The sequence below is a fragment of the Bos indicus x Bos taurus genome, chromosome 10 (genome assembly GCF_003369695.1).
Source record: "Bos indicus x Bos taurus breed Angus x Brahman F1 hybrid chromosome 10, Bos_hybrid_MaternalHap_v2.0, whole genome shotgun sequence".
NCBI lineage: Eukaryota > Metazoa > Chordata > Mammalia > Artiodactyla > Bovidae > Bos > Bos indicus x Bos taurus.
This window is the reverse complement of record NC_040085.1, coordinates 66,420,208-66,492,296: the sequence shown is the minus strand read 5'-3', so window position 1 is coordinate 66,492,296 and position 72,089 is coordinate 66,420,208. Positions and strand designations below refer to the sequence as shown.

Genomic DNA, 72,089 nt, shown 5'->3' with positions numbered 1-72,089 from the left:
TAATTTTGTTTCTTTTAAACATTTATAATAAATGATACTTATGGTGACTGAATACTTATAAATTTAGAAATACTTCTGGAGAAAGTGGGGTTTGGTTTCTACCATGTTGGAATCTGTGTTCTTTTAGTAATTGGTGGGACAGACAGCAATGATTAAAGCTTTTGCTCAGTCCCTCTGCATTTTACAAGTGAATAAAATATGAAGACCAAAGAGTTTAAATGATTACTTTCATTATACAGCTAGACAGTGGCAGAGGTGTGTTTAAAACACAGATTTAATCCTCTATTTATCACATACTTTGCTCTCCCTACCCAAGGAAGGTGGGCTAAATCCTGTTGAGTTTGAGGATGAGGACCTGAATCATGTGAGTATTTATTGGTGGCTGCCATGTGTACAGTTCTATGCTATTTCCTGGTGCTGTGACTCTCAAAGTTTGATGCATTCTAGTTCATGGATCTCAGAGAGATTGAAACAGTTCTGGGTCTTGTCAAATAGTGTACCCTTGCAAACCCTAAAAAGGCCTTGAATCTCAAATGTGATTCTGGGATTTCAATTATCTTCCTTGTGGGACAGGAATGTTGGAGTCTGGGTTTATTGAAGACTTTTCTCTGAGTCATCACACTGTATACTAGCAGGAAAATGGAACTGAATCCTGCCTCTTGGGGAGTAGAGATTGGACTTGAGGTGCTATAAGGCTTGGTTTAAGTAACAACAACAAAAAAAAGCCCTCCAAACTCTTTTGTCAGGTCTTTCAAAAGAATAACAGTGATGCGCACTAGCATTTCTATAATTAACAAGCTGTCAACATTTCTATTACGACCACAGAAGTCTATTACAGACCACAGAATTGTGATAAATGTTTCTTTAGGTCTGAAATGTTAGCCTTCATCTTCTTTTCAGCCTAAGGCAATTTTTGAAACCAATTTTGTTTCAATCATTTTGGATCAGTTGTGTGGTAATTTTGGAAGTGCAGATGCTCTAGGCCCACCTATTGAAATAAAGATTTTTAAATGGAAACACAGAGAGGAGTCTGCTTAAGCCCCAGTGGGGACCAGCTGCAAAGCTCTGGCAGGGAATTATATAGGCAGATAGTGAGAGTAGATTTGGAAAAAATTAAGAGACAGAAAAATGTGTGCATATGTCCTTTAACAGTAGATTTAGTTCCTTCAAACTATGGAATTTTAGTCTTCTCTTTTTTTTGTTTTGTATTTTATCTGTTTTTACTTTCCCTATTATTCCTAGGTTTTCGTGAAATTAATGTAAGAGAATCTGTCTTTACAGCAATTAAAATTTGAGGCTGAACTGATTTTTTTGAATTTTAATATTTAATTTTAATCTTTGTTTAGTTAAATTTTCTTTCTACCCCCTCATCTCCTTTCTGCTTGACCATCTTTTTATCCTTGTCTGTCCTTTTATGGACTCAGAAGTTTCATATTTCCCAATATTATCATTCTCTGCATTTAATAATTCATGTTTACTTTCTCTTTTTCTGTTTGTTCTGACTCCATAACTCCTTCATTCTGCTCCCCAAGTCTCCATTGCCAAATACCTTTTCACTAAACTAAGCCTTGTTAAATTGTGAGGTTGACAAAGACAGTGTTCATTTCTAAAAGTTGATAGGGGATAGGAGTGGTTTTATAAGACAAAAAGGGCATCAGTTCAGTTCAGTTGCTCAGTCGTGTCTGACTCTTTGTGACCCCATGAATTGCAGCACGCCAGGCCTCCCTGTCCATCACCAACTCCCGGAGTTCACTCAAACTCACATCCATCGAGTTGGTGATGCCATTCAGCCATCTCATCCTCTGTCATCCCCTCTTCCTCCTGCCCCCAATCCCTCCCAGCATCAGTCTTTTCCAATGAGTCAACTCTTCGCATGAGGTGGCCAAAGTACTGGAGTTTCAGCTTTAGCACCATTCCTTCCAAAGAGTACCCAGGACTGATCTCCTTTAGAATGGACTGGTTGGGTCTCCTTGTAGTCCAAGGGACTCTCAAGAGTCTTCTCCAACACCACAGTTCAAAAGCATCAATTCTTCTGTGCTCAGCTTTCTTCACAGTCCAACTCTCACATCCATACGTGACTACTGGAAAAACCATAGCCTTGATTAGACGGACCTTTGTTGGCAAAGTAATGTCTCTGCTTTTCAATATGCTATCTAGTTTGGTCATAAATTTCCCTCCAAGGAGTAAGCGTCTTTTAATTTCATGGCTGCAATCACCATCTGCAGTGATTTTGGAGCCCCCCAAAATAAAGTCTGACACTGTTTCCACTGTTTCCCCATCTATTTCCCATGAAGTGATGGGACCAGATGCCATGATCTTCGTTTTCTGAATGTTGAAAAAAAGGGGCATAGTGTTACTATAATGATGTTTTAGGGAAGTGATGCTTCTTAAGCTAAACTTTATGAAAGATAAAATAGTAGAAACAACAAGGACTCTTGAAATTTTAAATCATTGTACTAACCACATGGTTTTAGGTCCCAGTTTCCTTATTGGATGAACTGCATAATACTTATCATATAGAATAGTTGTAGGGATTAAATGAGATTATGAATAGCCATTCCTTGCATAGTGCTTGGCTCATAGTAAATTTCTACGTGTTTCCCACTTGTGGAAAAACATCCATTTAATCTATTAGTTTGACCCTCTATATTGGTGATGTCTCACTTTCCATCTTGTCTTTGGTCTCTGCTTTGGTCATCCTTTGGTGTTCTGTTTAGGTCTCTTGAAACTTTCCAAACAATAGATTCCTTTGAAATATACCTTCCTGTAGATTACTCACTGTTTCTTGCAGTAAATTAGTCTAAAGACGTCAATAGATAGCTTACATGAAATTACCCTGATATTAACCTTAATAGTTTCCTGTGGATGCCATAAAAGTTACCACAAACTGAGTGGCTTAAAACAACAGAACTTTATTCTCTTGCAGTTCTGGAGGCCACAAGTCTAAATCAAGTACGGTGCTTATTTCAGAGATTCTAGGGGAGAATCCATGTCTTGCCTCTTTCAGTTTCTGGTGGCTTCTGGCATTCCTTGGCTTGTGGCTGCATCTCTTTGATCTCTGCCTCCTTCTGCACTTCCTCTTCTCTTCTCATCCCTTCCCTTACCTCTCCTCTTGCCCTTGCTCTCTCTGTAAAAATCCCCTCTGCTTATATTTTATATGTGCATGTGGCTGCATTTAGGGCCTACCTTATAATCCAGGATTATAAGCTCCTCTGAAGATTCTCAACTTAATCACATATTTTGCCATAAAAGGTGATATTCACATATTCTAGGCATTAGGAGATAAATATATCTTTGAGGGTTTTTTTTTTCAGCCCACCACATCCCCTTATATGACAAATATGCTAATCTCAAATGTTTCTTGAAACTAAATTAAGAGACGAGAACAAGTTTTAAGTAGTGAATCTGCAAGTAGAAAAATAACCCTTTTTGCTTTAAAAAAAATTTTTTTTAGACTTTCACCTCAACATTATACAGTGTCAAGACTGACAAAATCCTAAGCAGCGAATTTTTATTAATTTCATTTTCATATTGAACTTTGCTTTTAAACCTTCCCTTAAGCCATTAATTGAAATGAACAACAAAAATAGTAGATTTATCTCATGGGATAAGATAAAAGAGAAGATTCCAACCCTCTCTGCATGTGTTTAGTATAGTGTGAAAACATGTTATGGTACTACACTGAAGTATTATTCATATTTATAAGAATAAATTTGCAGTTTATTTTTCTTCATTTCAGTGAGTTGAAATAATAATTTAGAAGTTCTACAGTATTTTCTGGTTCATCAATTGTTATCTTTCCTTTTTCTTGCTCTCTTAATTGTTACGTATGACTCTATTATTGCCTATAAACAGGACACTTAATATCTTCCGCATCAAGATGCTCTGTTCTTCCTACCATGGCATTACTTTCCCGATTGTTCTCACCATCCAGATAGGATTAGATTTTGAGAGTATTTTAACTTCCTCACTTTCTTCTTTCTCTGTTACCCCAACCTGGAAGTTTTTTTGAAATGGTGTAGTACTTAAGAGTTTTCCTTGTAGTGTGTCTGTTATATTTTAAGAATACTTATTTAGCAATTATTACACACACATACAGACACATGTATTCCTCTCCATTCTATCCCTCTGTTATGGTTCATTTGTTGATATTTAGTTGTTTTTCTCATGTATTTTCCTCATCTGATGTGCTAATTTTTTCCCCTACTAGAAGTACCCTTTGTGTTTTTTTTCTCTTCATAAATCAATATATGCTCATTGCAATAAATATCCATATACTTATACAGTAAAAAGTGAAAGATTTTTGTAATATCTTTATTCCATAGATAAATCACTATTAGTGCTCAGTGCATATCCTTATAGACTTTTTTTCCTATATACAGAGATACAGATTTTTTTTCTTTTGATAGAAATGCTGTCATATTATTCATACTGTTTTATAGCCTTCTTTTCATGATAACATTTTATGAACATTTTTCCTGATAGTAAATATATGTTATCATTTTGAATGGCTGTATTGTATTCCACAGCATACATACCGTAACTTATTTAACCAGTCCCTATTGATATTTGTTTAAATTGATTCCAGTCTTTCACCATTATAAACAGTGAAGCAATGACCATCTTTATGTATTGTCCATTTTTTTCCTTCAAATTCTTAGAAGTAAGATGAATGAATTGAAGATTTTATATATTTAAAAATTGTTGTTTCCAAATTGTCATCCAAAAGGATTTTTATCTTTTTTTTTTCTATCCATATGATGTGAGTGCCATTTTCCCCTACACTCTGGCCATTAATCTTTTAAATCTTTGGCAGATTGATAGGTGAAAAATGGTTTCTCACTTTTTCAAAATAGCTGTTTCTTTTATTATTAATACGATTATGCAGTTTTATATATTTATTGGTCATTTATATTTCTTCTTTTGAGAATTTCCCAATTATATCCTTGATTTGGGATGTTTGTTCTTTTTACTCATTTGTATATTTCTTCCAACATTAAGGATACATTTTTTCCTGTCATAAATTACATATAAATATTTCTTCCTGCTTTTTCACTTATTTTTTAACTTTATGGTGTTGTTTGCCCTATAGTTTTTATAATTTTCACATAGTCAGATCTATCAAATCTGGTTCTGTCTCGGGTGTTATACTTAGTACAGTCTCCCTTCCGAGTTATAGAAATAACCTGTATTTTCCTCTCCTATTCTTTCTAGATTAAAAAATTAAAAAAATTTAATCCATCTGGATTTGTTTTGTGGTCTCATGTCAATTTGGACTCTTACAGGGTTTTCCCTCCCCCTTTCAAATCATTTTCTAATTCTTCCTTCTTCCTCCTTCCCTCCCTTCCTTCTTCCCTCCTTTCCTCCCTTTTTTCCATCCATCCATTCTCCCTTCCTTCCCTAGACCAAAAAAAATATAAATGCAACCCCTTTTATACCTGCCCCCATTATCTTTTTAGCCTTTTCTTTCTTCAATAAGAGTATAAATTTTTCTCTGTGACTTTTCTTCCTCCTTCTCTTGCTTCTCAGCTAATTCACCTCAGGCCTCAGAATGTCCTGGTAACCTCCTTCCATTCCAGACCTGAGTTTGTCTTTTGATAGCTGGGGTTCTCTTCTTTCTCTGGCAGTCTAGCTTGGCCTGGGTGTATCTAGACTATGCTTGTTTTCAGAATATTACAGGTGGGGTTGCCTAAGGTACCAAGATTTGCAAGACTGGAAGAAGTTAGGAATGAATATATCACCATACAGGAAAGGAAGGCTCTTGACTTGGGCCTTTAAGAATGAGTAGAGATTTGAGTTGGAGATAATGAAGTGATCTGAAGACTGTCTAGAGATTAAAACCAGGGCTCTAAGAGAGTTCTTGGATTGAAAAGTGCCTCTGTTGTATATTTCCCAGAGTTTAGTTTTACCACCTCTGAATCCTGCTGTTATTCATCAATTGATAATTCTTTTCCCACAGACTTGAAATGCCACTTTTATCATGTATTAAATTTCTATATATACAGAAGTATTCTTTTAGGCTTTCTGTTCTCTTTCATTGATATGTCTATTTATTCCTGTGGTTCCACTACTATAGTTCAGATACATTTTAATATTTGATAAGGTAAGTTATTCTTCAGTATTTTTAAAGAAAAATTCTTAGGCCATTTCTGAATGTAAGATCAGTTTTGTCAAGTCTTTATCACAACCTCAGCTTCCAGTGGCGTTTTCATGGAATTGTGTTGTTTTGCTAACTGGCCCCATATTTGGAGGCAGGGAGAGACTGAAGAAAGAGGTAGACCACTGCAAACTGGTAGGTGGCAGGTTTAATAAGCAAGGGAACTTACTTATGTAAGACTTGGCTTGGTTAACCACAGGACGGGTAGATCTCTGCATCTGCCTGCCAAATCTTAAAGTTTATATAGAGGTCTTAACTGGGTTCAGTCATGTATTCGGTCCAGATGGTCTCAACACCACCTTACTCTCTTAAGGCTACATCCATGGAAACAGCTCCCACTGTGGAAATGGTGGGCAGAGCATTCATGCCAAAGACAGAAAAGAGTTGAGGAGCCTCTGATTGGGTTTAGCTCCTGGGTCAGCTGGTAGTCATGTCCTCTCAGTGACCTCCTCCAACACTCCACCCCTTGTGACTGGCTCTTATGATCTTACACAGCCACTCTTTTCCAAAGAAAGAGTTCCCTGAGTGGTCAGCAAGGGGTTTCACTAGCATAGAGGTGGCTTGTTTGGTAACTATCTGGCCATCCAGGTGAGACATACCATTGCAAATTATAGTAGATGATGCTTTTCCCAGGCAAGATAGGGGCTTCAGTGTTTTCAGCAGCACAGTAGATTGATCCATGGTGAAAGTCAGGCAATGTCTGTTTCCTGCAACTTCCATATCTTTATAATATTGAGTATCTCTGCAGGAGTGCCTGGGACAACAGACCCTATTGGTTGATCATTCAAAAGTGTTAAAGTCAAGGTGGTTTTACCTGATACTGTTTTAATTTGCTTCTTTGATATCCATCTTTCCTTTCTATGAACCCAGCTGTTTGCTGATCATAGGGGAGATTAATCTTCCATTCGATGTCATGTTCTTTTACCCAGTCTTGTATATCATAACCTTTGAAATGTGACCTCCAATTACTGTGTATTTAATGAAGGTATCTGTACATGGCACTCAGCTTCTCTAATCCCCTAATGGTAGCAGCCTGATTTGAGCCATAGCAGGGGAAACTTTCAGTTAGGCCAGATGCAGTGTTCACACAAACCAAGTCATATTTAGAACCCTCACTTGGAGGGAGGGGGCAAATATAATCAATTGCCAATTCCTCACTGGTTGAGAACTTCAGTACATGGCCCTAGAGTCCTTTGGTAATTTCCTTGGGTGGTGTTTAGAACACAAAAGACATGTTACTGCATTAACCAAGTCACTGTATTTCAAGGGCTATCCAGCACACCTTGACAGTATGCCATGCCACCCATATGCTATGGAGGGTGGTCGCTTTTTCTGTGCAACCAATCTGCCATATATATTGAAGGGTCAGTTGCTAGGGCTTGTACTTGAGCTAGGGCATCATCTTCCTGGTTGCCTGGATGTGTCAGTGTCTTGTGAACCAGCATGTGGAAGACAGAAATGATTGCCTGGAGCTTTTCCAGGTTAACCCAAAAGTCTTTCCACGTATCCTGACCCTACAAGGACTTTTACACAATCATCTACTCCTTAGCTTTCCATTGTCCAAGTCATAGGGATTAATGCTTTTATAACAGCCCAACTGTCAGTGCAAAGGATTAGTGATCAGAGTTTATGAGTGATCACCAGCCAAACTGCTCTGAGTTTGTCTCACTGGCTGCTATGGTTTGTTTTTGTTTTCAGCCATCTGTATTTCAGATATCATCAGGAATTTCCTCTACTCCCTCTCTACAGACTGCAGGGGCTGCCACAGGAATAGGAATGGAGGCATTCAGAGCATCTTCATATTCTACAGGACTTAGTAGCACCTGTATTTCTAGAGATAGTGGGCTGGCAGACAGGGTGCTCTTCTGCTACATATAGACATGCCGCTTAGTCAAAGTGGGAGTCTGAGCCATAACAGAAGGTGGTTGATGGAACATACTCTCCTTCTACCCTTTGATAGGGAGGGAAGTTCTTATCATGATATGCTGTTCTTTCATGGAAGACTCTACCCTGAGGATAACTGTATACACTATCAGGAGCTGTTGCTGTATGTGTGTGTTGGGGGTGGGGTGGGTATATTGGGTTTCTGCCCACTTTCAGAGCTGGGGCCAAAATCCTAGGGATACTTTCTCATTCTGTTGTGTCTGCTGCAGCACCCAGCCCAAAGCTTCCAGGGCCGCAGATACATCTAACTCAAATGGCAACTCTGCATCGGAGATGCCCAGAGCTTTAATCTGCTTCACTAGTATTTTTGTCTTTTCAAAGGTAGATTGTTGCTCTCATTCCCAATCCCATATGTGCCCTTTCTTACCAGACAGTACAAAGGATGGAGGCACTTTGCCAGGTAAGGAATAAAACCCAGACCTCCAAATTTCTATAAAAGCTTGCACCTTTCATGTTCTTAGGGATTGGATAGGCTTTCACTTTATCAATCACAGCTACTAGGATAATGCACATCTTACCCAACCAAATTACTCCCCCAAATGTTATGGCAGTGCCTGGGCCTTGAATTTTCTATGGGTTCACCACCCATCCTGTACCTCACAGATGTTCTAGTTCTAGCAAAGTCTACAAAGTCTCCTGCAGCAGTGGCAACTCTTCACACATTAACATAATATCACCAATGTAATGGGCCCATTTTACTGTAGTGGAGAAGGAGACATATCTTGGGCTGGCATCCTGCAACATATTGTGGGGCTGAGTAGGTAGCCTTAAGGAAGCATTTAGAAGGTCTATTTTTATCCCTTCCTCTGAACACAAATTGATCTTAATTATCAGAAACCTGTACTTGTCAGTCTTTTCCTTAAAACTTTGAAGATGAAGCACTTTTGCAGGGATGAATAACATATTAAAAATATATAAAAAATACAAAAAGTTTAGCATCACTTCTTATTTGGCAGTGTTTCCCATGTAATTTGATATATCCAATAAGCCCAATTAATTTAATTCTCTTTAAGATGAGATAACATATCTTTGAGATGTTCCAGGGCCCTCTAGAAAATTCCAGTTAGTTCAAGGTCAGCAGGACTTTGTTTAGAATTTGATTTGGGTAAGTTTGTCCAGAGTATTAAAAGCTTTAAAACACTTGATTGAGTAGGACCATAAGTCACCATGAAACAGTACTTACTTATCTAGTTAACCAAATGATAATTAAAGACCTCAAAGGCAAATACATAAAGTTACATAGCTGTAAAAAAAATACAAAATAGCTCTTTTAATAGAGAAGACTAAGTTTTCCTAAGTAATTAAAGCCTGATAAAAACAATATGAAGCACAGGAAATTGTTCTGATAAAACACAGAATCTCTTTTTCCAGGCAGATTATTTAAAAGGTAAAGAAATCTTTTCATAGTCCCACTAAGAACAGACCAATAGTCCAAAACAACTTTGTCCTTTTAGCAAATGAAAAAAATTGTTTCATTTTTACATAAGTACACTATTGATAGTAAAGCTTATTTTTCTTGAGACCAATTAAATACAGCTCTTTTACAGATTTATTTTGGCAAAACACTCTAGAGGTAGAAAAATGTCACACATACATGACATATATACATAGACATACATCAACATACAGACAGACACAGAGACCCCATAACTTTCATTCCAAAACTTTAGCCAAGAATCAGGAACTACAATATAAAACTCACTAATTTATAAGCAGTCGAATCCAAATGTATTTCTGGTAGATAGAACAAGTTAAGTGTTAAAGCTTTTTATTAATATTTGTGGAGAAGACTATTATAATTTGTATTCTTATGGAAGCTGTGGGCTAGATTTTGAGCAAGGGAGCATCCATGGTCATCTGTATTTTAAATAGTCACTTGCCCTCATTTTTTTCTGTTCAGTTCAGTTCAGTTCAGTCGCTCAGTCATGTCCGACTCTTTGCAACCCCATGAATTGCAGCACGCCAGGCCTCCCTGTCCATCACCAACTCCCAGAGTTCACTCAGACTCATGTCCATCGAGTCAGTGATGCCATCCAGCCATCTCATCCTCTATCGTCCCCTTCTCCTCCTGGCCCCAAACCCTCCCAGCATCAGGGTCTTTTCCAATAAGTCAACTCTTCGCATGAGGTGGCCAAAGTATTAGAGTTTCAGCCTCAGTCCTTTCAATGAACACCCAGGACTGATCTCCTTTAGGATGGACTGGTTGGATCTCCTTGCAGTCCAAGGGACTCTCAAGAGTCTTCTCCAACACCACAGTTCAAAAGCATCAATTCTTCGGCGCTCAGCTTTCTTCACAGTCCATACATGACTACTGGAAAAACCATAGCCTTGACTAGACGGACCTTTGTTGGCAAAGTAATGTCTCTGCTTTTTAATGTACTATCTAGGTTGGACATAACTTTCCTTTCAAGGAGTAAGCATCTTTTAATTTCATGGCTGCAAACACCATCTGCAGTGATTTTGGTCTCAGGCAATTATGGGCACTATTTTATTAATATTATAGTTTTCTCCTAAGGTGTTTACATTTTAGATAAAATTTACAACTTCAAGGGATAGAAAACGAATGCACATTTTCCCCTAAGAGTTTTGGGGTATATTTTTTCTGTTTTCAAAGTCTAGGGTAATTACTGTTAAAAATATTCCATTGTATTAAAGTTTGGATGCCATGGGTCTATTCTGCCCATTTCATTGTCAATTACTACAACATCCTCCTCTTTACTCTCCTCACTTTCCCAGAGATTCTACCTCATAGTGTCCTAATCAGGCTTTATCACAAGTGCATGGACCTTCATCCATGGCAGTTTGTAATCTCCTAGCTTTCCAAAATAGCGTTCTAAGGTCTCCAACTTACTATTCTGCTCTTCCAAAATTGTCTGCCACCCCTGAAACTAGCAGAGTAGTAGACAGTTATTCTAACTTCAGCTCTTCATCGAGCTTTCTAACTCAAGTTAAATCTCTAGTTGGGTATTGGTGGTCAGCTGAACTGCCCACCATAGAGGCCAGCCCTCTATGGCAACCATTTGTTTCTCTTAAGTTCTTATGTGTACTTTCTCAAACAAGCTCATTAAAGCAGCCATGTTCTGGGGGTGTTCTCATACTCATGGGGTGGTCCACATGCATCTGACATATGGGCCACCTCTTCTCACATGGAGGTCTTGGCCAACTCAGGATTTCTCTCCCAGATGATTCTTTCTCAAGGCCTGTTTATTCCATCTCCTGGCTGGCTCACCAGTTGTTGGTTTGCAAACTGCTTCTCTGAACACAGAGAGCAAAGACAGAACAAAGAAAGAGGTAGACTTCTCCAGATTGGGAGCTGGTAGGTTTAATAAGCAAGGGAACTTGGTTATAAGTCTTGTCTGGGGTGACTGCAAGTTGAGTAGGTCTCTGAACCAACTGACCAAATCTTAAGAGTTTATAATAGAGGCCTTAACTGGGTTTAGTTACATATATAGTCCAGATGATCTCAACAACACCTAACTCTCTTAAGGCTACATTCTTGAAAATGACTCCCACTCTGGGAATGGGAAGCAGAGCTTCCATTCCAAGGACATAGGAGGAGTGAGGAGCTTCATTTGCCTGGGTCTAGCTCATGGGTCAACTGGCAGTCATGTCCTCTTGATGACCTTCTCCAACAAGTTGCCTTACATGAATAGATTAATTTGGGATAAATTGCATCTTTACAGTGTTCAGTGTTCCCATTCAAGTACATAGACTGGCTCTCATTTATTCAATTGTTCTCTTGTGTCCTTCAATAAAATTTTATACTTTCCTCATGTTGGAAAAACAGACATGAGAATTGAAAGAGCATTGTGGCTTGAAGTTATTATTATAAAGGTCTTAAGTCCTATACAACTGTATATAGATTTTAAAGGCATCATTGTGCTACAGCATAGTACAATAATTAACATTTACTATTGTTTAAAATGAATGAAAAAGTTTTTCCGTTGAGTCCCTCTGCATTGGTAGATATAGATAATTGGAAGGGGAAGAGGAGCAGAAAATGAGGTTAGAGCTTGAGGAATTGTCTAGGACAGGGTCATGATAATTGGCCTTTCCTATCTTCCCCCTACTCCTGTGAATGCACCCAGACTTAAGTCTAAGAAAAAGTCTTTAATGAAATTGAGTAATTAGCCTGGGAAGGTATAGATCTTTCAAAGTGGAGAATTTATGCTTACTCAGGTCTTAGAAATTATGCTAGTACATTAAAAAAATTAGTAAGGAGCCTGAGGGATTTAGTGATATGGTAAAGAAGACATATGATTCTTCTGTGTACAGGGGATAAAAAGTACACTTAGAAACTGGGGAAAACAAAATCTATATAAGAAATCGTGAATCAAATGTGAAACAAACTAAATATGGTATGATTATAATCAATTGTTGAAGACTAAACAAAAAATTTAATTGATTTCAATGCTTGCAAATTTGATGCAAGTAAATTTTCAAATAACATGTGTAGTGACACAAAATTTCATCATCTCCACTTCTCTGCTTTCTTTAAAAAAACTGAATAGGTGCAGGTGATATAAACCCAACTTAGGCTGTCTTGAATTAAAAGAGAATTTCTTGACTTACGAACTGATTAGCTCACTCTTCTCTATCTTGTTTCTGTATTCACCTGTGTTGCCTTCATTTAGGGCAGGTTTTTCCATATGGTAAGAAAGAAAGTTATCAGCTGCTCCACCCTTAGAAGGCTTCTGGAGTTCACCAGCTGAGAGAGACAATTTCCTTCTGTTATTCTACACGTACCAGTTAAGGAATGACTGGCCTCAGAGATGGAGTGCTGCGATGGGCCAGGCAATTCCTGGCCTTGTCACATGTCCATTCCTGAGATCAGAGCCCTGTGGAAGCAAGATACATAATGTTACTGATTCCTGTTATAAATGAGGAGTTCTGTTGTCTGAGGATGGAGTCTTGGATATCCTGAGAAGCAAATCTTTCTTGCGAGCTTCTGCCCTGCTGGATACCAGGGGCAGTCAGGGGGACAACTTTAAACTTCTGACAAATATCTTAGTTACTGCCAGTTTAAAAGTTTCTCTTAGATAATTCAGTCTGTTTCAGACATATGCTAAATCTTTTAGAGTTCCTCTGTCTTCCTCTCTAAAATGACATTTTAATATATGGGTAATGGAGTATATATGACTTCATTTTGGGATAGATAGGGCTTCAGATACATGTGGTTTCCTTTGGATCCTTTCTAGTCTCTGCTTTGGAATGGATGGTTTTACAGTATGGATTGGCCCCCATATGGCTGTTGTGCAGCCACCTGTTGCTAGAATTTGGGCTTCTAGACATTTGCCTTCGTAAGTGAAAGATCATACACTTTGCCCTGTGCCCATACATCTTTAAGTAGTCTCTTCACTAAAGTCTTATCACATGAATCATCTGGGGTGATTTTGTTCTAACTGTATTCTGACTGGTACAGAGTTGCTGACTGAGTTTGAATTAGTTCATTGAAACCACTAATTTAATATCCTTAAATTATTATCCAATCACATATGTGTATCTCTATGATAGTAGTCATAGCCATCATTATCTGTTTCCATTGTCAAGTGGTGAGGTTTCTGAGAGCCAAGATCTTCTTCATCTTTATAAAGCCAGTGTTTAGCATGCTGTGCAACTAAGTAGTACCCAAAGTGCCATATAGTTCAGAGAAAATGCCATAGACTTCAGAGAAGAGGAATATCTATAATAGTCAGGGAAGGCTTTCTTGGGACTTGAACTCTGAAGAATGGGTAGATCTTGATTGGATCATAGAGAAGAAACTTTCCAGTTGGGAGGAACATTGACTACAAACACATGGAGACTTAAATAGACATAGTGTCTTTATGTGGGCTTCCCTCATAGCTCAGCTGGTAAAGAATCTGCCTGCAATGCAGGAGACCTGGGTTCAATCCCTGGGTTGGGAAGATCCCCTGGAGAAGCCAAAGGCTGCCCACTCCAGTATTCTTGCCTGGAGAACTCCAAGGCCTGTATAGTCCATGGAGTCGCAAATAGTCGGACACAACTGAGCGACTTTCACTTCACTTCACTTCTTCATGAATCAGTGAGGGAACTACTTAAAATAGCAATTTTGTTGAGAAATAAAGTTGAGGTCAAATTATAGAAGATTTTCAAATAGTGCAAAGGCATTCCAATTTGAAGCAGAGTAATATATAGTCACTCTTTTCTTTTAAATTACATGAGAATCATGATGAAATAGATGTAAGAAAATCAATATTATTATAGGATGGAATAGGAAGAGTATGCAGTAAATCAAAGTGGAAAGGTGGTCCCCAGCCTGTTACAGTAATCCAGATGTGAAATGATGTAACCATTTTTTGAGCATTTAACATTCATTCATTTATTCATTAAGTATCTGTTGAGTTTCCATCAGGTATCATGCACTACGCCAAGTGCTGGGGATAAAATAGTGAGCAAAAAAGAAATACAATTAAAGAATTATGTGACATAAACGATAGAATATTAAAGAGTAAATTAAAATCCCACTTAATAAGATTTTAGAAGTAAGTAGACATATTTGAGGGAAATAGGCTTGCACCAAAAATAAAATCAAAGGTACATGAACAGTAAAACAAGGAATGAGTCAGATTAATATGTATTTATTTTTGGCTGCACTGGGTCTTTGTTGTGGCACAAGGGCTTTCTTTAGTTGCAGCAAGTGGGGGCTACTCTCTAGTTGGGTGCACAGGCTTCTCCTTGTAGTGACTTTTGTTGTGAAACACAGGCTGTAGGGAACGCAGGTTTCAGTAGTTGTGGCACCTGGTACGTAGTTGCGGCACATGGACTTAGTTGCCCTACAGAACGTGGGATTTAGTTTCCAGATCAGGAATTGTACCTGTGTCCCCCCGCATTGGACGGCAGATTCTTAACCCCTGGACCACCAGGGAAGTCCCTAGTCAGATTAACATTAAATGGCATCTACAAGAACAAAAAAGGCTGATTTTTTTTTTTTTTTTTTTTGCCTAATATGGTTTGCACATATTTGGAAACCCACTAACATTAGAATAACTATCAATAAAGGTCAGCAGAGTTGTCAAACAAATACCTGCATCTTATTGACTTGATAAATCAAGGAGTTGATGAAAGTATAGATCTAACTTGGTCAGGAAAGTCAACTAATTTCAACACAGGGAATCAACCGAGAAAACAAAGAAGATATTTTTATGTATCAGAGACATTTTTATGTTACAAAGGAGATGTTTTAATATTAAAATATAAATTTAATCATACATATTTGAAAATCCTGGCACACTTTAATCCTGTTGTTTTCTCCACTGACCTGACTGCCATTCATGTAAATGAATTTGTGTTAGCAGATTCACATTGTTTCACTCCCTTTTTTATGACTATTTTCCCTATAAGAACTGTTCTTAGAATGAAGTGGCTTTATTCCCTTGGAATTGCTTGTGAATTGAATTGGGATTATAGCCATTATAACAAAACACTGCTGTAACCTATTCATTGTGGCTGCCAAGGTGTTTGTGTTGAGGGGAGGGGAAAGAGGGGGCCTATTTTCATGGAGTCTACAGTATGGTGGGTGAGATAGATAATAATTTAGAATTATAAGCATGTTAAAGGCTATTAAGGATAAATATATGAACTTTGACAGTCGATAATTGGTGTTGCTGAGGCTGTGATGCTTTAGCTAAAATTTGAAAAATGAGTAGGAGGCTAGGAGCCAGCTAGTGCATTGTCTTTGTAATGGAAAGGAGCATGTTAAGAACTGAAAAAAGGGTGTGAAGGCTGGATTTCAGGAGGAAGATAAAGTTGGTATTATATGAAGAAGCAGAGATAGGGACAGGATCATAAAGGGCCTTGTAAGCCATGAGAAGAATCATGCCCTTTATTATTGGATAGAAAGCCATTGATGTGTTTTAAGGTGTGTGTATGAGAGACAGAGACAGAGTCAGAAAGAATATAAAATTTGCAATCAAGAATTACTCTGTTGAAGGATGTATGATTAATGGACAAGAAAGCTAGAGTAGATATGCAGCAAAACCAGTTTGGAAGCTATTACAATAATCTAAATGAGAGAATGATGGTGACTTAGCCTAACATGGTAACAGTTGAGATGGAGACAAATGGATGGATTTGAAAGATATTTAAAAGGATTTGTGGTGGATTACCACTGCAGACGGTGATTGCAGCCATGAAATTAAAAGATGCTTACTCCTTGGAAGGAAAGTTATGACCAACCTAGACAGCATATTCAAAAGCAGAGACATTACTTTGCCAACAAAGGTTCGTCTAGTCAAGGCTATGGTATTTCCAGTGGTCGTGTATGGATGTGAGAGTTGGACTGTGAAGAAAGCTGAGTGCCGAAGAATTGATGCTTTTGAACTGTGGTGTTGGAGAAGACTCTTGAGAGTCTCTTGGACTGCAAGGAGATCCAACCAGACCATTTTAAAGGAGACCAGTCCTGGATGTTCATTGGAAGGACTGATGTTGAAGCTGAAACTCCAATACTTTGGCCACCTCATGCGAAAGTTGACTCATTGGAAAAGACCCTGATGCTAGGAGGGATTGGGGGCAGGAGGAGAAGAGGATGACAAAGGACGAGATGGCTGGATGGCATCACCGACTTGATGCACATGAGTTTGCGTGAACTCCGGGAGTTGGTGATGGACAGGGAGGCCTGGCGTGCCGCAATTCATGGGGTCGCAAAGAGTCGGACATGACTGAGCGACTGAACTGAACTGAACTGAGATATGGGAAATGATAGGAGAGGAAGATTATCTAGGATAATGTCTAGGTTTCTGGTATGTACTGCTGGATACTGGCCCCATTCATGAAAAGAGAGATAATTTTAAAGGTTCAGGATTAGTTGGGGGAAACATGAGTTGTGTTTTGACTTATGTAGGCAGTTAGATTGATGGATCTGGAACTCAGAGGTTAAGTATTATGGAAAGTTTCTATTATTTTTGATTCCCCAGCATTTAAATCCATTTCTTATGCTTGGAGAAGTTCTTACCTTAACAGTCTGAAAGGACAAAAAGTGAACATGAACCTAGGTTTTTTTATCAAATGTACTCATCCAAAATTCTGGATTGGGAAAAAGTGACACAAAGAATTATGCCCTAGGAAGAATCCCCTCCTGGAAATGGTGGCAGTTGAAATAAGATCAAATTTATAGGATGGCTGTGGTACTAAACCACCTTGTGCTGGTAGTAATGATGTCAGTTGCAGATCTTGATATTTGTGGTTGTGGTTTCTGGACCACTCATTCTGAAGTATGAATTTGGGCACTGTTCCTTGCTATGCTGTTTCCTTGCTAGAGCTTGGTTCTTTAGCTATTATGGGGTTCTTTAGCTATTTTGTGTTACACAATATCCTTTTTAACAAATTTGATTTTTACTTAAATCAGCCAGAATCAACTTCTGTGTTTTTGTTTTTTTTTGGCCACTAAATACTTGAATTAATACTAGAAGTCTATGCCAGAGATACTTGTTTGTGAGTCATATATATAGTGGTAAGCTATAGATGGCTTCTCTGGTGGCTCTGATGGTAAAGAATCTGCCTGTATTCAGGAGGTGTGGGTTCAATTCCTGGGTCAGGAAGATCCTCTGGAGAAGGAAATGGCAACCCACTCCAATATTCTTGCCTGGGAAGTCCCATGGACAGAGGGGCCTAGCGGGCTATATAGTACATGGGGTCACAGAAAAGTTGGACACAACTTAGTGACTAAACAACAAACTATAGACAGAGATGAGAGTACTTAAACATAAGAGAACAGGATGAGAGAAAAGGGCTAGGATTGAGCCTCAAGAATTTAGTGACTGAGTAGAAGAAGATGAATCTGAAAGAGGAGATAGAGAAATTATTAGACGTAGGAGAAAAAAGAAAGTAAATACTGTATTCTAGAAGCCAAGATGTAGAATTATTAATTCTTACTTTACATTTGAGGAAGCTGAAGCTTTGGTTAGAAACTTGCCCAAAGGTTTGACTTCACAAATGACAGAACCAGAAGTTGAATCTCTGTCTAACTACAAAGACTATTTACAGAGTTGACTGGATGTGTACAAGAAGTGGGCTAGTGATAAAGAACCTTTCTGCCAATGCAGGAGATGTAAGAGATGCAGGTTGGATCCCTGGGTTGGGAAGATCCCCGTGGAGAAGGGCATGACAACCCACTCTCAGATTCTTGCCTGGAGAATTCCATGGACAGAGGAGCCTGGTGGGCTATAGTCCATGGGATCGCAAAGAGTCAGACATGCCTGAATTGACTTCGCAGGCATGCACACATGCATAGATAATAGGATACAGCTGGAAATACAGATTTGGGTGTTTTAAGCACATTTTGAATGAATAATCCAACAAACATATAGAAGAGGGGTAGAGTTAAAGAAAAAGCAAAGATAAGAGTCTGTAGTTGGGAAGTGATGGTGAGAGGGAAAGAAGTAGAAGCCAAAATCAGAGGGGCAGCTAAGAGAAATGTGGAAGTAGTTCTTTTAAGAAAGTATAGTGTCTTAGAAGTCAGGGTTAGGGTTACAGAAAATGTTAATGGGACCAAGTACAGGAAAGAGGAAAAAAGAAGGGAAGGGTAAGACTGAGAACATACCATTATATTTGGACTAAATTTTTTTTATTATCTGAAAAAGCAGTTAAATGTGTTAGGGTATAGTGGTTGGGTTGAAAATCAATGAGGAAAGGAGTGGAAAGGAATTGTAAGCAAGAGACATGTTTTTAATTGATAAATTTAGCAAAGTAAGAGTAGTACAGTGTAATTTTAAGAGGCAGCAGTTTTAAATTAAGAATTTCTTTAGATTCTGATTTGCATATGTGGCGCAAGAGGGGAAGGTGCTAATAATAGGGAGAATTTTAATGATTTGTCAGGGAAAATGTTTACGTGCATCAACATTCTATAAATTTTCAAACAGAACATTATATTTCATTGAGATTTAGAGGGGAGAATAAAATTTATTATTTAAAACTCTTCAGTAGATGGAATATCTTCATCTTTAATGCTTTTCCAGAAGGAATTTCTGGAATGGAATAAGGGGTAGTGGAGTTGGTAGAACTCAGGTGTATTTTTATGAGAGTATATTTTATAAGGATATACATAGATGTGAGTGTAAGTAAATTGATTTCCAGATCTCAATAAGGTGGTTTTTCTAGGTCTCCACAATTTTACATAAGAAAATCTACTATTAAATTGAAGTGGATCAGCTTTTTTTATCTGTCAAGTTTTCTTAGCAGTCATAGCAATGCAGTGCCAGCAAGACTAATGATAATTTAGCCTTTATGTCCATTGTCTCATACCTTCCTAAAAAGGGATAACTAATAAATATAAACAAGTAAGAACAAAGCTTCTAAATCTCTTATGTCATCAAATTTACATTAAATTAGCCTTGATGACTCACTATCATTGATACTAATAAGCACAGCATTATATCACATTATAATAAAACTGGTTATTGCATATATGATCTGAAGTACTTAAGAAAAATCTCTGAAAGTATCTTTTTCATTTTAATAATCTGTGAAACAATTTAGGTGTAGGGAATTGAGAAAATTATTTACATCATTTTCACCGGGAATAATCCCATTGGCTAAGGAGCCTGGCAGGCTACAGTCTATGGGATCGCAAAGGAGTACTTCGTGGCTAAACAACAATACAAATAATGAAGGCAGTTTGGGGGGACTATTTGTCTAAATCATTGTGAACAAGTTATAAACCATAAATAAGTTATAAGTTATAAAGTGAATTCTTTATTTCACCTTAGATATGCAAGGTCTAAGAGTATAAATTACAAAGACAGCATTTTGGAAAGAAAATATTAATGTACATTTTATTTGAAACTAAACAAATACCACTCTCAAAATGTTTGTTAAATTAAAATGTATTTGAATTCTTAGACTTGCTTTTCAGCGAGTTTTGAATCCTGAATGCGAAATTGAATTTTGACGATTGATTCGAGTGGTTTTTGTTGTCATGTTAAGGTTAATGTCAATTTTATTGCTCTTCTCCGAAATGCATTTTAAACTGTTATTTCACAAAAGGAATGGCTAGTCTTAGGGAAAGAAAACAACACCTCCCGACGGGTTTCCTAGCCTGGGTCTAGGGCTTCTGATCCCAGCAGGTCTCGGGCGGCGGGATGCTTGATTCTCGCTTCGCGGGGGAGGGAGGCGTGAGCGCAGCCGCGCCGGTCTCGCGGGGAGTCGGACCTTGCTTTTCAGCGCGATCTGGAGCTCCGGCGGTGGGCTTCGCGCGGCTGGGTGGGGCCGAGCGAGGTAGAGGCGGGGCTCGGACCGGTCTGTGTGGCGATCTGCTGTCGCGTCCTCGGCTCTCGCCACCCAGAGTAGAGTGTGGGATCCGGGAAGGAAGGGTGGGCGTTCGGGTCCCAGAGGGGGTCACTGTGAGGTGCATGGGGAAGAACTGTGGATGGCGGTTATTCCGAGGGCAGGCGGCCATGAAGGGTTTGTGAGGCCGGAGGGCCCTGTCCCCGGAGTGTGACTGGAGGTTGCGTTCTGGGGGCTTTCCCGGCCCGTGGCCTCGCTTTCTGCCGCACTGCAGCTCGAGGCTTCGGGGGTCGCCGGGAGGCTGGAGTGTCGGGGACAGTCTCGGGTGAAAAGAAGCGAGTAGTCTCTGAAGGGAGTCGGCGAGCAAACTCCCCGCTTAAGAACGCGCGGGAAGAGTAGTAGCTCTTCGACTCTGTGGTGAAGAGTGGTCCAAACCCCGCCTCAGGCGTTTGTTTGTTTGTTTGTTTTAACGCGACTTGGTAGTCCAGTAAATACCTCCACTTTTAGATTCTTGGTGGTAAATTCGCAAGTGTCAAATTGCACGGTTCCTGTAGGTTTTACCTAGCTGTTGGTGAAGGAATTTCAGAATTTTGCTACGCGTAGTACTCACGCCGAGAAAGGACATTCAGAGATGACCGTTTATTGTAAAGAGCATGTCCTTTGGAGAAATCTGGGTGTCTGTGGACTCCAGATTATTCAGTGACTTATGGCACTACCATGTATAAACAATTGTGAACTTTTAGTAATGCAACGACATTCAATTTACTATGTATAATTGTATATATTTATTTTAATATATATAACGACATCATTTGTTTAAATGCCTGCCCAGTACCGAGATGAAGGTGTCTCTTCCATCCATATTTTTCTGTAATAATACTCTGTCAAAAGGTTTTTAGAAAATCCTTCCTTATTATTATTATTTTTCTTTTTAGCAAAGTGTCCAAGATGAATGACAGCCTATTTGTCAGTCTGGACAGACTTTTGCTAGAATTTGGTAGGTATAAAATGAAAATAAAGAAGTAGGTAACAATTTGTATTATTATTTGACATTTGAACAATGAAATGAAGTTACAAAAAAATTATTTATTTTAGTTTTCCAGTATGAACAAGATATAAGTACTAAAGAAGATATAGTTCAGCGAATTAACAGTAAGTAGTTTTGCATGACAAAGATGTTTTAATTTTTTATAGAATATAAGATGTTATGCAGTTGCTTGGTTTAGGGTAATTTATAGTTGGCATTAGAGCTCCCCCTTCTATCTAGTGAATAATAATAAGCTATTTACCCTAGCTAGTTTTTCAATAGTACATGTCGGTATTCTGTATTCAGCATTTAATTATTTTGTGTTTAGGAATTTTAAGTAGAAATCACTCATAATTACATAAAATTGAAAATATTTTTTCTTCAATACAGGTTATTTCAAACATTTGAGTAAAAAATTTTAAATATTTTTAGAAATCATCAAAAGTCAGTGGCCAGGATTAATGGATGCCACATTTTCAGGATTGCTAATTATTAAAATTAATATTATGAGTAGAATGATAAAGCAAATTATATAAATGTAGTGTTTTAAGATCCTACATAAAAACTATCAAAAGAAGCTACAATCATTATTTCTAATAGTTCTGAAAGGTTTAATAAATTTGTTTATCTTTTCTGTAACAAAAGAGAATAGGGAATTAAGAATTTGTTTTAATTTTTTAAAGAAATTACATTTTATTTTTATCTTGTGTTTACTCACTAGTGACAAAGAAATAAGTGAATTGAAGATATATTAAATAATGACTTGGAATTGATTAATAGAAATTTCACATTTGTCAAAAACAACTCTTAAGTTAGTATCATGTGAATAAATGTTTACATGAACTCATAACATCATAAGATACCATTGATCTTAGACATTTCTTAATCTAGCCCTCTTACATTAGAGATGGAACGGGGGACATTTCTCTTCAATCTCAAACACGACTTCTTAGCTTCTGGGTCTAGGACCAAGCCTGACTGGTCCTGTGCTCTTTAGGGCCCTTCCCATCTCAAGCTTCACTTCCTGTCCATTCTTTGGTTCTCCTTTTTTAGGTCAGTTGCCATATCTTTTTTCCTACTGTATTTGTTTATTTTTAATTTATAATTTCTCCTTAAGAAAATAAATATTTCTGTTTTCTAGAATGCTTTGAAGATATTAAAGAATACAAAGCTACTGTTTGTAAGATACATGAAACTATAAATACGACAGATGAGGAAATTGGTCATTACTGTAAACATAGTAAAGAGATCAAAGACAACTGTAGTAAGTGAGTATTTTAAAGAAACTTTCAATAATTGTCATTAGATTCTCTTATTCAGGAGTATTGAGTTCATAGTTGAAGACACTGTTGCTTGAAAGAGGTATTTTATATTGGACTTCCCTGGTAGCTCAGACGGTAAAGCGTCTGTCTACAATGTGGGAAACCTGGGTTTGATTTCTGGGTCCGGAAGATTCCCTGGAGAAGGAAATGGCAACTCACTCCAGTACTCTTGCCTAGAAAATCCCATGGACGGAGGAGCCTGGTGTCCATGGGGTCGCAAAGAGTCGGACACGACTGAGCGACTTCACTTCACCAATATTAGGAAAATGATGAATCAGGTCTTCAAATTTCCTTGTTACAAGACACTGTAAAAGGGATAACAGAAGGTTCAAAAGAAAGAAGTAAGTGTTGTAAGTGAGGTGAAAGTCACTCAGTCATGTCTGACTGTTTGTGACTTCATGGACTATGCAGTCCATGGAATTCTCCAGACCAGAATACTGGAGTGAGTAGCCATTCCCTTCTCCAGGGGATCTTCCCAGCCCAGAGATTGAACTCAGGTTTCCTGCATTGCAGGCAGATTCTTTACCAGCTGAGCCACAAAGGAAGCCCAAGAGTACTGGAGTGGGTAGCCTATCTCTTTTCCAGAGGATCTTTCTCACCTAGCAATTGAAGTGGGGTCTCTTGCAATGCAGGCGGATTCTTTACCAACTGAGCTATCAGGAAAGCCCTAAGATCTCTCTAGTTCAAATCCAGTTAGTATAAATATAATATTTTGAATAATCTAGACTCAGTATAGAAAATTCCTATTAGATAAATGGATCTAAAATAATTTTCATCTTTGAATTTTCAAGATCTTTTTGTCTAAGGGAACTAGCCCAAAATTAGTAGCTTTTCAAAATAAAACTATTTAGTATCTTAATTCTTTCAGTATAGTCTCACATCCTATTCTAATATTTATATCTATTAATATTATTTAAGACAAACATTTTGAAGCAAAGACTTGTTGTTTTTTTTTTTACTAAGACTTGTTAATGGAACCTAATTGTATGATCAGGTACTTACAAAAATAAAGTGTGTTAGCTTTCTGTATTTAATTTTATGTGGGCCACTGTCTTTGTATTAAGTACTAAAGAATCATACCTGTTTTAAAATGTTTTGTTATTTTAAAATTTCATAAGCTTTTTGGTTTCCCTTATTACTTTTTCTTAGTCGTTTTAAATAAAAGTGACACATGCCTAGTATAAAAATTCAAAGAGTATGCAAATATATGGAGTAAAAAGTCTCTCCCTGTCTGTAGTCCCCACCCCCACCCTGTCCTCTTTCTTATAGGTAATCACTCTTAACAGTGAGCACCCTTTCAGACCTTTTAAAATATACATTCAACACCATTACTACGTATGCTTATTTATATATCTACCTGTATTTCTGACTTTGCTTGTCTCAAAAATGCAATCATACTGTTCTGATTTTTCAACTTGTTTTTAAAATTTAACAATATGTAATGTAAATGGTACTATACATGTGATGATTGTGTATAGATTTCATTCTTTTTTAACAGCTCCGTAGTATTTTATAGTATTGATGCATCCTAAGTTACTTAATCATTCTCCTATTAATACACATTTTGGTTATTTACAGTTATTTCCTATTATAAGCAATATATACAGGTCTCCTTCCATATTTCTAGAACTGCTGCTATAGAATGAACTCCTGGAAATGGCATTGCTAGATCAGAGAGTATGCATGTTTAAATATTTGATAAATAATTCTAAACTTCTCTCCAAAAAAATTATACTAACTTATACTTTCACCAACAATATATGAGAGTTTCTAGTCCTCACAACCTTGCTAACACTGAAATTATCAATGTTTAAATTTTTTTTTTGGCAGTATCATTAACAAAACACTATGTACTGTTCAACTTTTTCTTTGAGGTGTACTGCAGTAGGTTTTACCAGTTCAGTTCAGTTCAGTCGCTCAGTCGTGTCTGACTCTTTGCGACCCCATGAATTGCAGCACGCCAGGCCTCCCTGTCCATCACCAACTCCCGGAGTTCACTCAAACTCACTTCCATTGAGTCGGTGATGCCACCCAGCCATCTCAGCCTCCGTCGTCCCCTTCTCCTCCTGCCCCCAATCCCTCCCATCTGGGTATTGTTTTTGCTTTGGCTCCATCCCTTCATTCTTTCTGGAGTTACTTCTCCACTTATCTCCAGTAGCATACTGGGCACCTACTGACCTGGGGAGTTCCTCTTTCAGTATCCTATCGTTTTGCCTTTTCATACTGTTCATGGGGTTCTCAAGGCAAGAATACTGAAGTGGTTTGCCATGCCCTTCTCCAGTGGACCACATTCTGTCAGACCTCTCCACCATGACCTGCCCGTGGTTTCCCTCAATTAGCTGCAGTGGGTTCTGGAAAATTACTGGTAGTTTCTCCTTAGAACCTACTGTGTTCAAGATGTACTTTATACAAGATTATTCTCTGCTGGGTTCTGAGGACAGTTAGTAGGATCTGTTGATTTTAATGCACAAATACCTCTAGTTCATGATTTCAGCTTGTGGCTAAGTGATTTAAATGTGAAATATGAATTCATGAAAGTATGAGAAGACAATATAGGTGACTATAATCTTTGAGAGAAGATCTTTCTATGTCATCAAAGGTAGAAATCACACTGGGAAAAAATGGTAAATATACATAGAAATTAAAAAGAAAAACACCTCAAATTGATACAAAAAGCAAAAAGATAAAGTAGAAAAACATCAAAGAAGGGTTAATTTTAAAAATATAAAGTGCTTGTAGAAATTAGTAATAAAGAGCCAAAGCCCCATTAGAAAAAATGGGCAAAGACAGTAAATAAGTAAATACCAAAGTGAAGAAATGTATGTCTAATGAACATGTGAACAAATGCTCAATCTTACTAACGATCAAAGACATCCAAATTAAAGCAATAATATTATATATTATTGTACATTATTTTGCCTTTAAGTTTTACAGAAATTTAAAGAAGGTTAATACCTGGTATTGGCCAGGAAATAAGAAAATCACCTTGCTCGCACAATGTAGGAATATGTTGTTGTTGTTGTTCAGTCAGTCAGTCGTGTCTGACTCTTTGCAATCCCATGGACTGTAGCATTCCAGGCTTCCCTGTCCTTCACCATCTCCTGGAGCTTGTTCAAACTTATGTCCATTGAGTTAGTGATGCCGTCAACCATCTTGTCCTTTGTTATCCCCTTCTCCTCCTGCCTTCAGTCTTTCCCAGCTTCCCAAGAGTCAACTCTTCACATCAGGTGGCCAAAGTGTTGGAGCTTCAGCCTCAGTTCTTCCAGTGAATATTCTGGATTGATTTGTTTTTAGGATTGACTGGTTGATCTCCTTTCTGTCCAAGGGACTTTCAAGAGTCTTCTCCAACACCACAGTTGAGGCATCAATTCTTCAATGCTCAGCCTTCTTTATGGTCCAACTCTCATATCCATACATGACCACTGGAAAAATCATAGCCTTGACTAGACGGACCTTTGTTGGCAAAGTAATGTCTCTGCTTTTGAATATGCTGTCTAGGTTAGTCATAGTTTTTTTTCCAAGGAGCAAGTGTCTTTTAATTTCATGGCTGCAGTCACCATCTACAGTGATTTTGGAGCCCCCCAAAATAAAGTCTGTCACTGTTTTCATTGTTTCCCCATCTATTTGCCATGAAGTAATAGGACCAGATGCCGTGATCTTCATTTTTTGGATGTTGAGTTTTAAGCCAGCTTTTTCACTCTCCTCTTTCACTTTCAAGAGGCTCTTTAGTTCTTTGGTTTCTGTCATAAGGGTGGTGTTATCACATATCTGAGGTTATTGATATTTCTCCCTGCAATCTTGATTCCAACTTGTGTTTCATCCAGCTCGGCATTCCCAGTGAAGTAATCTGCATATAAGTTAAATAAACATGGTGATAATATACAGCCTTGATGTACTACATACCCAATTTTAAACCAGTCCATTGTTCCATGTCCAGTTCTAACTGATGCTTCTTGACTTGCATACAGGTTTTGCAGGAGGCAGGTAAGGTGATCAGATATTCCCATCTCTTTAAGAATTTTCCACAGCTTGTTGTGATCTACACAGCAAAGGATTTTAGCACAGTCAATGAAGCAGATGTTTTTCTGGAACTCTCTTGCTTTTTAGATAATCCAACGGATGTTGGCAGTTTGATCTCTGGTTCCTCTGCCTTTTCTGAATCAGAAAGTTCCCAGTTCACATACTATTGAAGCCTTGCTTGGAGAATTTTGAGCATTACTTTGCTAGTGTGTGAGATGAGTGCAATTATGCAGTAGTTTGAACATTTTTGTCATTGCCTTTCTTTGGGATTGGAATGAAAACTGATCTTTTCCAGTCCTGTGGCCACTGCTGAGTTTTCCAAGTTTGCTGGCATATTAAGTGCAACATTCACAGCATCATCTTTGAGGAATTCAACTGGAATTTCCAACACCTCCATTAGCTTTGTTTGTAGTGATGCTTCCTAAGGCCCACTTGACTTCACATTCCAGGATGTCTGGCTCTAGGTGAGTGATCACGCCATCGTGGTTATCTGGGTCATTAAGATCTTTTTTGAATAGTTCTTCTGTGTATTCTTGCCAAGTCTTCTTAATGTCTTCTGCTTCTGTTAGGTCCATACCATCTCTCTCCTTTATTGTGCCCCTCTTTGCATGAAGTATTCCCTTGGTATCTCTAATTTTCTTGAAGAGATCGCTAGTCTTTCCCATTCTATTGTTTTCCTCTTTCTTTGCATTGATCACTTAGGAAAGCTTTCTTAACTCTCCTTGCTTTTCCTCGAAACTCTGCATTCAGATGGATATATCTTTGCCTTTCTCCTTTGTCTTTCACTTCTCTTCTTTTCTCAGCTATTTGTAGGGCCTCCTCAGACAACCATTTTGCCTTTTTGCATTTCTTTTTCTTGGGGATGGTCTTGATCACCACCTCCTGTACAATGTTCTGAACCTCCATCCATAGTTCTTCAGACATTCTCTCTATCAAATCTAATCCCTTGAATCTATTTTTCACTTCCACTGTATAAGTGTAAGGGATTTGATTTAGGCCATACCTGAATTATGGCTAGTGGTTTTTCCCACTTTCTTCAATTTAAGTCTGAATTTGGCAATAAGAAGTTCATGATCTGAGCCATAGTCAACTCCTGGTCTTGTTTTTGCTAACTGTATAGAGCTTCTCCATCTTTGGCTGCAAAGAACATAATCAGTCTGATTTCAGTATCGATCATCTGGTGAAGTCCATGTGTAGTCGTCTTTTATGTTGTTGGAAGAGGGTGTTTACTATGACCAGTGCATTCTCTTGGCAAAACTCTGTTAGCCTTTGCTCTGCTTCATTTTGTACTCCAAGGCCAAACTTGCCTGTTACTTCTTGACTTCCTACTTTTGCATTCCAGTCCCCTATAATGAAAAGGACATATTTTTTTGGATGTTAGTTCTAGAAGTTCTTGTAGGCCATCATAGAACTGTTCAACTTCAGCTTCTTCAGCGTTACTGGTTGGGGCATAGATTTGGATTACCATGATATTAAATGGTTTGCCTTGGAAACGAACAGAGATCATTCTGTCGTTTTTGAGATTGCACCCAAGTACTACATTGTGGACTCTCTTGTTAACTATGAGGGCTACTCCATTCTTCCTAGGGGATTCTTGCCTACAGTAGTAGATGTAATGGTCATCTGAATTAAATTCACCCATTCCAGTTCATTTTAGTTCACTGATTCCTAAAATGTTGACATTCATTCTTGCCATCTCTTGCTTGATCACTTCCAATTTAACTTGATTCATGGTCCTAACATTCCAGGTTCCTATGCAGTATTATTCTTTATAGCTTCAGACTTTATTTTCACCACCAGACACATCCACAACTGGGCATTGTTTCCACTTTGGCTCAGTCTCTTCATTCTTTTTGGAGCTATTTCTTCACTCCTCTCCAGTAGCATATTGGGCACCTACTGACCTGGGAAGTTCATCTTTCAGTGTCATATTTTATGCCTTTTCATACTGTTCATAGGGTTCTCAAGGTAAGAATGCTGAAGTGGTTTGCCATTTCCTTCTCCAGTGGACTGAACTCTCCACCATGACCAGTCTGTCTTGGGTGGCCCTACATGGCATGGCTCATAGTTTCATTGAGTTAGACAAGGCTGTGATCCATGTGATCAGTTTGATTAGTTTTCTGTGATTGTGGTTTTCATTCTATCTGCCCTCTGGTAGATAAGGATAAAAGGCTTGTGCTGCTGCTAAGTCGCTTCAGTAGTGTCTGACTGTGCGACCCCATAGACGGAAGTCCACCAGGCTCCCCTGTCCCTGAGATTCTCCAGGCAAGAACACTGGAGCGGGTTGCCATTTCCTTCTCCAGTGCATGAAAGTGAAAAGTGAAAGTGAAGTCGCTCAGTCGTGTCTGACTCTTAGCGACCCCAGGGACTGCAGCCCACCAGGTTCCTCCATCCATGGGATTTTCCAGGCAAGAGTACTGGAGTGGGGTGCCACTGTAGAAGCTCCTTGATTAGAGTTACTGGCTCTGGGGCAAACAGGTCTTGCTCTGATGGGCACGGCCATGCTCAGTAGATTTTTAATCCAATTTTCTGCTGATGGGTGGGGCTGTGTTCCCTCCCCGTAGTTTGGCCTGAGGGCAAACTATGGTAGGGGTACTGTAGCCATGAAATTAAAAGACACTTACTCCTTGGGGCTTCCCTGGTGGCTCAGATGGTAAAACGTCTGCCTGCAATGCGGGAGACCTGGGTTTGATTCCTGGGTCGGGAAGATCCCCTGGAGAAGGAAATGGCAATCCACTCCAGCACTCTTACCTGGAAAATCCCATGGACAGAGGAGCCTGATAGGCTACAGTCCATGGGGTCACAAAGAGTCGGACACAACTGAGCAACTTCACTTTCTTTCACTTTACTCCTTGGAAGGAAAATTATGACTAACCTAGATAGCATATTCAAAAGCAGAGACATTACTTTGCCAACAAAGGCCTATCTAGTCAAGACTATGGTTTTTCCAGTAGTCATGTATGGATGTGAGAGTTGGACTGTGAAGAAAGCTGAGTGCCGAAGAATTGATACTTTTGAACTGTGGTGTTGGAGAAGACTCTTGAGAGTCCCTTGGACTGCAAGGAGATCCAACCAGTCCATTCTAAAGGAGATCAGTCCTGGGTGTTCATTGGGAGTACTGATGCTGAGGCTGAAACTCCAATACTTTGGCCACCTCATGTGAAGAACTAACTCATTGGAAAAGACTCTGATGCTGGGAGGGATTGGGGGCAGGAGGAGAAGGGGACGACAGAGGATGAGATGTCTGGATGGTATCACCGACTTGATGGACATGAGTTTGAGTGAACTCTGGGAGTTAGTGATGGACAGGGAGGCCTGGCGTACTGTGATTTATGGGGTCGCAAAGAGTTGGACATGACTGAGTGACTGAACTGAACTTAACTGAAAGAGTCTCTTGATGAGGGTGAAAGAGGAGAGTGAAAAAGTTGGCTTAAAACTCAGCATTCAAAAATCTAAGATCAGGGCACCTGGTCCCATCTCTTCATGGCAAATACAAGGGGAAAAAGTGGAAGCAGTGACAGATTTTCTTTTCTTGGGCTCCAAAGTCACTGCAGACAGTGACAGGTGCTGCCATGAAATTAAAAGACACTTGCTCATTGAAAGGCAAGCTATAACAAACAGAAACAGTATATTAAAAAACGGAGACATCACTTTATCTACAAAGATCTGTAGAGTCCGTTTTTCAGTAGTCATGTACGGATGTGAGTTGGTCTGTAAAGAAGACTGAGCACCAAAGAATTGATGCTTTCGAATTGTGTTGGAGAAGACTCTTGAAAGTTGCATGGATTGCAAGGAGATCAAACCCATCAATCCCAAAGGAAATTGACCCTGAATATTCATCAGAGGGACTGATGCTGGAGCTGAAGATCCAATACTTTGACCACCTGATGCAAAGAGCCAACTCATGGAAAAGACCCTGATGCTGGGAAAGATTGAAAGCAAAAGGAGAAGGGAGTGGCATAGGATGAGATGGTTAGATAGCATCACTGACTCACTGGACATGAATTTGAGCAAACTCTGGGAGATGGTAAAATAAGGGGAGCCTGGAATGCTGCAGTTCATGGGGTCACAAAGAGTTGGTTATGATTTAGCAACTGAACAGCAACAACTCTATAAATATTTACTCCAATAGAATTTCTTAACCAAGATCTTATAAGTATGATGAGAAAGATAGCCTGATGCCAACACTCTATACAACATAGAGTGTTGCAGAGTATATTCCAGAGATGTCATTGCAATACACAACCCAGGCATGTCAAATTTGTTCCTTCCCTAGTCATGGTTCCCAAACAAACTTTATGTGAAAATTAGTGGATGTTGACATTCAAACATGTATACAATTGCATGTATGGTCATAGTGGTGATGATGGGAAATGGGAATGTTTTTCTTGATGTAAGCTTATTTTCTCCATGAAAGGAAAGATTGTTTAAGTGGTTACATTCATTTTTATCATTTCTTCAATTTATTATTCTTAGATGCTAATTACAGTATTTTTTTTTCCATAGCTGGAAGCCAACATGTGATGTATTTCATAAACATGAAGACTACATGCAGGAGCAATTTATTATTTATCAAGAAACTATTGAAAAAGACAAGTACAGTATAAATATTAATTTAAGCTTATCAATTCTATAAGTTAGTTTTAATAAGACATTATTTGTAAAAATACTAATTGAAAAATGTACACAAAATTTTTTAAAAGTAAATCCACTGTTTTGGACTCTTTGGTTGTCATTGTTGGCCTACCTATTTGTTATAAAGCTCTTTCTAACCTTGGATATATTTAAACATGTCCTTAGCATAGTAACTATCAGTAGGAATATAAAGCAGAGTGCTTCAATTAATGTTTTTAATGACTGAGTTGCTATGGTCAAACACCTTAAGGAGTAGCCTCTTATAAAGTTAGCTTATGAGAAAATTGGAATATTGGCTTTAAAAGGGTATTTTTATATAAAATTTGTGTTTTTCAGTTGGTTAGTGGGATATTATATTCTGATGGAGAAATATTAATATTTGTATGGGTTTATTATGTGTTAAATCACTTGGTTTGGGGAATTAAATGTAGTTAGTGAATATAATGAAACACAGTGAGGAACTTGGAACACATTATATAATAATTTCACTTAATTAAAAAAAATTAAATGTTTTTATTTTTAACATAATTGGATAAGAACAGTATCAATTTTATTTTTAATTTTTATTTTATTTTTTTTACTATTTCCACCCCCCCCCCAGCTTTATTGAGGTATAATTGATGTATGACCTAGTGGTTTTCCTTATTTTCTTCAATTTAGGTCTGAATTTTTCAGTAAGGAGCTCATGATCTGAGCCACAGTCAACTCCAGGTCTTCTTTTTGCTGACTGTATAGAGTTTCTCCATCGTCGACTGCAAAGAATATAATCAGTTTTGGCATTGACCATTTGGTGATATCCATGTGAAGAATTGTCTGTTGTGTTGCTGGAAGAGAGTGTTTGCTATGACTAGTGTGTTCTCTTGACAAAACTCTGTTAGCCTTCGCCCTACTTCATTTTGTATTGCAGGGCTAAACTTGCCTGTTACTACAGGTATCTCTTGACTTCCTAATTGTGCATTCCAATCCTCTGTGATGAAAAGGACATCTATTTTTGGTGTTAGTTCTAGAAGGTGTTGTATGTCTTTACAGAACTGGTCAACTTCAGCTTCTTCAGCCTTAGTGGTTGGGGCATAGACTTGGATTACTGTGATGTTGAATGGTTTGCCATGGAAATGAATGGAGATCATTCTGTTGTTTTTGAGATTACACCCTAGTACTGCATTTCAGTACCCAAGTACTGGCCCAAGTATTGACCCAACCACTAATGCTGAAGAAGCTGAAGTTGACTGGTTCTGTGAAGACATATAACACCTTCCAGTTTTGCCAAGAGAATACATTGGTCATAGCAAACACCCTCTCCCAAGAACACAAGAGAAGATTCTACACGTGGACATCACCAGATGGTCAATACTGAAATCAGATTGATTATATTCTTTGAAGCCAAAGATGGAGAAGCTCAATACAGTCAGCAAAAACAAGACTGGGAGCTGACTGTGGCTCAGATCATGAACTCCTTATTGCCAAATTCAGACTAAAATTGAAGAAAGGGAAAATCACTAGACCATTTAGGTATGACCTAAATCAAATCCCTTACAATTATATAGAAGTGAGAAATAGATTCAAGGGATTAGATCTGACAGAGTGCCTGAAGAACTATGGATGGAGGTTCATAACATTGTACAGGAGACAGGGATCAAGACCATTTCCGAGAAAAAGAAATGCAAAAAGCAAAATGGCTGTCTGAGGAGGCCTTACAAATAGCTGTGAAAAGCAAAGGAGAAAAGGAAAGATATACGCATTTGAATGCAGAGTTCCAAAGAATAGCAAGAAGAGATAAGAAAGCCTTCCTCAGTGATCAGTGCAAAGATATAGAGGAAAACAATAGAAATGGGAAGACTAGAGATCTCTTCAAGAAAATTAGAGATACCAAGGGAACATTTCATGCAAAGATGGGCACAATAAAGGACAGAAATGGTATGGACCTAACAGAAGCAGAAGATATTAAGAAGACTTGGCAAGAATACACAGAAGAACTATTCAAAAAAGATCTTCATGACCCAGATAATCGTGATGGTATGATCACTCACCTAGAGCCAGACATCCTGGAATGTGAAGTCAAATGGGCCTTAGGAAGCATCACTACAAACAAAGCTAGTGGAGGTGATGGAATTCCAGTTGAGCTATTTCAAATCCTGAAAGATGATGCTGTGAAAGTGCTGCACTCAATATGCCATCGAATTGGGAAAACTCAGCAGTGGCCACAGGACTGGAAAAGGTCAGTTTTCATTCCAATCCCAAAGAAAGGCAATGCCAATGAATGCTCAAACTACCACACAATTGCACTCATCTCACACGCTAGTAAAGTAATGCTCAAAATTCTCCAAGCGAGGCTTCAGCAACACGTGAACCATGAACTTCCAGATGCTCAAGCTGGATTTAGAAAAGGCAGAGGAACCAGAGATCAAATTGCCAACATCCGTTGGATTATTGAAAAAGCAAGAGAGTTCCAGAAAAACATCTACTTCTGCTTTATTGACTATGCCAAAGCCTTTGACTGTGTGGATCACAATAAACGGTGGAAAATTCTAAAAGAGATGGGAATACTAGACCACCTGACCTGCCTCTTGAGACATCTGTATGCAGGTCAGGAAGCAACAGTTAGAGCTGGACATGGAACAACAGACTGGTTCCAAATAGGGAAAGGAGTACATCAAGGCTGTATATTGTCACCCTGCTTATTTAACTCCTATGCAGAGTACATTATGAGAAACGATGGGCTGGATGAAGCACAAGCTGGAATCAAGATTACTGGGAGAAATATCAATAACCTCAGATATGCAGATGCCACCACCCTTATGGCAGAAAGTGAAGAGGAACTAAAAAGCCTCTTGATGAAAGTGAAAGTGGAGAGTGAAAAAGTTGGCTTACAACTCAACATTCAGAAAACTAAGATCATGGCATCTGGTCCCATTACTTCATGGCAAATAGATGGGGAAACAGTGGAAACAGTGGCTGACTTTATTTTGGGGGGCTCCAAAATCACTGCAGATAGTGACTGCAGCCATGAAATTAAAGGACGTTTGCTCCTTGGAAGAAAATTTATGACCAATCTAGCCAGCATATTAAAAAGCAGAGACATTACTTTGCCAACAAAGGTCTATCTAGTCAAAGCTATGGTTTTTCCAGTAGTCATGTATGGATGTGAGAGTTGGACTATAAAGAGGGCTGAGCACAGAAGAACTGATGCTTTTGAACTGTGGTGTTGGAGAAGACTCTTGAGAATCCCTTGGACTGCAAGGAGATTCAACCAGTCCATCCTAAAGGAGACCATTTCATCTGAATTAAATTCACCCATTCCAGTCCTTTTTAGTTTGCTGACTCCTAAACTGTGATGTTCACGCCTGCCATCTCCTGTTTGACCACAGCCTATTTACCTTAATTTGTGGAGCTAACATTCCAGGTTCCTGTGCAATTATTGTTCTTTACAGTGTCGAGGTTTACTTTCCCCATCAGTCACATCCACAACTGAGTGCTAATTCTGCTTTGGCCCAACCACTTCATTATTTCTGGAGCTATTAGTAATGGTTCATTGTTCTTCCCCAGTTACATATTGGACATCTTCCAACCTGGGGGACTCAGCTTCTGATGTCATATCTTTTTGTCTCTTCACACTGTTCATGGGGTTCTCGCAGGAGGAATACTGGAGTGGTTTGCCATTTCCTGTGGAACACATTTTGTCAGAAGTCTTCACTGTGATGCGTCTATCTTGGGTGGCCCTGAACAGCATGGCTGATAGCTCCATTGAGTTATGCCAGTCCTTTGCCACAACAAGGCTATGATCTATGAAGGGATGAGGCATATAAGTGTGCTCACAAATCCACCTGCATGAGAACCTGCCCAAGCCTCACCCCATGCCAAAGTGGGAGTGCAGATAATTGGCTCAGATTTCAGTCCTCCTTCAGGAGCAGTGGTTACATGGTAGTCTTCCTTGTAGCTTTAATTGAGATCTTCTGCAAGCTTTAAGTAGGTATTCTATAAGAATCATCCTACCTGTAGATGTAGTTCTGTTGTGTTTGTGGGAAGAGATGAGCTCCCTGTCCCTCTACTCTGCCATCTTTTTCTTCTCTCAAGAATATGGTTTTGCAGTGAACCTGGATTGAACATGTTCAATGTTGTGAGGACTGGCAAACTTTTTTTGGTAAAGGTCCTGATAGTAAATGTTCTAGGCTTTTTAAATGTTAAAGTCTTTGTCACAGCTACTCCAGTCTGGTATTTTGGTATAAGAGCAACTGTAGGCAATATGTAAGTATTGTGTTCTAATAAAACTTTATTTATGGACATTTGCAGCTTGATTTTCATTAATTTTGATCTGTCATGAAGTATTTTGGAGAAGGAAATGGCAGCCCACTCCAATACTATTGCCTGGAAAATCCCATGGACAGAGGAGCCTGGTAGGCTACAGTCCATGGGGTCGCAAAGAGCCGGACACAACTGAGTGACGTCACTTTAACTTTCATGAAGTATTATTATTATTATTTTGATTTTTAAAAATAATTTAAAAATGTAAAAATTGTTCTTAGCTGATAAACTGTACAAAAACAGGTAGCAGGTTAGATTTGGCCCATAGATCATAGTAACTGACTTGTCTTGTAGATTAAGCAAAGTTCAGGTAAGAAGGAAGAGTTAATACCTTTTTTACAAGAATTGACCATCTCACTCAAGACTGGTTCTTGAAGAGATGATCATTCACCTCTACCTGAACTGTACTGGAGGAGTTCCTCCAAACAGTGCTGAAATTTTCTTATAAAACAGTTGTGGAATATGCAAGAATGATTGTGAACCCAAAGTTCTGCCACATAGAAAGTGATAATTTTAGCTTAGAAAACTTAAGGATATTTAAAGGCATAGTTATAAAGGTAGCTAAACTGGGAAGAATAGAGATTTAGAACTCAGGGAGAATAGAGATTCAAGAAGTAATCAAAAGAACCAGGTTCTGCATTGTCATGTAGGATGAGAAGTGAAAAGAGATCACTAAGTTGGACAAATTAGATCATTGGTAACCTTGGGAAGGGTGGATTCATTAGAATGGTGGAAGTAGAATTTTAATTGAAGAGGATTAAGGAGTGAGTAACTCAGGTAGTGAAGAAAAAGAGTAGAGAATTGGAAAGTTTAATCGAGTTAAGAAAAGTTTAAAGGGCAGACAGTATTGAGTGAAGCAAAAATAAGTAGATTTTTAACTTGTCTTTTATGCTTAATTTAGTAGTTTTTAACAAGTGATTTTAGAAAGTTTTTAGATGCACTTTTGTTATATTGATACCATTTCTTTTAACAGAAAAATGTACCATGATTATATATGTCAGTATAAAGATGTTTTAAAGCAATACCAACTAAAATACTCAGAAACACCCCTCTCACGTGAATATTATGAGAAGAAAAGAGAATATGAAGAAATTCAAAACAGAGTGTTGGCAAGTACTGAACAACTGAAAGTGAATGAAACTATTTTTATGGAATTTTTAGGTATTAATTTTTTTATACATACTGTTTGATACATACGTATTTTTGATACATACTGTTTTAATAACATTACCCTTGTAGTGAAAATAATATAATAAATCAATCTAAAATATGGTTTTGTTTTGCAGTGCCTTCTCCCTTTCCATCACTTACCAGTTGGACACTACATATGTATCCACAGTAGTATTTCTACTTAGAATTTTTATTTGATAAGTATTATTTCTGTATTCTAGCTGTTACTGTGTTTCCTTGTGACTATTACATTGATTTGGTTTTTTGTTTAATTAAAAAATTAAGAGATTACTTTAAAGGTCATCTGGAATTAGTTTTCATATATGTGCATGTCATCAGAAGCAAGAAATTTTAATGCAAATGAAGTGGTATATGTACTTGTCTTTAAGTGGCTTAACTTAGCAACCCAACCAATGAAAAAGTTATTTTGCTTTGTTTTACCAAAGAGTTTCAATTAAATCAGTTGATTATTTCTATTAGGATGGAAGGTGGTAAGGAGGTGAGTCACAATTCACTGGGTATCTACTTTGTGGCAGGAAGTACTCAAGAAGATACAGAGCTTTCTTATAATGAGCTCACAGTTTGGTAAGGAAACAAACATGTAAACAAGTAATTCTAATACAGTGGCATTGTATTAGATGCTTAAGTAATTTTTAATTGGTCTAAGTCTCATCTCTTTGTCAAGGAGATCTTCTCCCATGATGAACTTGGAACTTTAATCCTCTTCCAACCTCCACAATCCTTCATATGCTTTCCTATCAGATTATAACTCCACTGTTTGCACTAAGTCTTCTTTATCCCTTCATTCTACCTTGCTTCATTCTGCTTCATCCTAAATCATCCTTTTAACTCCTTTGCTGTTTGCTGTTTGCTCTCTTCATGTTTGGGTTTTAGCTTATTCTATACTTAGTTGTTCATTTGCTGCTGATCTAATACATTGCCACTGCATTAGAATTACTTGTTTGCATGTCCATTTCCTCTGCTAAACTGTGAGTGTTTTAACTTTCAGTGGATAGAGGCAGAGGTTGGTGGTAGATGCAGAAGGCACAGCAGGGGTTTAGGGACTTGGATTGTAGAAATGACATGAAGAGGTGATGAAGGTGGGGAGAGTTGAAGATTAGGAGTTAAATGTATCTAAAAAATTTAAATTGATATTATGATAATAGCATAGTGTTATAAATAATGTTCATTTGAAATTTTATACTCTAGCATATAAATCCTAAGTTTTAGTGAAATAGGAAAGGTCTGGCAAAGATTTTCTCTGGAGTTCTTGTTCATTAGCATTAAACATTTAAAAATTTTCCTAATGGATTACAGAGTAACTTAGGAAATTGTAGAAACTACTACTCATGCAGAATGTTTGTTAGCAGTTGAGAGATTCTCTACTTCAAATTGAGTGTAAATCTAGTTCAAGCAGAAAGTTCAAACAGAAGATATAGCTCTCTTTTGAGTTCTCCTGGTGCACAGATGGACCATAAAGAGCAAGAAGAGGAAGACTGAGTGGATTTATAATGTTGATCTTGGAACAAATAAATTACAGAAACTGAAGCAGTTAAGTTTGGACTTGATTATGTTCATCATGCCAAATGACATGATAAACGGGTTAAAAATAAAAGTAAAAACTGCCCTGTGAAAAAATTTAACTGAAAGAAAAAATCCTAACATGTATTTTGATGAAATGTTATTTTTAAGCTAAGTATATAATGTAGACAAACAGTAAATTGACAGTTTGCCAGATGTTTGTACTAGTCTTTCTGCTGTTTTCAGATACTGTTATTCATATTGTGTATATGATATATATATAATTAATTTTATATAATACTAATTTTTATATAGTACTTATATTATAAATGTGAAAGTTATTTATATTACATAGTTCCTTAACATAAAAGGGTTAATTTGAGATATAAAACACAAGATATTCTTAAACATGCTAACCAGTTTTCCAAAAGATCATGTGACTTGAAGAAAGAAGTAGATGACATGGAAATAGAAATTAATTATTTAAACCAGGTATTAATTTTGTTATATGTTTCTAATATGTGTGTTAATGTATAAGTGTAATGGTATGTTAGATGACAGCCTAAGAAGAGCTATTTCTAAAGCAACTCAATAATTTATTTGCCTCAGATTACCTTTGGAGCCAAAATGTTTTTAGGTATTGAGTATATTTGCTGGGAGGGATTGGGGGCAGGAGGAAAAGGGGACGACAGAGGATGAGATGGCTGGATGGCATCACCGACTCAGCAACTGAACTGAACTGATATTCAACTCTGAGTTTTGGGAAATAGTTTAACTTTCTTTGAGTGCTAAGAAAAGAAGATAAAGAGCAAGTTGGAGCTTAATAATAGATATTTAAAGGCATTAACAGAGCTTACAGCAGTGCTCTCATAAAGGAAAACAAGTTATTAAATGATTTAAAAAACTTAACGTAGAAAATTTATGACTAAAGTCTTTATAAAGCTAGGACAGAACTAGTTTTTAGCCTTTAAGACTGATGATACATGATATTTTCTTGAATATATTTTTAGTGTTATCTATTGAAATGTGGCTTTAATTGATGAGTATGAGAGCCACCAAAGTCACTTCCAAATTTTGAGAAAAAGTTGAATGGCTAATTTTCTAAATTTTATGAAAATTGTGTTAAAGGTGGTATATTTATCATCCGTAAGCATGAGGTTCCACATAACAGTAATATCATTTTAGTAAGAAGAAAGTGGGTGTCACTTTCTTTAAAATATATAGTAACTATTGGACATCTCTATGTAGGGAATCAACGTTTCCATTGCTTCTGATTGTCCTTTTTAAAAAGAATGAAAGTTGATTGAAATCTAGGTTTCCTAATGGAGTTGTAAGGAAAAATAAAAGGAGTATGATTTATTGTTAATTTTGACTGTTTTAGTAACTTTCACTAAAAGATTGTTAGTACTACCAAAAATATAAATCTTGTGATTATGTAGAAAAAAATCATATTCATTAGTTAAGATAACCAAATGTTTGTTAGTACTACCAAAAATATAAATCTTGTGATTATGTAGAAAAAAATCATATTCATTAGTTAAGATAACCAAATGTTTGCAGGTATTTATTTTGTTTTGCTTTGTCATTTTTCTTTTTAGCAGATTGCAAGACATTATGAAATGAAGAATCTTCCAGAAACTCTAGAAGAAAAAAGTAAAAACGTAGAAAAGAGAAAGGAATTGAAAGAAAGGTATGGTGGGGGTTTAGCCACTAAGTTATGTCGGACTCTTTGCGACACCATGGACTGGAGCCCGCCAGGCTCTTTTGTCTATGGGATTCTCTAGGCAAGAATACTGGAGAGAGTAGCCATTCCTTTCTCCAGTGGATCTTCCCAAGCAGGGTCTCCTGTATTGCAGGCAGATTCTGTACCATTTTAGCCACCAGGGAAGCCCCGAGAGAATGGTATAGGTAAACTTTAAAATAGGACTTTCTTTCAGATCAGATCAGATCAGTCGCTCAGTCGTGTCTGACTCTTTGCAACCCCATGAATCACAGCACGCCAGGCCTCCCTGTCCATCACCAACTCCCGGAGTTCACTCAGACTCATGTCCATCGAGTCAGTGATGCCATCCAGCCATCTCATCCTCTGTCGTCCCCTTCTCTTGCCCCCAATCCCTCCCTTTCTTTATATGAACAGATATTCTACATTTAAAATTGATTACATATTGTATACAATTTGAGGAGTTTTAGCTATATAATATCAAAATAGCTCTTCTAATTTTAAAATATGCTAATTTTTCCTTAGCTAATATTTAATATTATTCACTCTTATCTTTAGAATTTTTGAAAAAGATCCACAACCTGTACTTATGTTGAACAAAACCCTTCAAAACAGTCAATTATTTCTTCCATATGAATCTCAGAAATTAATAAAACCAATAAAGATGCATTCTTCAGAACCAAGAATTATAGGTACAGTATCTGTTTATTATTCAAAAACTTAGTTTTGTTTGAGAACATATAAAAGAAGAAATAGAAAGGAGCAATTTTAGTTATCACTTAGTGTAAGCAAGAGCTAACAATACTGGAGACTTATAGACTCATAAAGTGCCACTTTGGTTCTTTCTGAGAGCAAGCAAGATGTGCCTTCTATACATAATATTTTTCTTTTTGAGAGAGAAATCACTCATGATTTATTTTAAAAAAGAGTTTTAGTCTGGTTTCCAGCTATCAGAAGAGGATGAATAATTGTATATTTTTCATTTGAGAAGTTGTATTATCAGTATGTATGATTAAAGTCACTCAGTTGTGTCTGACTCTTTGCGACCCCATGGTGGTGAGACTTGTGGTAATGATACTGTGACTTAGTCACTGAGACATTTAAATCATGTTTTATTTGATGGATAGATTAACTACATTGTGCTAGGTTAACTACACTAGCTGTTTTATTCCCCAGTCATTTACATCACCACTCTTTGTTCTTTGGTTCCACATTATAAATATGTAGTTTTGTCAGCTACTTTTTAAAATTTAATTTAAAAAATTTACTTATTTCTTTTTAATCAGCTGTTTTTCATTTTATATACATGGTTATTATAATAGCTACTATATATTGAAGAATTAAGATTATGTAATAATTTCATAATTCTTTACTTTAAATTAAATATTTTGTAACTTGATTTTTTAAATTACAAGGTGAGGTTAAATGTTGGACATGACATTTGATTCTATTTCTGGAATTGATTTGAAGTTGTACAATTTAATAATCTAGATAAAAAAGAAGAAAGTTCTGTGAGTCAGTCAAAGCTTGCCAATATTGACTTCAAGCAAAAAGAAAATGATGCACATGTAGGTATTTCTTTTTTAATAGTATAAATTAAATGCTTGCGTTAAATGGTATAGTGAATATACTGCATTTAGGCTGTGTGTGTTTGTGTGTGTGTGTGTGTGTGTGTGTGTGTGTTATAAATATATTAAACTAGCCATTAGTACAATCTCAGGATATGAAAAACTTAAAGAGTTTTGTATGGTAGCCTGAGCATATACTGTAGCCGTGTCCTTTACTTCTAAAAATAAAAGATATTTGAAAATATCAATCACTGTACCCAATAGACCAAAATCTAAAAGACATTTCTCAAGGAATTAGATTGAAGAGGGAAATTGTGGCACCATCTCCATAATGTCGTCATTTCTTGAGTTCCACTGGTGTTTTCTTTTCCTGCTATCCTTATGCTAAACTTTTACCTCAAAGTTATTTCATGGTCAGAATAACCATTACAACTTGCTATCATATCTTCCTCCTAGGGAGGAAAGAAAAAGGAGAAAAAAGTCTTGTTGAGTCAGCCTCATTTTTAAGGATATTTCATGGAAGCTCCTTAAATAATTTATGTTAATGTTTCATTGACAAGAATTTTATAACATGGTTACCTCTATCTGCAGAGAGGTTGACAAACATGATGGGCTTTTTGTTTGTTTACTTTTTAAATCAGAACATAAAGGAAATGTTGATTTTGAAGAAGATAGAAAAACTAGCAGTTTCTGCCAACAAGAATGAATCAAGTAGATGAAAAATAAGTAAGGATGTAGAGGATCTAACACAAATAGTAAGCTTTGTGCCCAACATACACATAATTCAGTTAAATTTTGTTTGCAGTATTCACCAAAATTGACTATTTTTAAAAACAAAAAGGATATGTCCTCCATTCTAAAAAGCTGCTATCTTTACTAACCACAACATCAAAAAAGTTAAACAAGTTAAACAAAAACATAGCCTTCTCCTCAAAAAACTATTTGGTTGAGTAAAAAGAAATTCAGTTCAGTCGCTCAGTCATGTCCAACTCTTTGCGACCCCATGAACTGCAGCACACCAAGCCTCCCTGTCTATCACCAACTCCCAGAGTCCACCCAGACCATCCAACCATCTCATCCTCTGTCGTCCCCTTCTCCTCCTGCCCTCAACCTTTCCCAGCATCAGGGTCTTTTCCAGTGAGTCAGCTCTTTGCCTCAGGTGGCCAAAGTATTGAAGTTTCAGCTTCAGCATCATTCCTTCCAATGAACACCCAGGACTGATCTTCTTTAGGATGGACTGGTTGGATCTCCTTGCAGTCCAAGGGACTCTCAAGAGTCTCCTCCAACACCACAGTTCAAAAGCATCAATTCTTCTGCACTCAGCTTTCTTTATAGTCCAACTCTCATATCCATACATGACCACTGGAAAAACCATAGCCTTGACTAGATGGACCTTTGTTGACAAAGTAATGTCTCTGCTTTTCAATATGCTATCTAGGTTGGTCATAACTTTCCTTCCAAGGAGTAAGCATCTTTTAGTTTCATGGCTGCAATCACCATCTGCAGTGATTTTGGAGCCCCCCAAAATAAAGTCAGCCACTGTTTCCACTGTTTCCCCATCTATTTGCCATGAAGTGATGGGACGGGATGCCATGGTCTTAGTTTTCTGAATGTTGAGTTTTAAGCCAACTTTTTCACTCTCCACTTTTACTTTCATCAAGAGACTCTTTAGTTCTTCTTCACATGTGAATTATTCTGCCATAATTCACATGCTTTTGAATTACTTTTGGGTTATAGAAGAAATCAAAATAGAATTTAAAAACTATTTAAAAGCATACTATAATCCCAAACCTGTGAAATCAGAGAGAAGTTTATGTTTGAAAACAAGCATATTAGAAAATAAGGAAGATTAAAATCAGCCAAACATTAAGTATTAATCTGAAATGTTGAACTTAAAGTATGAAAAGCTTAACTTAAAATATAAAAATAAAATAATAAATGCAAAAAAGTAGGAATTAACAGAGAAAAGCAGAAATGTATGAAATTTAGAAATAAGGTTAATTAATATAGCCAAACGCTAATAAGTTTCAGCAAGTGTACAGAAAAAAGAAGTCCCCCATCATAAAAAAAAGTATAAAGTGGGGGAAAAGTGTATATCAATACATCTATGAAAGAAATCTTTTCAAAGTCCTAAGATGATACTATGTAAAATTATATACCAACAAACTTGAAAATTTAGGTGAGATGGAAAATTTTTTGGACAATATAAATTGCTAGACTGAAAAAAACATGAATAGATCAATAACTTATAAGAAACAGAAATGTAAATGAAACTGAAATGTAAATAAATGCCTATTTCCTTCTTTTCTCCTTTATTTCCCTCCCTTTTCCCTCTACCACCCATGCCCTTCAGAACACTTCAGACTCAATTTTTCAGGTGAATTCTGTCAAACCTTAGATCAGAGTTTCTCAATAGTGACACTGTTGACATTTAGATCAGATAATTAGTTCTTTATTGTGGGGTTGTCCACAGGAAAAATTAATTACTCTACTGATCCACTAGAGTCCAGTAGCACCTCATCTGCAATTTATGACAATCAAAAGTATCTCCAGATATTGTCAAATGTCGTCTGAGAGGCAAACAAAGATCATGGCATCTGGTCCCATCAATTCATGGCAAATAGATGGGGAAACAGTGGAAACAGTGACAGACTTTATTTTCTTGGGCTCCAAAATCACTGCAGATGGTGACTGCATGCACAAAATTAAAAGACACTTGCTTCTTAGAATAAAAGCTATGACAAACCTAGACAGTGTATTAAAAAACAGAGACATTACTTTGCCTACAGAGGTCCGTGTAGTCAAAGCTATGGTTTTTCCAGTAGTCATTATGGATGTGAGAGTTGGACCATAAAGAAGGCTGAACGCCAAAGAATTGGTGCTTTTGAACTGTGGTGTTGGAGAAGACTCTTTGAGAGTCCCTTGGACAGTAAGGAGATCAAACCAGTCAGTCCTACAGGGTATCAACTCTGAATATTCATCAGAAGGACTGATGCTGAAGCTGAAGCTCCAATACTTTGACTACCTGATGTGAAGAGCCAACTCATTGTAAATCAGACCCTGATCCTGGGAAAGATAGAAGGCAGGAGGAGTAGGGGATGACAGAAGATGAGATGGTTGGATGGCATCACTGACTCAATGGGCACGAATCTGAGCAAGCTCTGGGAGATGGTGAAGGACAGAAAAGCATGGAGTCGCAAAGAGTTGGACACGACTGAGCAACTGAACAACAACAACAAAAGCAAAATAAAAATGACAGAATTAAGACCAATGGCTGTTATAACAAAAATAAATGGATAAACTTTCCTATTAAAGATATTTTAATTACGGGTAAAATAAGAAAAATCAGTAACTCTTAAAAATGAGTGACTCGGGGAGATTGAAAGACTTGAAACTAACAGTATAAACATTAGTAAAGCAGTGATTAAACATTACATAAAATTTAAAGTTAAAAACAATATATTAGTTCTGCTATATGTGTCATACATGTTTTAAAAAGAAGGTTTCAGGATTTACTCTTTTAACTTGTTTTCCTTTCCTGTATTCAATTTTAGAGGGTATAGGGGATTTAGAGACACAGACATCTGTTCAGTTCAGTTCAGTTGCTCAGTCGTGTCCGACTCTTTGCGACCCCATGAATTGCAGCACACCAGGTCTCCCTGTCCATCACCAACTCCCAGAGTTCACCCAAACTCATGTCCATCAAGTCGGTTATACCATCCAGCTATCTTATCCTCTGTCGTCCCCTTCTCCTCCTGCCCCCAATCCCTCCCAGCGTCAGAGTCTTTTCCAATGAGTCAACTCTTCGCATGAGGTGGCCAAAGTATTGGAGTTTCAGCTTTAGCATCAGTCCTTCAAAAGAACCCCAGGACTGATCTCCTTTAGAATGGACTGGTTGAATCTCCTTGTAGTCCAAGGGACTCTCAAGAGTCTTCTCCAACACCACAGTTCAAAAGCATCAATTAATTGCATCCAAATACTGCATCCAAGTACTACAACAGTACTTAGATGCAATCTAAAAAACGACAGAATGATCTCTGTTCATTTACAAGGCAAACCATTCAATATCATGGTAATCCAAGCCTAAGCCCCGACCAGTAATGCTGAAGAAGCTGAAGTTGAACAATTCTATGAAGACTTACAAGACCTTCTAGAACTATACCAGTTGAATGCAGAGTTCCAAAGAATAGCAAGGAGAGATAAGAAAGCCTTCCTCAGTGATCAGTGCAAAGATATAGAGGAAAACAATAGAATGGGAAAGACTAGAGATCTCTTCAAGAAAATTAGAGATACCAAGGGAACATTTCATGCAAAGATGGGCACAATAAAGGACAGAAATGGTATGGACCTAACAGAAACAGAAGATATTAAGAAGACTTGGCAAGAATACACAGAAGAACTATTCAAAAAAGATCTTCATGACCCAGATAATCGTGATGGTATGATCACTCACCTAGAGCCAGACATCCTGGAATGCGAAGTCAAATGGGCCTTAGGAAGCATCACTACAAACAAAGCTAGTGGAGGTGATGGAATTCCAGTTGAGCTATTTCAAATCCTGAAAGATGATGCTGTGAAAGTGCTGCACTCAATATGCCATCGAATTGGGAAAACTCAGCAGTGGCCACAGGACTGGAAAAGGTCAGTTTTCATTCCAATCCCAAAGAAAGGCAATGCCAAAGAATGCTCAAACTACCGCACAATTGCACTCATCTCACACGCTAGTAAAGTAATGCTCAAAATTCTCCAAGCGAGGCTTCAGCGATACGTGAACCATGAACTTCCAGATGCTCAAGCTGGATTTAGAAAAGGCAGAGGAACCAGAGATCAAATTGCCAACATCCGTTGGATTATTGAAAAAGCAAGAGAGTTCCAGAAAAACATCTGCTTTATTGACTATGCCAAAGCCTTTGACTGTGTGGATCACAATAAACGGTGGAAAATTCTAAAAGAGATGGGAATACTAGACCACCTGACCTGCCTCTTGAGACATCTGTATGCAGGTCAGGAAGCAACAGTTAGAGCTGGACATGGAACAACAGACTGGTTCCAAATAGGGAAAGGAGTACATCAAGGCTGTATATTGTCACCCTGCTTATTTAACTTCTATGCAGAATACATCATGAGAAACGATGGGCTGGATGAAGCACAAGCTGGAATCAAGATTACTGGGAAAAATATCAATAACCTCATATACAGAAGACGCCACCCTTATGACAGAAAGTGAAGAAGAACTAAAGAACTTCATGACAAAAGTGAAAGAGAAAAGTGAAAAAGTTGGCTTACAACTCAACATTCAGAAAACTAAGATCATGGCATCTGGTCCAATCACTTCATGGCAAATAGATGGGGAAACAGTGGCAACAGTGACAGACTTTATTTTGGGGGCTCCAAAATCACTGCAGATGGTGACTGCAGCCGTGAAATTAAAGGATGCTTGCTCCTTGGAAGAAAATTTATGACCAATCTAGCCAGCATATTAAAAAGCAGAGACATTACTTTGCCAACAAAGGTCCATCTAGTCAAAGCTATGGTTTTTCCAGTAGTCATGTATGGATGTGAGAGTTGGACTATAAAGAGGGCTGAGTGCAGAAGAATTGATGCTTTTGAATTGTGGTGTTGGAGAAGACTCTTGAGAATCCCTTGGACTGCAAAGAGATCAAACCAGTCTATCCTAAAGGAGATCAGTCCTGAATATTCATTGGAAGGACTGATGCTGAAGCTGAAACTCCAATACTTTGACCACCTGATGCGAAGAACTGACTCATTGGAAAAGACTTTGATGCTGGGAAAGATTGAAGGCGGGAGTAGAAGGGGACGACAGAGGATGAGATGGTTGGATGGCATCACCGACTCAATGGACATATGAGTTTGAGTAAACTCCAGGAGTTGATTACGGACATTGAGGCCTGGTTGCTGCAGTCTGTGGTGTTGCAAGGAGTCAGACACGACTAAGCGACTGAACTGAACTGAACATAAATTAATTAGATTAAGAATTAAGATTCCCTTTATTAATCAAGAATAAGGAAGACAAAATTTTAAGTTTACCTTAAATGTATGTATACTATCAGGCATAGTAAGTATACTTTTCAAAAACATCGAATTCCTTGAGACTCTTAAGCCTTTCTGTTTCCCAGTGTTTGACTTAATGTTTTGTATGCAGTGGTTTCATTTAATGTTTGTACTCGTCAGTGTTGATAATAATAGTGATGATGAGGTGGATGACAGTGTTCTTTGAGAGCCCTGAGTAGCCATGGCAAGCAAAACATTTTATTGTTTCGTATAGTCAATTCTAATGCTTAATTCTTTTGTTCAGGTATTGAATGACTCTGCTGTGAATAACCATCCAAAATGTACACATGTTACGGCTTTTAAAAATTCACAAAATGTTATGCAGTTCAGGTAACCTTTAAAAATAAGAAATTGACTTATTTTCTGAAATGCTCAACTCAGTAAATAATATAAAAATGTTGTTTATTGTATTTTAGATTAGTAACCCCACAGAAACAATCAAATTGCAATCAATGGTTGGAAAAGAGAGATACAGGTATTTGCCATTTATATTATTCCTAAGAAATGGGAGTAACAAGTTATATCAGATTTTTATACTAGTCAAATAAATTATTTGGATTATTTGCATCTCTGGCTAACTCACCGTGCATGCCTGGTTTTAAAATATGTTTTAAATATAAAACAAATACACTTATTGTAGAAAATTTGGAAAATGGAGAAAAATATAAAAGAAGCAAAAATACCAACCACCCAGATATAACTAATACTACATACACTACTGTATTTTTTTTTCTCTATGCATATGTGTTTTTTTTTCTTTTTGTTTGTTCCTTTAAATTTGAAGCATACTATGTATATTACTTTGGGTCTTTTTCTTTCCACTTGATATGCCCTTGAAGATATTTTTCCATGCCATTAAATATATTTTATTTGAGATGACTTATAATATGTCTTTGCATGGGTATGCTTTAATTTATTTAGTTTATTTAGCTCACACTGAACATTTTTGTTACTTCCAGATTTTTTTGCTGTTATAAATGATGCTACTATATTCTTTTATATAAATATTTTGCTATCTTAGATTATTTTCTTTGAATAAATCATAGAAAGGTCACAGGATATATATGTATAAACTTATTATCCTAGAATCAAGTACCTCTTAGAACTTTGATGCACCTTTGACACAGACTCATTCTCTATGTGTGTGTATCTATCTATCTATTATCTATCTGTCTATATATATATACTGTATGCATACATATATATATATATATAAAATATATAATATATCATAGAGACACACACATACAAATATATATATAGTTGCCCCTGATGCGAAGAACTGACTCATTGGAAAAGACCCTGATGCTGGGAAAGATTGAAGGCAGGAGAAGAAGGAGACAACAGAGGATGAGCTGGTTGGATGGCATCACCAACTTGACGGACATGAGTCTGAGCAAGCTTCAGGAGTTGGTGATGGACAGGGAAGCCTGGCATGCTGCAGTCCATGGAGTCGTAAAGAGTCAGACACAACTTAGCGACTGAACTGACTGACTGATAGTTGCCCAGTAATAAGTAGCAATTAGGCTATATAAAAGTCTTTCTCTCTTCTTGACTTATTTTGAAATTTTAAAAAATGACTCATTCGGGTGGTAAATATATGCATATTCTGAATGGTCATATAATATACTATAAGCCTGTTCCTCACTCTCAATATAGGATTCAACCAAGACAATATACTTAATGGATATTCCTTACACTTTCTTCTGGAAAAAAGGATTATGACTTATCTATCCAGGTGATATATTTCACCTGTTTATAATCCTCTGTCAGAGAAGGCAATGGCACCCCACTCCAGTACTCTTGCCTGGAAAATCCCATGGATGGAGGAGCCTGGTGGGCTACAGTCCATGAGGTCGCTAAGAGTCAGACACGACTGAGCAACTTCACTTTTCACTTTCATGCATTGGAGAAGGAAATGGCAACCCGTTCCAGTGTTCTTGCCTGGAGAATCCCAGGGACAGGGGAGCCTGGTGGGCTGCTGTCTATGGGGTTGCACAGAGTTGGACATGACTGAAGCGACTTAGCAGCAACAGCAGCATAATCCTCTGTATGTGCTAAGCTGACAGTGTTAGACAGGGAAGAATGGATAATCTCTAGGAATAATATACCCCCTAATACAGATACATGGGGAAATGTATGTATCTGGCATAGTCCTAGCTGCCATTGAGCCTATATGGTGAGGCTCCACACTCAAGAAGGTAAGAAGAAGAAAGATTCTCTTCAACAATCTCCAAGCCTATCTTTTGAAGAAGTTAATATATGGTGAAAGTAGTAGTATGATTAATGCAAGAGGCAAACCTTTAAAGCTTTCAGATGACCAAATAGGGAAACTTCTGTTCAAGATAGGAAAGAATTTCCTAAAAAAATGAAAAAACCCAATCATAAAAGAAGTATTGATAAATTTGGTTATATTAAAATTAAGAATTTCTATTCATCAAAAAACACTGTAAAAAGAATGGGAGGCAAGAGAATATATTTTTAATAAAACTGTCAAAGGACTAGTTTCCAAAAATGTGTAAAACCTTCTACAAACCAAGAGGAAAACTACAGACAACCCAATTAGAAACGTGCAAAATAATTACGAATAGGCACTTCAAATAGAAAAACTTTTGTGGCAGACAAACATATTAAAAAAATGTTCAGCAAATCAGGAAACTGAGAAATAAACCCACAATGAGATATCATTATACCCCCATCAGATTAGCAAAATTTGGAAGATCTGACAATGTTCAGTGTTGATGAGAATGTAGGACAATTAAAACTCTCATAATTATTGGTAGAAACTTTTAATATGTCATTTATAAATAACTTATTGGCATATAACTAAGTTATAATTGGAGGTCATAATTTTTTCCTGTGAAATTGAATAATTCCCTAGGGTAGCTCAGGATGGCCAGTTGCCACAACAAAAATTGGTGAATAGTTTCAAAACTAAAATTGGAGAATAGTTTAACATCTGGTAAAATGGAAGATACACATACCCTGTATTTTGTAATTCCACTCCTAGGTATGTACCTAGAGAAATACAAGTACATACATACAAGTATATATGTAGAAGAGTGTTAAAATCATTGTTTGTAATAGCCTCAAAACAGAAACGCCCCAAATGTCCATCTGTAGTTGAATGGATAGTACTGTGTTACATTGTGTTGTGTTTGTATATTAGAATACTTTACACCTATAAAAGTAAGCAAACTATGTCTATATGCAACAATATAGATGAATCTCATGAGAGTGTACTAAACCAAAAAAGCATGACAAAGAGCACATACATTATTATTTCATCATATAACATTTAAAACAGGAAAAAGTATATTGCTTAAGTGATAAACTGATAAATCAGGGTAATGATTATCACAGAAGTCAGAATAGTATTTACCATTGAGAAGGAGGCTATGGGGAATATGGGGCCTTTTGGAGAACTCATAATGTTCTATTTCTTTATCAAGGTAGCAGTTACATGGGGTGTTCTCTTTATAATTTTGTTTGTTAAACTGTTCATGTAGGTTTTATTCTATTATTTTTATGTATTAGATTGAAGTATCTAAAATTTCTATTTTTATTGACCAAGAACAGTTAAATATTGGCAGTTTCATATGGTTTAATTTATTTTATTTACAATTAAATTTCAAAAAGAAAAAGTAGTTTGTTCTCATATAACAAACAGATGCTGAGTGTGGAGATAAAGGGACAATAAGACAATTGCCAGAATCAAAATGTGCTTCACAAGTAAGTCAAATGTTTTGTTTTTAATTTCTAAGTAGAATATTCTAATTTAAATACTGTTTTCATTTTAATTTCACATTTGGGCTAACAAAGCTTATTTATGTGAGGTCTGGATGTTATTAACTTAGAAATCAAGTTGCTGTGATGTTACAGATTCTATTCCTTGGAGGAGTTATAGATTTAAAAGTGAAACCACAAAAAGTTTACATGAAATATTTAAAAAATTGTCATTAATAATTGACTATATATATTGATACCACAACAACTAAATTATAACTGAATAAGGAAATTTTGTTTGGTAAGATTGAATTATTAGTCAAGGATGCCACAAAAATATCTTCAAAGTATTTTTTAATAGTAGATACCTTTAGTGATTGTAGGTGTAGGCAATGTACTATAGCTGCTGCTGCTGCTGCTGCTAAGTCACTTCAGTCATGTCCGACTCTGTGCAACCCCAGAGACGGCAGCCCACCAGGCTCCCCCATCCCTGGGATTCTCCAGGCAAGAACACTGGAGTGGCTTGCCATTAAGGGATAAAACAAGAGAAACAACAGTAGTATTCTACTATAAAGAAATACAGGTAAAAAGCACACTTAAATTTTTTTGCTGGAGGGACCCAAATAAATTGTTTCCAAATAGGATTTGGTAACAAACATTTGAGAAATCATATTCCTAGTTTACCAAATGATATAAAGGGGAGTTAGTATTCAAGTTCTCAATTTTGTAGGGAAACTAGTATAATGAATTTATAAGGGCAAAAAATGTAAAGAACATAACCAATGAGAAAAAAGATTGCCCTTTTCTTTCAAAGGGGTATACAAATCTTGACCCAGAGCACAATGTGGAAATTTTGAAAGGAAAATTATTTCTAACCATTTTCTTTCATCAATCTGAATATATCCTGGTTGTGAGTTAATTTTTCAGGTAGAGATAGGTGAGATAGAGCTGGGAAGAAAAAAATTAGAAAATTGAAAATAATTTTTCTCCTGTTTGCTGACAGATGTATTTTGGTATCACTTTCACGAATTATTCTTATTTCACTTATTTTGTTTATGAATTGATAACATCATATGTTAATACTGATGTTTTTAACCTCACATATTTTTACATATATGAGTTTGTTAATGCAATAATATTCCTTTTTATAGCTTACTGTTACTTTGACTTTGCAGATTACATATGCAGAACATTTTGGGAAGCCAATAGAAAGTAATAGTGATGAAGTAGAAGAAAGGGCTGGGATTTTTCCACGAACTCCTGAAATTCCTTTATTTTTAAGAACTCCTGAAGATGTAAAAGCACCTGATTCTGTGGAGAAATTACCTAAAACCCCCTCAATTGAAATGTAAGATTTTAATTAATTATTATAATGAAAGAATCTATATATTTTGAATTATGTAAATAATTGATAGGAATAGTAAAATGCTTAATACCTCTAACTTTAAAAAGTTTTCTATTATGGAATATTTCAAATATAAAAAGGAGAGAGATTAGTATAATGAACTGTCATATACCTACCACTCTGCCATCTCATTTCATAGACACTTTTCCCCATTTTTCCCTGAAATGTTTAGCTGAAGGTAACATGGATCCTGAGTACCTATCAAGTTTAATATTATAATATTTAAGATTTTCAGAAGAATAAAGATGTATGGAAAATATTAAATTGTCAAGCTAAAAAGTTACTATCACATTTGGTAGATTGTGGACACCACTGAATAATATTCCAGCAGTCATTTTGCCTTAATGTCGTAGTGTCTTAAACAAAACTGCCATTATTTAAGTAACTTTGGTTGACATAAATATCTCTAACATCATTATTTAACTTTGGAAACCACAGATTTGTAGTTTACAGCCAAAAAACTAATGCTATATTTAAGCTTTTTGTTTAGTTCAGTCTTTTCTTTGATGCTGAATCCTGGGATTCTTCTAAAATACGTGTCAAATAGATTTCACTTCATCAGGAATCTCTCTCTTGTGTTCTACTCTGTATTTTAAATTGCTAGTAAGATTTTTATGTATAAATGTCATGCTGTTGACTCAAAAACAGGATGTTCAAAATGGAATTTATCTTCAAATCTGGGAACTGTTAAAGGGTGTTGCGATCGTATACTAAAACCTCTCTTTATGGATAAGAAAACCAATCTGTAAAATGACTCATTAACAGTCATGGAGATAGTTATGGAGGTATCTTCAGACTTCTGTTATTTAACACTTAATAGCACTGTTGGGCTGCTGTCTATGGGGTCGCACCGAGTCGGACATGATTGAAGTGGCTTAGCAGAATTTGAATTTGAGTGTAAGCATTTTATAAGTATTGCTCCTTTCATATTCACAACAGCTTTGTGAGATGTAAGTACATTATTATCCTTATTTTATAGATGAAGAAACAGAATCACAGATGCTGCAACTCATCAGTGATAAGAGTTGAGATTTAAACCCAGGCAGTTCTGCCTCCAGAATTCATGGTTTTAACCACTGTGTTGTATACTGACTTGTCTAACTTTTTTTCCCAAATCATTTTATAACTTAACTCCCTTATGAAACAATCTGTCATGGCTGGCTTTTCATTAAGACTAAAATTTTGTGACTGCTTTCAAGATCTTGGAGACAGTTTAGCATCAAGTTTAAGAACTTGGACTTTGAGTCTGTGTTGCTACATTCAGATCCCAACCCTGGCACTTATATTCTTTCAAGCAAATCATTTAATCTTTCTATGCTGCAAAATCCTCTTCTGTGAAATGAGGTGATAGTAATGGTAGCTATCTCAAAGGGTTGTTTAAGGAATAAGTAAATTAATGATGATGGAAATAAATAGAATAGAGCCTGACAGTATATGCTTAGAAAGAATTCTTTATTATCATTTCATAATTGATTATTATACTTTATTTAATATTATTCTCCACCCAAACCATAGGTTTTCTTCTCCATAGGTTTGACACTTCAATAACTACTTCCTCCTTTTTCCTGCTATGCTAATTCTTACCTTTATGGCATAGTGCCTGTGGTGCTTACCAGTCTGCAATATTTGATAATATGTATTTAACAATTTGATGATTTTCTTATTTCTCTGTATCAGAAATAGAAATACGGCTACTGAGAGTCAAACACAAAAGAACTCCCCTGGATTTTCTTTTTTAATGAGTTATACTTCTCGATCCCCTGGATTGAATTTATTTGATTCTTCTGTATTTGATTCAGAAATCTCATCACATCAGGTAATATGAGAAGCTCATTTTATTTCTAAAAAATTGTTCACTAGGACCTCAAAAAGTTTAATTCTTTAATATCAAAATTTCTTGAAGCAGAGTACAAAACAGAGACAATTTATTTTTAAAAAATTTTATTGAAGTATAACTGATTTACAATGTTATATAATTTCTGCTGTTAATTTTTGCTATACAAAGTGATTCAGTTATACATATGTATTCTTTTTCATATTCTTTTCCATTATGTTTTGTCCCAGGATATTGAATATAGTTCCCTATGCTATACAGTCAGACCTTGTTTATCCATACTATATATAAAAGTTTGCCTCTGCTAATCCCAAACTCCCAATCCTTCCCTCCCCTTCCAGTCTACCCTTGGCAACTGCAAGTCTGTTCTCTGTATCTGTGTCTGTTTTTATTTTGTAGATACATTGATTTATATTGTATTTTTAGATTCCACATATAAGTGATATCATATGGTATTTGTATTTCTCTTTCTGACTTATTTCCCTTAGTATGATAATCTCTAGGTCCATCCATGTTGCTGCAAATGGCATCGTTTCATTCTTTTTAATGGCTGAGTAATATTCCATTGTATATATAACATATAACACACCTTTATCAATTCATCTGTGAATGGAAATTTAGGCTATTTTCATATCTTGACTATTGGAAGTTGTGCTACTATGAACACAGGGGTATATATATCTTTTTGAATTACAGTTTTGTCTGGGTATATGCCTAGGAGTGAGACTGCTAGATTATATGGCAACTTTATATTTGTTTTTTTGTGAAATCTTTGTACTGTTTTCCATTGTGGCTACATCAGTTTACAGTCCCACCAGCAGTGTAAGAGGTTCCCTTTTCTCCACAGCCTCTCTAGCATTTGTTATTTGTAGACTTTTTAATGATGACCATTCTGACTGGTGTGAGATAATTGCTCATTATAGTTTTGACTTGCATTTCCCTAATAATTAATGATATTAAGCATCTTTTTGCATGTGCCTGTTGGCCAACTGTGTGTATTCTTAGGAGAAATGTCTGTTTAGGTCTTCTGCCCATTTTTTTGGTTGGGTTGTTTGTTTTTTTGTTGTTGAGCTATATGAGCTGTATGTTTTAGAAGTAAAGCCTTGTTGGTTGTATCATTTGCACATATTTTCTCCCAGTATGTAGGCTGTCTTTTCATTTTGTTTATGGGTTTCTTTGCTGTGCAAAACCTTGTAATTTTGATTAGCTCCCATTTGTTTATTTTTGTTTTTATTTCCTTTGCCTTGGGAGACAAGAAGACATAGGTGCAATTTATGTCAGAGACTGTTTTGCCTGTGTTCTCTTCTGGGAGTTTTATGATGTTTTGTTTTATATTTAAGTCTTTAAGTCATTTTGAGTTTATTTTTGTGTATGGTGTGAAGATGTGTTCTAAGTTTGTTGATTTATGCAGCTGTCCAACTTTTCCACCACCACTTGCAGAGGTGGTTTTTAAAAGATTCTGAGTATTGATAGTTTAAAAAAGTTCCCCCATTGTCTTTATGCTTTTAACTTCAAGTGTCTCACATTGATTCTATTTGTAAAAACAGAATCTCAGGATTTGAAGTGCAGTTAAAGGCAGTTTAAAAATTAGTTTGGCTTTATAGTTCTAAACAAGCTTCACATATTCTCAATGTGGAAAATTTTTCAGGTAATTAGTTGGTCTTTTCTTCTCCATGTGCACGTAGAAACAAAAACTGACAGAATTAAAGAAATAGATGAAAACAAGTTTAGTTAGAGAGTTTTAACACCCCTAAGCAATTGATAGAATTAGATGACACAATCAAGAAATATCTTACATAAAATCCAAACAACCCCATCAACCCCCTTGACCTAATTGACATTTGTAGAACTCTACATCCAACAACTGCAACATATTTATTCTTTTCAAGTGGTGATGGTACATTCACCATGATAGATATATCATATTCTGGGCTATTAAATGGTTCTTAATAAATTGAAAAGGATATAAATCATGTAGAATATTTTCTCTGATCTCAGTGAAATTAAATTAGAAATCAATAAGATATTAGGAAATTCCTGAATATTATGCCATGGATCGAAGAATAAATTAGAAAAGATTTTTAAATGAATTATGAACATTCAGCATATAAAAATCTGTGGGTTCCTGCCAAAACCAGAACAAAATAACTTTAAATAATTAGTAGAAAACAAGAAAGGTCTGTCATCAATGACCTAAAGTTCTACCTTGAAAAGCTAAAAAAAGAAGGTAAACCCAAAGTAAGTACAATTAAAAATAAGAAAGATAAGAAGTCACTGAAATAGAAAACAAACAATAGAGAATGTTAGCAAAGCTAAAGTTGGTTCTTTGAAAAAAACTAATAGAATTTATAAACTTCCTAGATTGATAAAGAAGAAGATTAGACAATTTACCTATATTAGGAATAAAAGCAATGGCACCCCACTCCAGTACTCTTGCTGGAAAATCCCATGGATGGAGGAGCCTGGTGGGCTGCAGTCCACGGGGTCGATAAGAGTCGGACACGACTGAGCAACTTCCCTTTCACTTTTCACTTTCATGCATTGGAGAAGGAAATGGCAACCCACTCCAGTATTCTTGCCTGGAGAATCCCAGGGACGGGGGAGACTGGTGGGCTTCCATCTATGGGGTCGCACAGAGTCGGACACAACTGAAGTGACTTAGCAGCAGCAGCAGCAGCAGGAGGAATGAAAGAGAGAATATTATTATGGCTCCTACTTATTTTAATGATAAGACAGTTTTCTGAAATAGAAGACTGGTAAGGGGAAACTTCAGTTTCTACATATTAAAATATCCCATAAACCTTTGAGCAATAAAAATAGTGTGATAATGGTACAAGGATTGATTAATTGATCCATGGCATGGACAGTGTCTTGAAACAAAAGAATTTAGACTGTGGTATGAATAGGGCCACAAATTAGGAGGGATAAATTAGGTGTTTGTTGTACACGTGCGCAAGTAGATTCTATGTGCTTAGTCACTCAGTCATGTCCGACTCTTGGCAACCCCATGGACTGTAGCCCTCAAGGCTCCTCTGTCCATGGGATTCTCCAGGCAAGAATACTGGAGTGGGTTGCCATTTCCCTCTCCAAGATGCTATAGATGCATTAAATTTAAAATGTTAACTATAAAATATTTCAGAAGAAATATAGGTGAATATTTACCAGAGCTTAGGAAGAAGAAGGATTCTCTAAACATGAAACAGTAGAAGAAGAGGCAAAAGAAAATAAAAATGGTTTTGGTTTGGTTACATACAAAATTTTTATATGTCAAAAAGTTTTAAAGGCAAAGCAATAATGTGATATAAAATATTTGCAATAATATGACAAAGAATTAAGATCTTTATTATGTAAAGAGCTTATATGTACCAGCAAGAAAATTACTGCCTCAATAGAGATATGGACAAAGTCCATTTGGTGACTAAGTAATTCACTGACAAAGAAATTCAAGTGACTTAAAAAAAAAAATCTCTGGGAAAAACTGCTTTCCTTATTAATTGTCAAAGTATATAAATCTGTGCATAATAATATTTATTCAAGTGTTATTTATATTAGAAAAAAGGAACAATCTAAATGTTTAAACAGAAGAATGATTGAAACTATATGTTATGTCCATATAGAGGAATATTAAAATGACATAAGAGGAATAAAGTTTTAGAAGAATAGCTCATAATGTAATGTTAAGAGGGGAAAAAAGAGAACAGAAAACTATATTTAATGATCATAGTTTTTGAAAAGCCCATTTTATAAATAAAACAGATTCTTTTGGCACCAAAAGTTTATTTGAACTGACATGAAGCTATCAAACTGTATTATTTTATTATATAATACAACCGATTTGTAAAAGGCCTTTAGAATAAAACAAAGTTAATTAGAATTTTAGGTTATATTAACATTCCAAAGTAGGAACTATCCTTGGTACAATATGTATTGCCTGTTAATATTTTATATATTGCCAGAGTCAAATCAATAAGCCTTATTTTAATATGTCAATGATAGTTTTAAAAATAGACCTCTTTTTAATTGCAGTCATATTCTATATAGAATGTTGCCATTTTGTCTACTCTAATTATGCTTATTAGAAGAACTAGGCTTCAGAGTCTAAGATAAATGCTATGCCTACTGTTCTGCTGATTTCATGAGTAATATTTAATGGAAATTATTTTTCAGTTTGGTGAACATTATTCTTCAGGAAATTTAAATCCTCTCTCATCACAACAAGAAATTGGTAAGTGATTTGAAGTTTGCTATATATAAAACTTTAACCATTTGTGTTTAGCTTGTCTCTGATTTTCTTAGACACTTAGTTAATATTCTTTAAAAACTAATGGTACTTCTGCACCACTCACTAATTATTATTTTTAGCAATTTATCTTCTTCTCTCACTTCTCTCACTTTACCAAAACTTGCTTTTTCCAATATTTATTAATAACTTCAGTTCAGTCAGCTCAGTCGCTTAGTCATGTCCAACTCTTTGTGACCCCATGGACTGCAGCACACCAGGCTTCCCTGTCCATCACCACCTCCCAGAGCTTGCTCAAACTCATGTCCATCGAGTTGGTGATGCCATCCAACCATCTCATCCTCTGTTGCCTCCTTCTTCTCCTGCCTTCAATCTTTCCCAGCATCAGGGTCTTTTCCAGTGAGTCAGTTCTTCACATCAGGTGGCCCAAGTATTGGAGCTTCAGCTTTAGCATCAGTCCTTCCAATGAATATTCAGGACTGATTTCCTTTAGGAGTGACTGGGTTGATCTCCTTGCAGTCCAGGGGCCTCTCAAGCATCTTCTCTAACCCCACATGTAAAAGCATCAATTCTTTGGTGCTCAGCTTTCTTTATGGTCCAACTCTCACATTAATTGGTATTAATAACCTACCAATTATCAAACATTATGAGTATTTTATATTATCATTTGAGTCTCTTCACAGCATTTGATATAGTTGAATATTCTTGTCTTCCTTCTGGAGTTTCGGTATTTCTTCTTTTTAAAAACATTTTTGGCTATAGCCTGAAGCATGTGGGACCTTAGTTCCCCTAGCAGAGATCAAACCCAAGCTCCCTGCATTGGAAGACAGAGTCTTAACCACTGGATTGTCGGGGAAGTCCATGGATTTCTTCTTATCTTGCCGGAGCTTACTTTTTATTGCATTTTCTTTCTTCTTTTATCTCTTTATTAATTCATTTATTCAACATATAAATATATATGTATATTACATATATAGTATAGTTGATATCCCTGGAAGAGGGCATGGCAACCCACTCCAGTATTCTTGCCTGGAGAGTTCCCATGGACAAAGGAGCCTGGAGGGCTGCAGTCCATACAGTCCAAGGAGTTGGACATGACTGAGTAACTAAGCATAGCACAGCATAGCAGCATACTTGATATCAGATACTGCTTCTGGTTGTATAGAATAATGGACAAAAATGCAAAGTTCTCATAGGGTTTATTTATGTTCTAGTGGGAGAAGCTGAAAATAGACAACCTTTATATGTCAGGTAATGCACTAAAAACAGTTGATATGGGTTTAAATTGGCAGCCAGACTCATGTGTCACAAATTTTAGTCTTAGGTTTAATTAGCTTTATAGAAAGATATGGGATAGATGATAATAGCATGTACAGCACCTTTGTCTCATTAAGAGACTTACTAGCTACCAAAATGATAATAAACTTTCTTTTGCTACCTCATCCACAAGGGACATGTAAAGCCACTATGAATAAGAGGAATGGCACAGGTAAGTCATCTTGACACACAAAAGCAGCAGGCTCAGTTTCCCACCGGTCTTTTAATACTATTCTAGTCATGAGGCCCAGAGAAGGCAATGGCACCCCACTCCAGTACTCTTGCCTGGAAAATCCCATGGACGGAGGAGCCTGGTAGGCTTCAGTCCACAGGGTCGTTAAGAGTCAGTCACGACTGAGCGACTTCATTTTCACTTTTCCCTTTCATGCATTGGAGAAGGAAATGGCAACCCACTCCAGTGTTCTTGCCTGAAGAATCCCAGGGACGGGGGAGCCTGGTAGGCTGCCGTCTGTGGGGTTGCACAGAGTTGAACGTGACTGAAGTGACTTAGCAGCAGCAGCAGCAGTCATGAGGCCCAAAGACTTTGTATAAACTCACAGCTCCTCTAATTCAGGTATCATCCCATCCAGTAGACTAGGCAGACACATCATTCTACATTTACCATAATTCTGTATTTTCTAACAAAACAGTGCTATGAGGAGTCAGACTCCAAATTCATTCTTCCAGGTGGGCCTAGATCAGCATGGGCTTGATGTTAACTCTAATCACTTGTAGGGATAAGCATTATGAAGAAAAGTTGAGCAGAGTAAGGGAAATAGGGAGTATTTGGATTGGGAAGATAGTTGCTATGTTATGAGAGAATCAGAGAAGGCATCACTAAAAGGCAACATTTGAGCAGAGACCTGAAGGAGGTGCAGGTTCTAGGCACAGGGTGCAGAGATCTTGAGATAGGACTGTGCTCAGCATGTTCATTGAACAGCAGCTAAATGTATATGATTAGGATAAAATAAGGAAAAACTGGTAGGAAATTGAATCAGAGAGGTTGGAGGGAGAACACACCATACTAGCCCCTTAGACCATTTAAGGACTTTGAGGGGTGGGGTTTCTGTTTGAGATGGGAAGCTATTAAAGAGTTCAGCAAGGACTAAAATGATCTGACAGGTTTTTTTTCTTTTAATTGGAGGCTAATTACTTTACAATATTGTGGTGGTTTTTGCCATACATTCACATGAATCAGCCATGGGTGTACAGGTGTTCCCCATCCTGACCCTCCCTCCCTCTTCCCTCCCCATCCCATCCCCCAGGGACATCCCAGTACACCAGCCCTGAGCACCCTGTCTCATGCATCAAACCTGGACTGGCGATCTATTTCACATATGGTAATATACATGTTTTAATACTATTCTCTCAAATCATCCCACCCTCTCCTCTCCCACAGAGTCCAAAAGTCTGTTCTTTACATCTTTGTCTCTTTTGCTGTCTCGCATATAGGGTCATCGTTACCATGTTTCTAAATTCCATATATATGCGTTAATATACTGTATTGGTGTTTTTCTTTCTGACTTACTTCGCTCTGTATAATAGGCTCCAGTTTCATCCACCTCTTTAGAACTGATTCAAATGCATTCTTTTTAAGAGCTGAGTGATATTCCATTGTGTATATGTATCACAGTTTTCTTATCCATTCGTCTGCCAATGGACATCTAGGTTGCTTCCATGTCCCGGCTATTGTAAACAGTGCTGCAGTGAAATTGGGTTACTCGTGTCTCTTTCGGTGTATATGCCCAGCAGTGGGATTGCTGGGGCGTATGGCAGTTCCATTTCCAGTTTTTTAAGGAATCTCCACACTGTTCTCCATAGTGGCTGTACTAGTTTGCATTCCCACCAACAGTGTAAGAGGGTTCCTTTTTCTCCATACTCTCTCTAGCATTTATTGTTTGTAGACATTTTGACAGCAACCATTCTGACCGGCATGAGATGGTACCTCATTGTGGCTTTGGTTTGCATTTCTCTGATAATGAGTGACGTTGAGCATCTTTTCATGTGTTTGTTAGCCATCTGTATGTCTTCTTTGGAGAAATGTTGGTTTAGTTCTTTGGCCCATTTTTTGATTGGGTCGCTTATTTTTCTGGAGTTGAGCTGTAGGAGTTGCTTGTATATTTTTGAGATTAATTCTTTGTCAGTTGCTTTGTTTGCTATTATTTTCTCTCATTCTGAAGGCTGTCTCTCACCTTGCTTATAGTTTCCTTCACTGTGCAAAAGCTTTTAAGTTTAATTAGGTCTTAAATAATTGCTTGGCTGCTTTATGGAGAAACAGACCTTATGGAAGCTTGGGGGAAATCAGGGAGATTTATTAGGAAGCTATTGAAATAATACAGGTGAAAACTGATAATGGTAAGATTGAAGTCAGTGGAAATGATGAGAAGAGGACAGATTTTAGTTATTAAAATTTTATAGTTATTTAGTTTTTAGTTTTAGTTTAGTTATATAGTTATAGAGATTTTAGTTATATAGTTTTCTGAAGATAAAAGTTGTTAAGGATTTACTAATGGACTGGATGTAAAGATTAAGAGGAAGATGGATGATGCCAAGATTTTGATATGAATAATTATAAGAATAGAATTAACATCTATTGAAATATGGAAGGCTATAAAAGTTAATTTGAGATTGCCACTGTCTTATACAGTGTTAGGTGCTCAGTCATGTCCAACTCTTTGTGACCCCATGGACTATAGCCCCCCAGGCTCCTCCATTCATGGAATTCTTCAGGTAAGAATACTGGAGTGGGTTGCCGTTTCCTTCTCCAGGGGATCTTGCCAACCGAGGGATCAAACCCGGGTCTCCCGCATTGCAGGCAGACTCTTTACTGTCTGAGCCACTAGGGAAGCCCTTGAGATTGACAGGAGTTTAATTTTAGAAGTATTATCATTGAAAAGTCTATAGTAGATATTAAGTGAAAGTAAATGGGAAATTTTGTATTTGAATCTGAAATTCAGTGAGGTGAGACGTATGTTTTGGAATTGTCATAAATAGTTATTAAATACCACAATACCAGAATGAATTTACCAATTGTAGACATGCTTTAAATGCCTACTATCTAAAATATTAAATCTATTTACATTCTCCCCTTTGACTTTTTCATTCATTTGACACTCATTCACTTTAGCATTTTCAAATATTTTAATACAGGTGATGACCAAATTCATATCTTCCCTCCTAACTTCTTCCAATTCTCTTAAACTCCCATACCTTACTTTTTTAGCCTCCCCCTAAGTTTTATTGAGATAAAATTGTCATATACCACTTAAATAAAAATTTAAGATGTGTGACATAATGATTTGATGTACGTATATTATGAAATGGTATCCCACAGTAAGTTTAGTTAGCATCCATCATCAAATTAGATACAATAAAAATAAAATTTTTTTCTTCACCATGAGAACTTTTAGGATTTAATCCCTTAAGAATTTTCATATATATAGCATGATAATGTTAACTATGGCATCACATCATTCTATCCCTAGTACTTATTTATCTTATAACTGGAAGTTTGTACTTTTTTACATCATCACCTCTGGTAACCATTAATCTGATCTCTTTTTCTGTGAGTCTGGTTTTCTTTCTTTTCCAATTTTTTAGATTCCACTTATAAATGAAATTATATAGTGTCTAACTTATTTCACTTAGCATAATGCCCTCAAGGTCCACCCATGTTGTTATAAATGACAGGATTTTTTTCCTTTTTTTGTGGCTGAATATTTCCTTTTTTATGGCTGATATGTCTATATGCATTTTTAGATATCTGATGACTTCTTTATCCATTCATTCATCAGTGTACACTTAGGTTATTTCCATGTCCTAGCTGTTGTAAATAATGCTGCTATGAACATGGAGGTGCAGAAATTTTTCCAAGTTAGTGCTTTATTTCTTTTGGATATATTCCCAGAAGTAGAATTGCTGGATCATATAGTAGTTCTATTTTAAATTTTTTTTTAGGAACTTCTGTACTGTTTTCCATAGTAGCTTTAGCAGTATATAAACCCAACAACAGTGCACAAGGGTTCCCTTTTCTGTACATCCTCACCAACATTTGTTATTTCTTGGCCATTCTAACAGGTATGAGATGATATTTCATTGCATTTTTAACTTGCATTTCCCTAGTGACTAGTGACATTGAACATCTTTTCATGTTCTTGCTGGCCATTTGTATATCTTCTTAGGAAAAATACCCATTCAGACTGTTTGTCCATTTTTAATTGAATTACTTATTTGTTTGCTGTTGAGTTGTATGAGTTCTTTATATAGTTTGGATGTTAACCCTTTATTGGCTATATAGTTTACAAATATATTTTACAATTTTGTAAGTTGTCTCTTCACATTGTTGATTGTTTCTTTTGTTGTGCAGAAGTTTTTTCTTTTGCTTGTGTTTTTAGGTGTTATATCCAAAATATTATTGCCAAGACTCAAGTCAGGGATCTTTTTCATTTATTTTCTTCTAGGAGTTTGATAGTATCCAGTTTTAAATTTTAAGTCTTTACTATGTTTTGAGTTAATATTTGTGAGTAGTATAAGAGGTCTACTTTAATTCTTTTTCATATGAATATCCTATTTTCCCAGCACTGTTTATTGAAGAGGCTATCTTTTCTCCATTGAGTATTCCTGGCTTCTTTATCAAATATTAGTTTTATATGCTTAGGTTTATTTCTGGGCTCTCAGTTCTGTTCCATTGAGACAGTTTCGTCTCTTCATTTCCAATTTCGAGGCCTTTATTTCTTTGTCTTGCCTAAATGCTCTGACAAGGACTCTTAATACATGTTGAATGGGAGTGTTGAGAGTAAACACCCTTGTCTTGTTCCTGATTGTAGAGGAAAAGCTTTCAGTCTTTTATTATTGTGTATGATGTTAGCTGTGGATTTATTGTATAATGGCCTTTATTATGTTTATTATGTTAAGGTGCATTTGTTCTATACCTAATGTTTTAAGAATTTTATCATGAATGGGTTGAATTTGTCAAATGTTATCTGTGCAGCTACTGAGATGGTCATTTGATTTTTCCTTTCATTCTATTAATGTGATATATCACAATGATTGATTTGCATACATCAAACCATCCTTGCATCCTAGGTATAAATCCCACTTGAGCATGATGAGTGATCCTTTGTTTTGCAAGTATTTGGTTAATTTGATTTGCAAGTATTTTGGTGAGAATTTTTGCATCTGTATTCATCAGAGGTATTAGTTTGTAGTTTTTTTTTTTTTATGGTAGTATCCTTCTCTGGCTTCGGTATGAAGGTAAGCTAGCCTTGTAAAATGTGTTTGAAATGTTCCATCTTCTCTGATTTTTTTTGAAGAGCTTGATAAAGATTGATAAATACTTCTTTAAGTATTTGGTAAAATTCACAAGTGAAGTTATCTGATAGGACTTTATTTGTAATTATATAATCGATATCTCTTTATATCTAAAACTTCTGTTGACATTTAAAACTCAGCATATCTGAAATCAAACTGGTTCTCTTTCTGATGTACCTGATGGTATCTCCATTTTCTAGTTGCTAAGACTCAGAACATCAGTCATAATTGTAACTTTTTTCTGTGCCTGTGACTACATTCAACAGGTCATCAAGTTGTGTCAGTTCTCTCTTTGAAATACTTTTCTTTTCTATTTTCATTATATGGAAATAATTAAATTTAGGACTCTTATTATCATTCACTTGGGCTATTTCAGTAACATTGTAATTGGTCTTTTTATCCTTTTAAGTTACTTATAGATCATACCCCAGTTACTCTTCCTTATGCACAGTATTGACCATCTCATTGCCCTGGTTAAATACCTTTAATGTATCCCCTAGAGTAGAAAATTATGCTCCTAGTTTTCTAACCTAAGCCTTTTCTCCTATTAAAATAATTTATGCTTTGGCTATACTGAAGAACTCACTGCGTCCCTAATCTGCCCACACTTTCTTACCTACTTTTTCTTCCTGAAATCCTCAACTTCCATCTCTTTCTAACCATCTTTTCAAGACCAAGGCTCTTCCATAAAACCTTTTATTTTCCCCTTTGACATTCCATTCCAAAAAAAGTGTCTCCCTAAAAGGAACTGGATGAAGAATATTCTCTAAACTATAAAACTTGGGGCCCTGGTTGGCTGCTGCTGCTGCTGCTGCTAAGTCACTTCAGTCATGTCCAACTCTGTGCGACCCCATAGACGGCAGCCCACCAGGCTCCGCCGTCCCTGGGATTCTCCAGGCAAGAACACTGGAGTGGGTTGCCATTTCCTTCTCCAATGCATGAAAGTGAAAAGTGAAAGTGAAGTTGCTCAGTTGTGTCTTGACTCTTAGCGACCCCATGGACTGCAGCCTACCAGGCTCCTCCATCCATGGGATTTTCCAGGCAAGAGTACTGGAGTGGGTGCCCTTGCCTTCTCCCCTGATTGTCTAACAGTAAGTAAAGAAGATATTATCTGAAGACTGAGTTACTTAGTTTATGAAAACTTCCCAGATCGACAAGACGGGCAGCAGTTGGAATTGACTTTCCATTAGTCATTTTTAAAACATGGTAAAAGCAGAGTTTTGTTGTTTAGTTGCCAAGTCATGTCCAACTTTTTTGCAACCCATGGACTGTTGCCCGCCAGGTGCCTCTGCCCATGAGATTTCTCCGGCAAGAATACTGGAGTGGGTTGCCATTTCCTTCTCCAGAGAAAAGCAAAGTAGCCATATTTAATTAGATTATTTCTAGATATGAGACTGCTGTGCATCCTATCACAAATTATAAATTTTAAGACATTTTTCTGAATTTTTAGTTGTTATATAGAAATAAAAGTTATTTTCTATTTTGAAAAAGCTCTCCCCTTTACTTTTCTGATTCTCTTTTTTAAATACATTTTCGTACCTGTACTATTATTATGCTGTAATTACTTATGAATATATACAAAATCTTTTCTAATCATAGGTTCTTTGAGGGCAGGACTCTGTTTTATTCACCTTTGAATTCTCCCCAGCACCTGGACTACACAGTAATCTTGAATAGTAATCTATTATTTTATTTATAGTGATCATAGTTTTATGAATACTTCATATGAACTTCTTTTCTTCTGAAATTAAAATAATGTCAGACTCATTTTTTTAAAGGGAGATTTAAGATTTTTAGTTCTCCCTGGATCTTTAGCTATGTTATAGCTATTTTCTTTTGTTTAAGTCTTACGTATGTATACCAAAGACAGTGGAAAAATGAAGTGAGAAAGGGAAAGAGGAAGAACTCAAGATCAGTCTATCCATCTGTCCATCCCTCTGTTCATCCATCCACCCACCCAACCTATTGCTGGTTGGATCAACTTTACTTAGGGTAAAGTAACTGAGATATTTGAAAATATATGAAATTTCAAAATGACACAAAGTGAATTGTTTTGCTTAATGTATTAATTGAATTGGTTCTCTGTGGAAAAAATATAGATCCTTTAAAAGACTCATTTCAAATAAGTCTTTGGATTGCTATACATTTTCAATTGTTAAATAGTAATTAAAGTTATAATTAAGATATTGAAATTTTATTTTACAATTATAGTCTTAATATACTGAATGAAAAACAATATTTTTCTTTAATGGCAGTTCTTGGAATCATTAACTAAATAATTCTTTATGAAGTTGATTTCAGAAGTTCCTTATAAAACTATAAAACTCTTTTCATTGTTCTGTCAATTTCCTTAAACAATGTCATGAAAGTATATTGTAGTTACTCAATAAATAACAGTTGAATAAACCTGAATTATATAGTATGTTTCAGATCACTGGATCTTCCTCCATTCTTTTTCTATGATTTTAGGTAATGCCAAGCATTTATCATCTCTTTCCTGTTTAGCCCCATTTCTAAACATTTTCCTATTCCAGTCTTTCTTATTATCTCTTGAGAAATTCTTATAAAGTAGTTCAAATCGTTTCATATCTTTGCTTGAAAACTTTTAATGGTTTCATCTTATCTACCAAATAAAGTACAGATTCTGTAGTTGGATATTCATTCATTTTCAAGCTCATCTTTGTTAATTCCATTTTAATAACTCTCTGTTATTTCTCAATGCTTCTGGTAAGTTGAATTGATTTCTGTTTCCCTTATATTTCTTATGCACATCTGTTTCTGTTCCTCTGTACTATTCTCTCCATCTGAGATTTTTTATTCCTTTTTCTACCTTATACACTAGCTTTCATGGTGGCTCAGATGGGAAAGAATTCAATTCAGGAGACCCAAGTTCAATCCTTGGATTGAGAAGACTCCTCTAGAGAAGGAAATGGCAACCCACTCCAGTATTCTTGCCTGGAGAATCCCAGGGACAGAGGAACCTGGCGGGCTGCAGTCCATGGGGTCACAAAGAGTCAGACACAACTGAGTGACTAACACAACACTCTTTATATACTTGAATTAAAATTACATCAAAGTAGGGTTTAAGTTTGAAGCTGTTTAACCTTCCATAGTACAAAAGACAAAGCTTTGCACATAAGAGGAAAACAATTAAATATCTGATTTAATGTTACCCTATTTATTGTATGCTCTGTACTGAAATTTGGTAGGTTGTAGAGTTATGTAACATAAATTGCATGACTTTGTAATATTTATCTTCCTCAGGAAACTTATTTGGGAAACCAGAAAGAGAAGATGCCTTTACTTTTTCTTTTCCATCAGACTCTTCAACTCATACATTTGGAGCTGGAAGAGATGATTTTAGTTTTCCATTTTCACTTGAACAGGATCAAAACTCAGGACTTTCTTCTGTAAAAGGGTTTTCATCTTCCTCACAAAATACCACACAATTTACTTTTTTTTGAACTAGTTACTGATTTATTGAATTATTTTACTGCTCTGCAATTATCTAGGGCATAAATTTATGTTGTTACTTAAACTATGAAGACCACTTTCTTTTGTTGATTAAAGAAATAATGGGTTACCATAGTAACATTATTTGATTATATTGATTTAATATTGAAGGAAATTAAGCCTGGGTCATCTACATTTATTTTTATTTGCAGCATTACTATCATTTATTTTGGTTTTGGTTTTGCAAGCTATATTCTTTGAGAAACTATGCTTCACTGCTACAGTAAAGAGAGTGATACTTTATAATGATCTTGAAGAATTTATACTATTGATATTGAATAAAATGTTATTTTTTATAATACAACAAAAATTTAAATATTACTCATTATTTTAAGATGGTATCTTTACTAGAAGAAAATTAAATGTGAATGGCTAGAGTAATTTATGAAAGTTGAGTGGTTGCATTAATGGTGATACTGTTAATATTTATTTTTGCTTAAACCTTTTTGAAGAACATTTAAAACTTTGATTCCTGTCTTCAAACAAAAAATTCACCTTTATGTTTTGTATTATTAATAATATTTGCTTGTCAATCATTTATATAGCTTAAGAATAAATTTTGATGAAATTGTATAAATTACTCAATATCTTTGTACCTGTGCTTTTTAAAATTAATTGTATTGAGTTATGAAGTAATAAAGAGTCTGACTTCATAATTTGATCTGTGACTGCTGAAAGATTTTGAGCCTCACCTGTTTTCTTCCCCTCCTGCCCCACATCTGGTCAAGCTGGTTAGAAAGCCCAGGAGTTTCCTCCTTTGCCATCAGTGGAATGTTCAAAACCATGTATATTATGAACTTTTGTCATGGCCTATCCCTAACTGCTGTAAAAACCCAAAGCTAGTATCTCCTTTCTCTGCCATTTTCAGACTAGGTTTTCAGATCGGGTCTGTTCTCCCCAGAAAATGTTATTCTGTAAGTAATAAGCCTTGTCATACCTTTTTGGAGTGTGTGGTGTCACCAGTCTCAATATCCAAACCAAATTTTGGGTGAAAATCAATCTCACTTCTTCAGGATGTCTATATATATCACAATTGTAGTAACTAAACCTTCCCAATCTTTTTAGAAGTCAAAAGGATGGTATTACTAAGGGTAGAAAGAATTTAAGGAAACTTTGGACTGTTTTAAAAATCTTCAACAGCTGGTTGAATGATGAAAATTTCAGTTAAAAAGCTGGAATTTTTCTTTTTATATCAACTATTAATTTTATTGTGTATGATTTAATTAATTGGTGGTTTTGACATAATAAAGACACTAACTATATATGAGGAAGGATAAAAATGTTGTAACTGCCTTGTTACTTAGAGGTTCAAAACTGGTTTTAGCTTTGAGCAACACACTGATGGCATGGTTTATTTTTACTCTTAAATAGAGAAATGTCTAGCAAACAAGTATGGTTAGATTTACCATGTAAAGGTAAAATAAATGTTTTTAAAGTATCTACACTGTGTGTGACATTTTGAGGACACATAAAATTGCTAAGGATATAGTATTTAAATTTTTAAAAATATTTATTTATTTGGCTTAGTTGAGCATGTGGGATCTTTGTTACAGCTCTTGTACTTCACTCTAGTTCTGCTGCTCAGGCTCCAGAGTGCACAGGCTGTCTCCCCGCTGTATGTGGGATCATAGTTCCCTGACCAGGAATCGAACTGTGTCCCCTGCATTGGAAAGCAGATTCTTAACCACTAGACCACCAGGGAAGTTCCTAAGTCCTTATACTTATGGAACTTAAAATTTAGTTGAGGAGACAAGTGTAGGAATCAATATAGCATATTAAAATAAAATAGTTAATAATCACATTCTATAGCTTATAACTTGGTCTCTGCAAGGGAAGAGATTGAGGGCTCAAGAAACCTTTCTTTTCTAATTCTGTCATCATGGACTGGAAAGCCTGGAAAGAATTCATTGAAGAGGTAGGACGTGAATTAGGATTTTAAAGGTATGTAGATTATAAAATTCTTTCGTAGAAGGTTGCCTATTTTTAGTTTTACATTTTTTATTGCATAATTTTACTGGCTAGTGTTTAGTACAATTTCATTAAATGCTTGTTGGATTTATAGGGTTGATCTGAATTTGTAAAGGAGGCAGTGAGGACTTTCTATCCAGAGGGATGGTATGGGGAGGGAGGTAGGAGGGGGGTTCAGGATGGGGAACATGTGTACACCCGTGGCGGATTCATGTTGATGTATGGCAAAACCAATACAATATTGTAAAGTAATTAGCCTCCAATTAAATAAATTAAAAACAAAACAAATAAAACTACCACTTAATAGAAAAACCTGTAATCACTTTTTAAAATCCAGATGCATAAAAAAAATAAATAAAAATGTTCAAACCCTTAAAAAAATAAAAATAAAAAATTTCTTGGAGTCTAAAAAAAAAGAAAAATGCAAGCATAAATTAAATTGTGTGGAGGAAATTAAAGAGTAAGTGTATACAAATTGTAAAAATTTTTTTTGGTTATGTGAAAAATGCCGTTGGTAATTTGATAGGGATTGCATCGAATCTGTAGATTGATGTGGGTAGTATAATCATTTTCCCAAACTATTTGTTAAATATATCTTTCAACTTCTTTGACCTATGAATTATTTAGAAGTGCATTTAATTTCAAAATACTTGAAGTTATGTAAATATTTTATTTTTACTGGTACTTAATATGATTGCATTGGGATTATTTAACATATGATTTCTATTCTTTTAAATCTGGATCTTCTGTAGCCCCATGTATATGTGCTTAGTCACTCAGACTGTCTGACTCTTTGCAACCCCATGGACTGTAGCCCGCCAGGCTCCTCTATCCATGGGGATTCTCCAGGCAAGAATAATGGAGTGAGTTGCCATGCCCTCCTCCAGGGGATCTCCCCAACTCAGGGATCAAACTCAGGTCTCCTGCATTGCAGGTGGATTCTTTACCATCTGAGCCATCATGTAGTTTCTTTGTAAACAAATTATACATATTTGAAAAAAGTGTATATTTGGCAGTTGTTGGGTGTAATGTAGTAGTCTTATTAGTTAGGTCAAGGTGTTTTGGTGGTGTTCAGATCATC

General features: G+C 36.5%; 1 protein-coding gene across 1 annotated transcript; it reads left to right on the top strand.

The window, feature by feature from the left end:
* Positions 1-20,250: 20,250 nt before the first annotated feature.
* On the top strand, positions 20,251-69,646 carry C10H14orf39 (chromosome 10 C14orf39 homolog). Its single transcript, XM_027554250.1, has 18 exons — positions 20,251-20,332; positions 21,277-21,338; positions 21,437-21,493; positions 22,510-22,636; positions 31,217-31,306; positions 36,618-36,805; positions 36,931-36,973; positions 38,707-38,827; positions 39,934-40,025; positions 40,614-40,747; positions 41,547-41,623; positions 47,940-48,025; positions 48,112-48,170; positions 51,366-51,427; positions 52,597-52,769; positions 54,504-54,642; positions 58,828-58,885; positions 68,792-69,646. The coding sequence occupies exons 2-18, from the start codon at positions 21,290-21,292 to the stop codon at positions 68,989-68,991; spliced, it is 1,755 nt and encodes a 584-aa protein (XP_027410051.1). The 5' UTR covers positions 20,251-20,332; positions 21,277-21,289; the 3' UTR covers positions 68,992-69,646.
* Positions 69,647-72,089: the final 2,443 nt, after the last annotated feature.

What these genes read in the sequence shown, in the direction of transcription:
- C10H14orf39 (XM_027554250.1), top strand. Translation starts at nt 21,290, where the DNA reads ATGAATGACAGCCTATTTGTCAGTCTGGACAGACTTTTGCTAGAATTT. An exon ending in TATAGTTCAGCGAATTAACA is followed by an intron (nt 21,494 to 22,509) that starts GTAAGTAGTTTT and finishes TCTGTTTTCTAG; the next exon opens with AATGCTTTGAAGATATTAAA. An exon ending in AAAACCCCCTCAATTGAAAT is followed by an intron (nt 52,770 to 54,503) that starts GTAAGATTTTAA and finishes TCTCTGTATCAG; the next exon opens with AAATAGAAATACGGCTACTG.